Source organism: Vicia villosa, linkage group LG2, assembly GCF_029867415.1.
Source record: "Vicia villosa cultivar HV-30 ecotype Madison, WI linkage group LG2, Vvil1.0, whole genome shotgun sequence".
Classification (NCBI taxonomy): domain Eukaryota; kingdom Viridiplantae; phylum Streptophyta; class Magnoliopsida; order Fabales; family Fabaceae; genus Vicia; species Vicia villosa.
Genome location: NC_081181.1, coordinates 216,629,351 through 216,700,590, shown reverse-complemented (window position 1 = coordinate 216,700,590; position 71,240 = coordinate 216,629,351). Strand labels below are relative to the sequence as shown.

Below are 71,240 nucleotides of genomic sequence, written 5' to 3'. Positions count from 1 at the left end.
TCGTGTGATCAGTATACTCTAGGAAGTCTTAGCAGTTGGCTGAGCAGTTTGTAACTAGAGTGATCAGGTTGATCAGTAGACTCTAGAAAAGTCTTAGAAGTTGTCTAAGCAGTTGTTCCTGGAGTGATCAAGTTGTGATCAGAATACTCTAGAAGACTTAGTCGTGGACTAAGTGGAAAACCATTGTAATCCGTGCGATTAGTGGATTAAATCCTCAGGTTGAGGTAAATCATCTCTGCGGGGGTGGACTGGAGTAGCTTCGTTAACAGCGAACCAGGATAAAAATAATTGTGCAATTTATTTTTATCGTCCAAGATTTAAAGTCACACTTATTCAATCCCCCCCTTTCTAAGTGTTTTTCTATCCTTCAATTGGTATCAGAGCGCCGGTTCTAAGGTGCAAGCACTTAACCGTGTTTAGAAAAGATTCAGGAAGAGAAAAACGCTTCAGTAAAAGATGGTTGATGAAAGTGAAAAGACTACACCTCCACCTGCATCTACATCTGGCTCTGCTGAGCAATACAACGGTAACAATGGTTATACAAGACCGCCGGTATTTGAGGGTGAAAACTTTGAATACTGGAAAGATAAACTGGAAAGTTACTTTCTTGGTCTAGATGGTGATCTATGGGATCTTCTGATGGATGGTTACAAACATCCAGTAAATGCCAGTGGCGTAAAGCTGACAAGGCAAGAAATGAATGATGATCAAAAGAAGCATTTCAGGAATCATCATAAATGCAGAACTGTTTTGCTGAATGCTATTTCTCATGTTGAGTATGAGAAAATATCAAACAGGGAAACAGCCTATGATATATATGAGTCCTTGAAAATGACTCATGAAGGAAATGCTCAAGTCAAGGAGACAAAAGCTCTTGCCTTAATCCAGAAGTATGAAGCCTTCAAGATGGAGGATGATGAAGACATTGAAAAGATGTTTTCGAGATTTCAAACTCTGACTGCTGGATTGAGAGTTCTTGACAAAGGATACACCAAGGCTGATCATGTGAAGAAGATCATCAGAAGCTTACCCAGAAGATGGGGTCCTATGGTGACTGCATTCAAGATTGCAAAGAATCTGAATGAAGTTTCTCTGGAAGAGCTGATCAGTGCCTTGAGAAGCCATGAGATTGAGCTGGATGCAAATGAGCCTCAAAAGAAAGGTAAATCTATTGCATTAAAATCAAATATCAAGAAATGCACTAACGCTTTTCAGGCTAGAGAAGAAGATCCTGAAGAATCAGAATCTGAAGAAGAAGATGAACTGTCCATGATTTCCAGAAGGGTAAATCAACTCTGGAAGAGCAAGCAAAGGAAGTTCAGAGGCTTCAGAAGTTCAAAGAGATTTGAACATGGAGAATCTTCTGATGACAGAAGATCTGACAAGAAGAAGGTCATGTGCTATGAATGCAATGAACCAGGACACTTCAGGAATGAATGTCCAAATCTTCAGAAGGAGAATCCCAAGAAGAAGTTTCATAAGAAGAAAGGTCTTATGGCAACCTGGGATGAGTCAGAAGATGATTCAGAAGATGAGCAGGCCAACTGTGCGCTGATGGCGACAGAAGATGACGGATCAGAATCTACATCAGAATCAGATTCTGAAGAGGTATTTTCTGAACTTACTAGAGATGAGTTAGTTTCCGGATTAACTGAACTTCTGGAATCCAAGTCTCAGATTTGTATTAAATACAAAAAGCTGAAAAAGCTATTTGAATTTGAAACAAAGAGGCTTGAATTGGAAAATTCTGAATTGAAAGATAAACTTTTAAAATTATCCAATGATGTTGGATCTCCTTCTAATTCAGAAAAATCCACTCCTAGTCTAAACCATATTCTGAAAGAATATGATTTAAGTTTCAGGAAGTTCTTATCTAGAAGTATTGGCAGAAGTCAGCTAGCTTCTATGATATATGCCGTATCTGGAAACAAAAGAGTTGGCATTGGTTATGAGGGTGAAACCTCATACAAACTTGAACCTGTTGATGAAATGAAACTCACATACAAGCCATTGTATGATCAGTTCAAGTATGGCCACTCTCATGATATTAGGCACACTTCACATGCACAAAGTTTTCACATAACACACACCAAGAAGCATGTGACACAACCTAGGAAATATCATGAAACTCATATTAAAAATTATCATGCTGTTCCTCCTATTGCTTATAATGTCAAACCCAAGTTCAATCAGAACTTGAGAAAATCTAACAAGAAAGGACCCAAGAAAATGTGGGTACCTAAGGATAAGATTATTCCTATTGCAGATATCCTTGGCTGCAAGAAGGACAAAGCACAACATGTCATGGTACCTGGACTCTGGATGCTCACGACACATGACAGGAAGAAGGTCTATGTTCCAAGACCTGGTGCTTAAGTCTGGAGGAGAAGTCAAGTTTGGAGGAGATCAGAAGGGCAAGATAATTGGCTCTGGAACTATAAAGTCTGGTAACTCTCCTTCCATTTCTAATGTACTTCTTGTAGAAGGATTAACTCATAACCTCTTATCTATCAGTCAATTAAGTGACAATGGTTATGATATAATCTTCAATCAAAAGTCTTGCAAGGCTGTAAATCAGAAGGATGGCTCAATCTTATTTACAGGCAAGAGGAAGAACAACATTTATAAGACAGATCTGCAAGATCTTATGAGTCAGAAGGTGACTTGTCTTATGTCTGTTTCTGAAGAGCAGTGGGTCTGGCACAGGAGATTAGGTCATGCTAGTTTGAGAAAGATCTCTCAGATTAACAAACTGAATCTTGTCAGAGGACTCCCTAATCTGAAATTCAAATCAGATGCTCTTTGTGAAGCATGTCAGAAGGGCAAGTTCTCCAAACCTGCATTCAAGTCTAAGAATGTTGTTTCTACCTCAAGGCCATTAGAACTCTTGCACATTGATCTGTTTGGCCCAGTCAAAACAGCATCTGTCAGAGGAAAGAAATATGGATTAGTCATCGTAGATGATTATAGTCGCTGGACGTGGGTAAAATTCTTGAAACACAAGGATGAGACTCATTCAGTGTTCTTTGATTTCTGCATTCAGATTCAATCTGAAAAAGAGTGTAAAATCATAAAGGTCAGAAGTGATCATGGTGGTGAATTTGAGAACAGATCCTTTGAAGAGTTCTTCAAAGAAAATGGTATTGCCCATGATTTCTCTTGTCCTAGAACTCTACAGCAAAATGGGGTTGTAGAACGAAAGAATAGGACTCTGCAAGAAATGGCCAGAACCATGATCAATGAAACCAATATGGCTAAGCATTTCTGGGCAGAAGCAATAAACACTGCATGCTATATTCAGAATAGAATCTCTATCAGACCTATTCTAAATAAGACTCCCTATGAATTGTGGAAGAATAAAAGGCCCAACATTTCATATTTCCATCCTTTTGGATGTGTATGTTTTATTCTGAACACTAAAGATCGTCTTGGTAAGTTTGATTCCAAAGCTCAAAAATGTTTTCTTCTTGGATATTCTGAACGCTCAAAAGGCTACAGAGTATACAATACTGAAACATTGATTGTGGAAGAATCAATCAATATCAGGTTTGATGATAAGCTTGGTTCTGAAAAACCAAAGCAGGTTGATAATTTTGCAGGTTATGATATTGACATATCAGAAGTTGTTGAGCCAAGAAGCAATGCATCAGAAGCAGAGCTTCTCAGAAGCAAAGAATCTGAAGATCAAGTATCAGCTTCTCTGGAGGATCTAAGTATTTCTGAAGAACCATCTGTCAGAAGATCATCCAGACTCATCTCTGGTCATTCAGAAGATGTCATTCTTGGAAAGAAGGATGATCCAATCAGAACAAGAGCATTCCTTAGGAACAATGCAGACTGTCAATTAGGTCTTGTATCTTTGATCGAGCCAACTTCTGTTGATCATGCTCTAGAAGATCCGGACTGGATAATTGCTATGCAAGAAGAACTGAATCAGTTCACAAGGAATGATGTTTGGGACCTTGTTCCTAGACCAGATGGATTCAATATAATTGGTACAAAATGGGTCTTCAGAAACAAGCTCAGTGAGAAAGGTGAGGTGGTAAGGAACAAAGCCAGATTGGTGGCTCAGGGTTATAGTCAGCAAGAAGGGATTGACTATACAGAAACCTTTGCACCAGTGGCCAGGTTAGAGTCTATTCGTCTATTAATTTCTTTTGCCACTCAACATAACATCACTCTCTATCAGATGGATGTTAAGAGTGCCTTCTTAAATGGTTATATAGATGAAGAAGTTTATGTCCATCAACCTCCTGGTTTTGAAGACTCTATGTCTCCGAATCATGTGTTTAAACTAAAGAAATCATTATATGGATTGAAGCAAGCTCCCAGAGCTTGGTATGAACGCTTAAGTTCTTTCCTTCTAGATAATGGTTTCACTAGAGGAAAAGTGGACACTACTCTCTTTTGTAAAACCTTTGAAAAGGATATTTTAATCTGTCAAATATATGTAGATGATATTATTTTTGGAACATCTAATGCTACACTTGGAAAGGAGTTTGCTAAGTCTATGCAGGCTGAGTTTGAAATGAGCATGATGGGAGAACTCAAGTATTTCCTTGGAATACAAATAAATCAAACATCAGAAGAAACATATGTTCACCAAACCAAGTATGTGAAGGAACTTCTGAAGAAGTTTAATCTTCTGGACTGCAAAGAAGCCAAAACTCCTATGCATCCAACATGCATCCTAGGTAAGGATGAGGTAAGTAAGAAGGTAGATCAGAAGTTATACAGAGGTATGATTGGATCTCTTCTATATTTGACTGCTTCTAGACCTGACATTCTGTTCAGTGTTTGTTTGTGTGCTAGATTCCAATCAGATCCTAGAGAATCTCATTTAACTGCTGTTAAGAGAATTCTAAGGTATCTGAAAGGTACTACTAATGTTGGTTTAGTTTACAGAAAATCTAAAGAATACAACTTAGTAGGATTCTGTGATGCTGATTATGCTGGAGACAGAATTGAAAGAAAAAGTACTTCAGGAAGTTGCCAATTTCTTGGAAGTCATTTGATCTCTTGGTATAGCAAGAAGCAAGCAACTATTGCTCTATCAACAACAGAAGCAGAATATGTCGCTGCTGCTGGCTGTAGTACACAGATGCTCTGGATGAAGAGTCAGTTGGAAGATTATCAGATATTTGAGAGTAACATTCCTATATTCTGTGATAATACTTCTGCTATATGTTTATCTAAGAATCCTATTTGTCGCTTTATGCATCTGAATCTTTTTAAATATTCTTTTTGATGTTATGACAAAAAGGGGGAGAAGATAAATGATAAATGATTTGATTAAATCTATCAGTTACTGGGTAAAGAGGCTCCCACACATTCACTAACAAGAACTGCAAGTTCTATATGGTTTAAGTGTTTTGCAGGTACAGAGAAGTGAAGTGAATCTTCAAAGCAAACACAAGAAGCAAAACCATAAGAAGCGTTATTCTGTAAAAGGAATAAGCTCTTGGAAACTGAAGCAAGCTGAGTGCTGTCAAGCTTCAGAGATCAGAAGCAAGAAAGAAGAATGAATCAGAAGCACTGATAATAGAATTTGAATATCATTGTCTATCCTGTTCTGACAAAATTCTATTTGCTCTGATACATATAATGTTATGGCTCTGATACATTATTTGCTCTGATACATTATTTCAGCCTATATGGCTCTGATACATATAATGTGTTCAAACATACATTTTATGTTCTAACTCGTTCATGCTGACTTTTGTCGTTTAGTTTTTGTTCTGTAACATTTCAGGATGTAGAGATGCTCAGATGATGCTCTGGTACATTCAACAATGTTCTGATACAAATCTAGCATGAAGTGATGATTGGTAGACATTCAAAGTTCTGAAGCTATCCGAGGGAAGCAGAAATCAGAAGATGTGAATGTTCTAAAAGATCCAGAAATTCAAGTTCTGAAGCTGTCCTGAATGGAAGCAGAAGTCAGAAGCTGTGAATGTTCTGAAGATCAAAGAAATTCAAGTTCTGAAGCTGTCCACGATGGAAGCAGGAATCAGAAGCTGTGAGTGTTCTAAGGATCTAAAGAAATTCAAGTTCTGAAGCTGTCCAATGGAAGCAGAAGTCAGAAGCTATGAATTCTCTGAAGGCAGAAGCTTATATGATCGTCTCTACCGAAATAATCAGGGAAGTCTTTTATCAAAGTTCTTCGAGTATTTATTTCAGGGGGAGATTATTTATCTCAGGGGGAGATTGTTAATCTCAGGGGGAGACATATTCATATGCTTATGCTATAGCTGTGTAATTTGTCTTTTGCCGTCTACTCTTTCTGATCGCAAATTCATATCATTTATATATGTTTTTGTCATCATCAAAAAGGGGGAGATTGTTAGAACAAGATTTGTTCTTATCAATTATCTTAGTTTTGATGATAACAATAATATGAATTTTGCTTAAGATAATATGGTACTCTAATCCAATGCAATTTCCCTTTCAGGAAATATATATATATATAAAGAGTACGCATAATTCAGCGCTCAGAAGTTGTGTCTCAAATGGTTCAGCATGCAACATCAGAACATGGTCTGGCAAGACATCAGAAGATGGTCGAAGCAGAATCAGAACATGGGTCTATGGAAGCATCAGAAGAACAAGAGATCAGAAGCACTGAAGCTCAGAAGATGGTATCACGCTCAGAAGCACTTCAAGGTCAGAAGATCAGAAGATGCTATGCACCAAGCTGTTTGACTCTGATGATATTCAAACGTTATATTCACAAACATCAGATCAGAAGAAAGTACAGGTGGCAGACTACGCTGACTGACAAAAGGAACGTTAAAGCTACTAAAGGCAACGTCAGTAGACACAGCGTGAACAAGGCTCGAGGTAGTTGACAAAAGCGTATAACATTAAATGCAATGCTGTACGGAACACGCAAAGCATTAAATGCACTCAACGGTCATCTTCTCAACGCCTATAAATATGAAGTTCTAATGAGAAGCAAGGTTACCAATACTTAACAACTCTGAACGAAAATAAACTTGCTGAAACGCTATTCAATCAAAGCTCAGAATCTTCATCAACTCACTACATTGCTGTTGTAATATCTTAGTGAGATTAAGCTTAAACGTTAAGAGAAATATCACAGTTGTGATTATCGCTTTTAAGAAGCATTTGTAAACTCTTGAATAGATTACATTAAGTTGTAAGTAACTAGAGTGATCGTGTGATCAGTATACTCTAGGAAGTCTTAGCAGTTGGCTGAGCAGTTTGTAACTAGAGTGATCAGGTTGATCAGTAGACTCTAGAAAAGTCTTAGAAGTTGTCTAAGCAGTTGTTCCTGGAGTGATCAAGTTGTGATCAGAATACTCTAGAAGACTTAGTCGTGGACTAAGTGGAAAACCATTGTAATCCGTGCGATTAGTGGATTAAATCCTCAGGTTGAGGTAAATCATCTCTGCGGGGGTGGACTGGAGTAGCTTCGTTAACAGCGAACCAGGATAAAAATAATTGTGCAATTTATTTTTATCGTCCAAGATTTAAAGTCACACTTATTCAATCCCCCCCTTTCTAAGTGTTTTTCTATCCTTCAAACTACCCTCAAAATTTTAAATTTGTGATTAAATCAACAAAGGGTATTATATATATTTCTAAAGCATATTGTTTTTTTATATGGTAGATAATTTATAACAAAATAATTTCATTGTCTACTAAATTTAATTTCAAGAAAGGAAAAATTGTTTCAATGTTGGGATCTCCTTCTTCAATATCAAAATCAACCGTATCTGCAAAAAAAAATCATTAAAATAATCAAAACAACGTAATTTTAATTTTTTTAAATAAAAAAATTCACTTAAACCGCCGGTTCAAAAAACCGCCGGTTTACACCGATTTTGACCGGTTCACACCAGTTCAATGACATTTTCGATCCAGCTATTGAATCAGACCGGTTATCTGACTGGTTCTTTGTTCGACCAGTCCGATCGGCCGGTCCGGTCCCATTTTTAAAACACTGAATGTAGCACCTACTTTTTGTTTATTTATTTTTCTTTAAAACAAAGACCAAAATTAAAACCACTTAAAGAAAATAAACTAAAAAAAAACAAACAACCAAAAAACGTGAAGAGGAGAGAAAATTGGATGAGTCGTACATCATCTTCCTCCTTCACTGTCTTCTCTCAACCTTCGTGATAGAGGCTCCATAAAAAAAAACTGAAAAAATACAGCAAATCACTTAAATCAAAACACCAATTCTCTATAGAATCCATCCCTAATAAAGGATCTAACAGCAAAAATTGTAAATCAAGATCAACAAAGACGGATCAAACCAATCCCAAATCAAAGCAAAAATGGTTCCAAACCTATTGAAAATCGAGTTATACGCAGATAATCAGAACAAACATAAATCAAAAGGAGACAACTTCAGTGACATGGTAACTTTGCCGCCTTAAAGTTATTGAAAGATAACCTAAATCAAAACCCCACCCCACACAAACCAATACCCATCTTCATTATGATTTCAGAAGGTTACATATACATGGTTAGATGCGAAGGACATAAGGAAAATAAGAACAACAAACAAAAATTAGGTACGATTACTATCTCCTTCTCGACTTCTTTCTCTCCTTCTTCGCTTCTGTGTTGCGAGGAATGGTGTTTGCTCAGTGCTGGATTTTCTTTTTTTTGCAGGTTATTGAGTTGAATTGAGGTCTGTGATGAGGTTGTTGAAGATTTAAATGGTGAAGGTTTATGGTTGGTGTAAGCTGCTGCATATTTGGAGAAAGATGAATTTAGTTTTGAACTAATGAGCATAGTTTTGCCTTGATTTTTCTGCATTTTTTCCTCCGCCCTTTGTCCTACTATGAATGCTAGATTTTATATGTGAATTGAGAGGAGTTTTGGGGGAAAATGGGAGAGCATTTGAACTATTTTTATACATTCTTCTATTGTTTTTTTGACTTTATAAATAGAAGTTTGTGAATATATGGTTAAGGTGGAATATGAAAGGGTAGTGGAAAATTCAAAGTATTTTGTATGTTAAGATGTAAATTCTAAAAATTATGATGATAGAGGCTAATTTCATTGGTAAAAAATAGTAGTATATAGAAATAATAATTAGGATTATTAATGATTAGGGAGATTTAAGATCGGAAGAATTTCCAATAAATTTAATGGTTTCAAAGCAATTTTTAAAAAAGGTGACTGCCATTTGTAGATTTCAAAATGTTATTTATTAATTAGGGTGAATGTATGCTTTAATGTAATTATTAAAGGTTAAATGTTAGTTAATTAAATTTAAGTGTCTCAAAATTGTTCTCTAAATGGTTTTAATTAGGGTAATTAAGTAAATTTTTATGTAATATATTTTATTATATGAAATTATATTAAAAATAGACTAAAATCAAAGTGACATGTATTTACGGATTTAATTTAAAAATTGCTAGAACCCGCCAAAACAAACTTACAAATAACTAAATTCAAAAAATAAAAGTCTACCCCACCTAATTACCCTTTATTGGTCTGTTTTAGAAGTAACGGATTGCCACGTAAGTAGCAGTGAGCCATCGATAAGTTCTGATCCAACGGCGTATCTGTTTTCGGTGCAAGATTCGTAACAATGACCACAATGGTATAAAACCTTGCCAACGCTTTCTCGTTTAGCATCTCACCATCTTCATCACTCTTCAATTCTCACCCTTCCTTTCAACACAGCGAATTCGCTTCAAGAATTAGTGTTCAAATCGCAAAATGGCCGGAGGAAGGAAAGGAGGAGGACCAAGGAAGAAGTCAGTCACCAGATCTGTCAGAGCTGGACTTCAATTTCCTGTCGGAAGAATCGGTCGATTCTTGAAGAAAGGTAGATATGCTCAACGTGTTGGTACTGGTGCTCCTGTTTACTTAGCTGCTGTTCTCGAATATCTTGCTGCTGAGGTAAATTTCAATTTCCCTCTTTTTTTTTTTTTTTTAATCTTAAACTGCTATTAATTAGGGATTTTGAAATTGAGATTCTGATTTTTGAAATTTGGTGTTTTGTTCAGGTTCTTGAGTTGGCTGGAAATGCAGCACGTGACAACAAGAAGAATAGGATCAGTCCAAGACACTTGTTGTTGGCTATTAGGAACGATGAAGAGCTTGGAAAATTGCTAGCTGGTGTCACCATTGCTCACGGTGGTGTTCTTCCTAACATCAACCCCGTGCTTTTGCCCAAGAGGAATGAAAGCGCTGCTAGTACTCCCAAGTCTCCATCAAAGGCAAAGAAATCTCCAAAGAAGGCTTAGATAGAAGGCTTTAGATACTAGGCTTTGTTTATTCCTTTTCGTTTTATGTTGATATCTAAGTTTAGCTTTTATTGTAGCCAAAATATTCGATGTATAACTATCGGTGCAATTCAAATTTCTCTGTATCTCACGGTGAGTTTGATTAATTAATTAAAACAACCCTTTAGTTTTATGTTAATGCTCCAATCCCACTTCACACGTTTGTAAGTGTTAATAAGCCAGTTCATGGTGTAAGGTAACATGTACAAACTCTAGCGTTTCAGAATTAATGTGTTTATTAGTAAAAGATTCCATTCATACACCTTGACAAAAATGATTTCAAGCAAAGATGTATTAAACTTCCCTTATGTCAATACCTCCACCGTTAGCTTATTATAACTCCCCGTTAGCTTATTATAACGCCTTGAAATAGTCTAAATTGCAAAAACTAAATGTAGGATACTTATTTCTCTTTCATATTAGAGAACAAAATAATATAGTCAATAATCAGTTGCCTCCAAACTCTACCAAATATGTTTATCCTTTTAATTTTCCCCAAATCAATAAATCAATTTTCTTCAATAAATATAAAAACTCTAGTTCAGAACCATTACTAGTCTAAGCCTCAACAATCCAAAAAAACTCTAAAATGCAGAAATTTGTTATCTTGCAGCAACAATCTATAAAAAATTGAAAAAAAAAACTTGTGTTCTTCTCGAAACTTGTTCTTCCCCAATAGTGCTTTCGTTGCAGATTTCTTAGTTCCCCCCTTTTAGTATGATTTTGGGTCATGATTTTAGTGTTGTCGTATGTTTGTTTTCCGCTGCATCCTGTTGGATTTCTGGTAGGTTGTTTTTATTATCCTCTAAAAATTGTTTGAGCGTTTCCTAAAATTTTACAAATCTTATCAACTCTTTTTGTGAAACTGTTTTTCTTAGAAAATGAAGCTTTCTTAATCATTTTCATTCATTCATACAAACCCATTTTTATTGTATAGTTTATGAGTTCCACATGACAAATAAAAAAAAAGGTGAATTTGGATTCCATAGGAGAATTCAAAAAAAAGGATGAATTTGATTTTTAGTAACAATAACCCAATCTTTCCAGTAACAACAACCCATAAAGAGTTGAAAAAAAGATAATGAGACTATGGAGTAGATTATTCTGAGACATTTGTGCCAGTTGAAAAAATGAATACAGTTAGGACGATATTATCTTTAACAGTTAATTGTAATTGGAACTTAAATCTATTTGATATGAAGAAAGCATTCCTTTATGGTGAACATGAAGAAGAAATCTACATGGATGTACCTCCTAGATTCCACAAACGTACTACCATTAACACCGTGTGCAAGTTTAAAAAAAACTTTATATGGGTTAAAGCAATTGCCACGAACATGGTTTGAAAGATTCACTAAAGTAATGATAATTTTGGGCTTCAAATAAAGTCAATAAGATCACTCCTTATTTATCAGACATTTTGAAACAGGGGGAGTAACTATGTTATTGGTATGTATGGATGATATTATAGTCAGATGTAATGGTGAGGAAGGGCAAGAATTATTGGATATAAACTTAGCCAAGGAATTTGAGATTAAATCCTTGGGAAAATTGAAATACTTTATGGGAACTGAAGTTGCTCACTCTAAGAAAGGAATTTTCATATCTCAACAGAAATACATTACTGATCTTCGACAGGAAACTGACAAGACAACATTCAAGCCTGTAAATACACTAGTTGATCCAAGTGTAAAGCTGGGAAATGCATAAGAAGATATTGCGGTTGATAAGGAAATGTATCCGATATTAGTTGGAAAACTTATATACCTCTCACATACTAAACCTGTTGTTACTTTTCTTGTTAGCTTAGTCAGCCAATTCATGCACTGACCAAAGGAGATTCACTTATAAGATGCACTCCAAATTATACAATATTTGAGAGGAACGCTTGGTAGAGGAATTTTGTTTGAAAGAAACGAGAGTATAGGTCTTGAACCATATATGTCGACTATGTAGGGTCAATTGTGGATAGGAGATTAACTATAGGTTATTGCATTTTCCAAGGTGGAAATCTTGTGACATTGAAAAGTAAAAAACAAAATGTAGTATCAAGATCTAGTGCTGAAGTAGAGTTCATGGAAATGGCACAAGGGATATGTGAACTAATATGGCTGAAATCAATCTTAGAAGATATAAGGATAAAGTGTGATGAATCGATGATACTTTAATGTGATATAAGTCTGTTATAAGCATAACTCATAACTCAGTGCAACATGACAAAACCAAACATATTAAGGTTGATAGACACTTCATTAAAGATAAATTAGACAGTGGCTTTATTTGCACTCCTTATGTGTCTTCACAAGGCAATCTTTCAGATCTTTTTACAAAAGGGCTAACAAAAGCCTTAAATGAGATTTTCTCCTTCTCATATTTATTCTTATCCTTGCATTTTGAAATGCATTCACTTACTTTAAGCCTTTTTAACTTATGCTCATGTGAACTAAGCATTATGAAGAGTGTTGACATGTTGAGTAACTTAAGATCACACAATTATTTGATAGTAGTTACTTTACGCTGTCATTCCCTGCATCATATTAGAACAATCCTGATATGATGTAGTTTTCCTTAAATTCTTAATTTGTAGATTATATGCGAATATCTCATGTACATGAAGGTTACAAATTCTCCAAACTCCACACACAAAAGTTGGTATTCTTTTATTAATGTGTTAGTTTTAGATTGCTCGACGTTTACAGTTCTATTTTGGAGAACTTGAATATAAGGTGCATGTATATGCAATCCTCCAAATATGCATAATTTTCAACAGTGAAAATAAGAGCTATGTTAGACGCTCCTTTCAAATCAATTTATTGATCTATGTGCTTGTAGGTATGAAGCTTAAACAAACTTTGTTGAAACAATGTTTTTGATATTGTTGACTGCCTTGTTGTTTTGATGATAACGACACATATGCTTGTTGAAGTCAGTGGTGCAACTTTTCAACTCACTGATGATGGTGTCCGATCTTAAAGATATACCAAGCCTCATCAAGTAAAATACTAGAATTCCAGTGCAATGCTTATATGATTGATGTATAAGGAACTTCAAACTTTAGAGTTATGAAAGAGATAAAGTATGAAAGCTCGTCTGAACGTGTCTGTCTGAGTGCTATATTTTTAGAAGAGTAACTCCTAAGCTACTAAAACAACTCTCTCTCTATCTCTCTCTCTCTCTCTCACACACACACACACACTAAAACCTTTAAGATGTCTCTCTTGATTTTATAATACCACATAAAATTATTTTAAAGTCCTAACTAGTGGATTAAGGGACTGTCTGATCATGTAGAAGCATTTTTACAAAGGATATTAAATTAGTCATAATACTATATTCAATTATTTTCACTTTGTAACGCTTATAAGTGATTGGTGCGAACTCAATGATTAACAAGAATTAGAAAGCAAAATCTTCAATTTGTGGCTTTAATAATCAATTATTCACATGTAATAATTATGTTAATCGATCATCTCATTTGAATGACCAAAGAATTGTTTTCTTTTTGAGACAACATTTCTCCTATATAAATGAGGCTTCTTCTCATTTAAAATCATAAAGAATTTAAATTTTTCTTATTTCTTTCTATTTTATTATTCTCCTTCTCTCATGATATTTTTCTTTTAGAGAATGTTTGCCTTAGTGCCTTATAAATGAAATAACAAAATATACCAATATCGTCTGCATCAGTTATAATAATGACATAAAATATATAAATTTTTCTTATTATTTATTCACTTTACTGAATACTGGTCTTAAGGTCTGTTTGGTAAGACCCTAAAAAGAGTTTTTAACTTTTCAGTTTTTCATTAATGAAAAAACTCTGTTTGGTAACTCTCTTTTAGCTTTTTGCTTGTAGTTTTTTTACTAGCTTTTAGCTTTTCTTTCATAAATTATTTGAAGTAGCTTTTGAGCTTGTAGATTTTAGCTTGTGATTTTTTCTTCGATTTATATCTTTATTATTTTAACAAAATATATGATTACCTTTATTAATTAAAATGTTCTTTTAAGTCATTTTGCATCTATCAGCTAAAGAATCAGCTAATTTATCAAACACTCATGTTAGCTTATCATCTATCAATCATCAACTATAAATTATCATTTATCAGCTATCAACTACCAACTATTTTTATCGAACACATCGTTAACTCTTAAATGTAGTACGTTGATTATGGATTATAGATTTATTGAGATAGTGAGTAGTAACTTTCCTTGTTTTAAAATGGAAAAGTGCAACTGCAAAGTGGTGTGTTGTGGAATAAAGGCGTTCATTGGTATATTTAAAAACACGCGGATCGCCACGCAGATGATTCTGAGTCATGGATAATTTCCAATCGAACGGTCACTATTTCAATCTCTGCAAGTTCCCACGGGGATCGCCACGGTGTCGAAAACACTACTATAGTATATATCCTGCCAACAAATCTTCAAATCTCAAATCATCACAACTCATCAACATTCAATTTTAACAAAGCACCGAAATCACAGCAAGAATCTAGGGTTCGAAATGGACGCAAGCACAAAGGCAAAGAAGGGAGCCGGAGGAAGGAAAGGAGGAGGACCAAGGAAGAAGTCAGTCACCAGATCTGTTAGAGCTGGACTTCAGTTCCCCGTTGGTAGAATCGGTCGATTCTTGAAGAAAGGTAGATATGCTCAGCGTGTTGGTACTGGTGCTCCCGTTTACCTAGCTGCTGTTCTTGAATATCTCGCCGCTGAGGTAAATTTCAATTATCTTGTTATCACTTAATTGATTTTAATCAAGATTATTGAGTTTGCAACCCTAAATTTGAAATTTGTTAATTATTCAGGTTCTTGAGTTGGCTGGAAATGCAGCACGTGACAACAAGAAGAACAGAATCAGTCCTAGACATTTGTTGTTGGCTGTGAGGAATGATGAAGAGCTTGGTAAATTGCTAGCTGGTGTTACCATTGCTCATGGTGGTGTTCTACCTAACATCAACCCTGTGCTTTTGCCAAAGAGGACTGAAAGTGCTTCTACTGCTACCAAGTCTCCTTCCAAGGCCAGGAAATCTCCTAAGAAGGCTTAGATTAGGTTTCTGATTTGTGTGTATATCTGAGCTATAGGTCTTTTCTTATGTAACAGAATGATTTATTGCTTTTAAAAATATGTAATTTGATTTCACTGTGGATGATTAAGAATTATTATGAACAGATCGGTTGAAACGACTTGCTTCAACCGTTTTGTATTTCCGCACATATTTTAGTTATCAGTTATTTCTTACTATTCTGTTATTGCTTACTATTTTTCCGTTTAGTTTGAGTTGAGTGATAGCATGACGGTTGATATCCTTTTAAGCAAAAATCTCGGACCTCATTCCAGTTCGCAAACATATACTTATGGAAACTAGGATCATTAATCCCTGCAGCTTTGTCAATAAATGTTATAAGTTGTCGTCAAGACAAGTCTAAACCTTCCTTACCCGATTTAAAAAATAAATCAAAAATGCTAATTGATAATTTTTTTAATAAAAATGTATAGTACGAAGCAGTTGTTTGTCTTGATTTGTATTACTGTTATTGTATTGTGCATTGTTGCAGCAATGGAAGAATATGGATTCGGTATGGCTTGCAATACCATGTTAAACTTTGTGAACATGATGAGAGAAAACTCAGTAGCTAAACATTCACGAATAATTTCATTGATTGAATTGCAATTTACAATTGAGAGAAGGTTTAGTTAGTTAATGTTCCTGTTCCCGCAAATAAATCTAACTATTATGATCAAGTTATTATTATTAACTTTTATTTGGTCCTTAATCTCCTTTACATAAGTTATAACAATAAATAATGTGAATATGTCAACAGAGATATAGAGATATGCGTACATGTATTGCTAGATGTAGTTACATAGATCTATAGGGGATGGGCATAAAGAAAGTTTGTGTCCACACATGAATTTGTTTATGGATATGTTCGAATTCATGTAGCTCATAACCTTTCAAGGCAGTCTATGAATGTAAACTATGAAATTTGGATAGATTATAACCCAAATAAGCTCACAATCTTTCTTGAATGTAATTGTTTACCTTAAGAAAGAGTTGCTTCATTTGCAGTTGAAATATGAACAATGATTTTAACAACTTTGATCCCTAAATTATGCAGCCCAAAATGCTTCAATCTGTTTGTCAATATCATATTATGAAATTTTCTCATACAGAAACAGTCGGTAAATTCCGGAGTTGCTTTAAGCAAGAACATAAAGCTATACACTTTGATCAAGCATGATTTGATATCTAAAAATGATCAGAAATACACAAGATTTGAGAGTGGAAAGAAATCACGTATCAAGAATCCTTCAATTTTGCAGGTTCAACAAAAATTAGCCTTCCATCAACTATCTGCACCATGTAGATAACATTACTCCATTGAATGTATCTATAAATTAATTCCAAAGAACAACAATATATGGAAGGTGTATAATATATTTGTCAGATTCTCTACAAAGTCTAAGAAAAATGGATTTGATGCAGCCGTCACTGCAATTAATGATCTTGACCGTTGACGAAGATCAGTTGAAACTATAAGTTATCAATACGCCAAATGTATGACAATAATAGCCATTTGATCTCTATCCAATAGATTAGATATGATGATTGCAATGACTACATGAAAGCATGTTTTCATTGACCAATAACAGAAAGCTTGTTCGTCGTCAAACAGATGATTAGAGAACAAAAAAAGAAGAGAAAGCTAAACTAGAAAACAAACTAAAGCTTTAAGTCTCTATTTGGATAAACAACTTAATTAGACACTTAAAACTAAAGCTTTATATATAAACCATTTCTACAACAAAATAAAAATTCTCTTTAAGTTATAAGCTATTTTCATAAACTATTAATGATAGTTTCTGGAAATACGTTGAAAAGAACTTAAGAACATATCACGAACTATTTTCATATTTTCTTCTAAAGAGTCTCACAAGTGCTTATGCCCAATAAAAAACAAGCCAATCCAAACAGTTCCCAAATCTTTAATCACTCAGGCATTTTAACAAACACATTCACTGCATAATATTCCTATTCTGATAGACACTACAAACCAATATATAGATATAGGAAAGAGACAATTACCCTTCCATTTAAAGCTTTCATAGCCTTTTCTGCTTCAATTTCAGACTCATAGGAGACAAAACCAAAACCTTTAGTTCTTTTGGTTTTTGGGTCTACCACAAGTGAAGCTGCAAAAGCATAATATCATAATTCAAAACCAACATAGCAATGGAATTGGGGGGTGAGAAGAGAAAGAAGAGGGTACACAAACCTTCTTTAAGTGCTCCGAATGGTGAGAACAATTTCACGAACTGGTCGTTTGTAGTGTAGAATGATAGTCCTGGAAAATGAAACGAAGCAATGTTGAAAATGTTGAGGGTTTAATGTATTGAACACAAATGAATGAGTGAAAGAGAAAAAAATCTAACTGCTGACAAATAGCTTTGTTCCGATTCTTTGAGACATGGTTGTTAAATTCCAGATTCTGGTGTAGCTTGATCGTTTGCACGAAGACAAGTACTAGGGTTAGCCGTTGGGAGTTAAGGCTAGAATATTTGTGAAGGCATTTTGTATTTCATTTTTTAATACCTGTGTTAAATATTTTTTGGATTAAATATTGAGAAAATTAATTCTAAAATAATTTTCAGTTTACATTCAATGACTGATATATGTTCTATCAAATTATTGATATATGTTAAAATTAGTTTGATGGAAGATTTGTGATTTTTATTTGTTGAATGTGTAAAATAATTTTTGAGGATGAGTGCTTGTTCTAGTTATTTTAAAAAAATCATCTTTAGTTAATTTTTCATCTCATGTATATTACAATTGTTGGTTTTATTTTGTAATTTTTTTCTATTAAGTGATTATAGCCTTCTCTCGATCAAAGTAGCGGGAATCGTGGTTCTTCCTACTAAATCCAGCATCAATCACTACTGAACCAACTAACGATTTATACATTTTTATTATTAATAAGGAAGATTGTGATAGTTAAATATCAATAAAATGAAATAATTATCAACAAATTTTGTGGGAGTTGAACACTTCTTTGTTAGTTGCTAAATTTTTTTAATTGTGGTTAAACTTTTCACGTTGATTATAGCTTAATATTCATTTGATTAATAAGAATCTTAAGAATTTTTTTCTTCAAACCTGAATATTTGGTTGATACAAATCTTAAGATTTGGTTGGATTGAGACGCATGTTATATCTTTAACAGAGCCCAATATATCTTTGAGGTCTTCACAACAATTCCCTGCTCTAGAGTCTTAGCTACCATATCATCTACATAGACTTCAAGTGTTTTTTTCTTCTAGTTGGTCTGCGAACACCGCGCCCATCAACCTTTGAAGGGGGGGGGGGCGTCAATGTTCTTGAGACCAAAAGACATTATCTTATAGTAGTAATTATAACTATATCTAGCTATACTAGAATTTCATATATTTGACTTTAAAATAACAGAAGATAGACCATGACTTTTAGAGATTAAGGCAAATTTTGGTGTATCAAAGATGAGATTAGGAAAGTAGTATAGCCCATTATAATAAAAAAATCATTGTCATCTACTCGTTGGTGTTGTGCACAAGTGTGAGTCGTTAGTCCCATATTGCTTGAAAATGTGGAGGTTGAGCACTTATAAGTGAGATGATGCATACACCAATCACATTAACATTTTGGGTGAATATGTGGCGTCTCTTTCACTTGTGTGTTGCTCTTGACCCAATGTGGATGCTCTTCATGATGACCCAACTCTGGTATTAGAGCCGGTTGTTCAATTAAGGGACCGACTCCTTGTTTCGAAAGTCTTCTTGTTTAATTAAGGGACTGATTCCTTGTATTGAAAGTCTTCCTGGCATGGTTATGGTCAGGCGACGTATCCCATTGTAGTACTCGCAACGACCATACAAGTTTATGGGCATGGAAGAGATTTCGCTTGAAGGGGAGAATAGTGAATAAACTCACACTTAACCTTAAGGTTTTTGGAGGTTGATTTGAATATCATCAAAATATTTCTTAAAGACGTATAATTAAAAGAAAAAGATAATTTGGTGAAAATTTAAATACATTATTAGTCGAGCTATCTGAAGAGGAATCTTTCAGGATTAATGATTTTTTTCCCTTGTTGTTTTTTCTATCTTAATAAGAGATTTTAGCAATAACTGTTGGTGCAATCCTGAACATTTTGATACAAGTAAGCTGATCCATTCACTCGAAACCAAAAACTCATGATACTATTTGTTGGTGCAATTTAGGGGATCAACACGAGGAACATCTTTAACTTTGAGGAGCTTCCCTTAGGAGTAACACACTTTGTGAGAGACACACCACATACTTATCCAAAACCTTAAGGTGATAAATTTGTGGATTCTCCCACTTATAAATGCTCAAATCTCCACATTGCTAACCAATGTGAGACTTCCCCATACTACTCACACTTGTAATTCTTTTTCAATAATAACTAGAGTATAAAAATATTTTTGGTTTCTAGTTTACTTCTCATAAGTTACAATCTTTGGATGATGCAATGTTGAATTCTTGTTATAGTAACTTTAAACGGGTAAGCATAATGAACAATCTGATATTAACGAGAATGAATTTTTGGCAGAGTTAAAGTTACTAAGAGAAATGTAGCCAGAAGAAAACGTAAGACCTACTATATTATTATTTTCATAATACAATTATTTCATATAGAATTTTATTGACTATTCTTGTGATAGTTACTTCTGAAGAAAGAAGTTTATCAATATTTAAGTTGTTAAAAATTTACTTGCGGTCTACCATGTCACAAGAAAGGTTTAATAGATTGACATTTGTACTGACCTGCTGATAAGAACCATAAATGAGCCAGGGACGTCTGCATGGTGTTGGTGATGAGGAGGAGGAGGGGTTGTACTTGCCAGGTACTCCGACGATCAAGTAAGTAGGAGCACATATACATTTTAGTTTTTCAAGGGTTTGCAATTGTGTTACCTGACCATCTCAAATGAGCGGGTTTTTATATTGCCCCTACCGCTTGGTCATTGGTCCACGTTTTGGGCTGGATCGTGGATCTAGGCCCAAAACGCGTGACTACAAGTATTCCAGGAGTAATTCTAGGGATCCTGGGAGGCTGCCGTAACTAGTCGTTGGTCGGGAAGAGGGATATTTCTTGTCGAACAGGGGATCCATTATCCTCGACAGGAAGCAGAGTGGATGTTCCACTACTATACGCAGCAGTAAGTCTTGTCGAGGGGTGCGATGGTGGGCTGTCCTCGGACCGGGGTGAGGTACGTCCTCGACAGAGGGGCAGGGAAAGAAAGTGTTCCCTTTCTGCCTTAAGGTGATTGGGCCAAGGCTACTGGGCCGTTCAGGTAGTAAGATTGGGTTGAGCCGCTTTTATCCGTCGAGCTAGTTGTTGGAGCGGTAATGCGGCAAACAACAAAAGTTTTGGAAATATTTATCCGGGAATTTATCGTGTCCACATACATTAGTGCTACTGAACTGCCGTTCGACGGATTCTTAGTTATGAGTTTGATTTTGAATGAATTTAAGTATGAAATGAAAAAGTAAATATCAACACAAAAAGAATACATTCTTCAAATAGAAGAAACTATCAAGTATTGCATATAATCTACTCTTCACAAACTTAAACTTATCGACCAGTTTCACCCAGTCTACTATACTCCTTAAACCATTCACGTGTTGCCCGTTGTCGGCATTCGTATCCAAACACCTCCACGAGTTCTATCGTATGCTTAGTTGACGATTTCTCCACCAATCAAACATACGGTAGCTTACCGTGTTAAATTAAAATATTGCTCGATCGACGATGTCTCCACCAATCGAACAACCCGGTAGCATTACGAACCAACACAAAGTGAACATTAACTCTTCATCTATCTCTGCAATCAAGAAGCTAATGACTATATCTCCTAATCAAGATTTGTGAGGTCTATCTCTACAACAACACAAACCCCTAACATCAAGATGCAAAACAACCCACCAAACATAACCTAAACATCAAGATGTAAAAAATCACGAAAAACAACAAGTTTATATTGTAAAGCAACTTTATACAACGCCATGGGCGACAAATATACATGAGATCAAAGTATATATATACAAAACCCACAAATGAAACCACAAAGAGAAGAAAAGAAGAAAAACCCAAAAATCTCACGGTTTGTCGGCTCCGATTGATGAAGGATTCAATCCCGGATCATCCATTTGATAGCTCCAATGTGTTTTCTAGCATCTTTCCACTAAAAAAATGCTATTGGATGGATTGGAGCTCTAAAATATCCAATCATGCCCTAAAATATTTGATTTCCGCCTATTTATACAATTCTGGATCTGGTACAGCACGCGTCGCGCGCATCGCGCCCAACCTGCTGAATTGAAAAAAACAACTTTTAGTAAAAATGGCGTAACTTGAGAACCGTAACTCCGATCTGCGCCCGGTTCGAAGCGTTGGAAATCTTATTCAATTTCTTATCTAACAATGACAACATATCAACCAAATTGGTGATTTATTATTCTTTGATTTTGAGCTTTATTCGCCGAATGAATTGATTCCGCCGCTCAAAATCGCGCGTTTGAAGCCGTGTCTTCGACACGTTATTGCTCATGTTCCAAATACGCAAGAATACCTACAAAAAGAGTAGAAAACTATCAAAATGTATAAAAGTGTATGAAAATATATCTATTCACAAAGTATACATATTTATGCACAAAACGGGGAATTATTCAACGATATTAACAAAAAGTATCGATAAGTGCCACTATTTATAAACACAAAATAACTATATTTTGGCACTTAACACTAGTCCACAACAACATCGATAGAAGTTGAAATGATATCTTGGAGACAACAAAATATAAATACTTATTTGATAAATTTGCTTCAAAAATTGTTCGAAAAAAACTCTTTTTAAGTTGTTACAAACTTTAAGTTGTAAGACAAGATATTTAGAGTTTAAACAATGTTTTAAGTTTTTGATGTTTCATTTAATTGAAATACACTAACATTGTAAATAAGTTTTACATCGTCAGTGAATCATAGCCGTTAATGTTGTATAAATATTTGACTTTATCTTTAATCACATATAAAGTATTACTTGTGAGTAGGGTTGTTCAAAAAACCCATGAACCGACGAACTGAAGTTAAAATAAAAAAGTCGATAATTTTGAATATAAAAAAAATGTTTTTTCGAAAATAATTTTTTTTAGTATATTATTTATTAAAAAGGATTATGTAAAACACTATATTAATAAATTATAAAATAATACTAAAAACAAATTTAAATATATATTTATTTAAAAAATAAAATATAAATTTAACGGTTTAGTTCTTTACTAAATAGTTCGGTTTAAAAAAATTGTCTTCTAATAGTTTGCTATGGTTTGGAATTCATAACCATTATACAAAATCAAAACTTTTGATTTAGTTCGGTTCTATAAAAATTGAAACGGCTGTGTTCGGTTCAGGTGACCCTATATAATAGTTCAATTTAGTTTTCTTACAGAAGTGTACCATAAACAACCTTTACTTGTAAGTGGTTGTGATACCCTGACAACCCTACTTATAAGTGGTTATGATCCACCGAAAATGTATAATAATTAAATCTTTAAATTAATATATAATTATATATTTAACTCGTCATTTTTAATTATTAAAATTAAATTTTATTTATTTTAAACCTATTTTTAAACTAGAAAAGAGTTTCTAGATTGATTGACCGAATATATATATAATTTTAAAGAATATTTTCGTATCTAGTCTAATGTTTAGATCAAATATATTTGACATCTATAGTATAAAAAAAGTTGTTGTTCTGGAAATCACAAAATATCATTTGGTTATCTTAGTTTAAATTAATTATTTGGGGGCAAAAAATATCTTTTGTTGATTTTTTCCAACCCATTTTTCAATTTTTCCTTTTTTCACTTTTCACTTTTTAACTTTTTATTACTTTATTATTATTATTTCTAATAATTATTGATCAAAATATTCCAATAAATTGTTTTTTAATAAAAAATTATTATGATCATTTTAAATGATTGTTAATTTACATTTAAAATAATATTTAATTTTTAAAGATTAACTTTATTAATTGAATATTAATAACGAAGAAATATAATTTGAAATATTTTTTATTTTAAGATACAATATGTTTTAAAAAAACATTATTTCAATCAAAATGAATTGAAAAATATACTTGAAAATGTGTGTTATTGGATAAAATACAAAAATGTGTGTCTTTTATCATTAACTTTAATTTATATGATTCAAAATATTATTATATTAATATATTTCATTAATGAAGTTTATACAATTAAAATAAAGTTTGCACAATTAAATAGAAGATATATATATATATATATATATATATATATATATATATATATATATATATATATATATATATATATATATATATATATATATATATATATATATATATATATATATATATATATATATATATATATATACACGGAAAAAATGTATTACTTATTCAATTGTAACATACTACTATTATTATTTGTCACATTCTATTAGTATCAAATTCTATTGATTCAGATATTTTTGTAAATGATACTTATACAAAAATAATAGTTGTATATTGGAAAAAATCTATTATTGATTTAAATATTTTTATATACGAAAAATGATATTTATGATTCAAAAATTTTTTATTCAAAAAAGGTATACAGGAAAAAAAACTATTATTGATCTAAATAATTTTATGTAAGTGATACCCAAATATAAACAATATTTGTATATTGTAAAAATCTATTAATTATCTAAATATTTTTATATATGAAAAATGATATTTATGATCCAAAATTTTTTTATTCAAAAAAGGTATACGAGAAAAAAAACTATCATCGATCTAAATATTTTTATATACGAAAATTTACAATTGGTTCAGATGTTTTTGTAAACGATACCCAAAGATAAATAATATTTGTATATGGAAAAACTCTATTAATGATCTAAATATTTTTATATATGAAAAATGGTATTTGTGATCCAAAAAATTTTGATTAAAAAATGGTAAACTGGAAAAAAAATCTATTATTAATTTAAATATTTGTATATACAAAAATTTACTATTGATCCAAATATTTTTCTAAAGATACCTAAACATAAATAATACTGTATACGGGAAAAAATCTATTATTGATTTAAATATTTTTATATACAAAAAATGATGTTTATGATCTAAAAATTTTGATTTAAATTTTAAATAAATATATTATATAAATAAATGCACGTACCAAACCAGAACCCGCGCATATGCACGGATTTGTTCCAATTTTGTTTGTATTTTATTTTCTTTGAATATTTATTAATTATGTACGATATAAAATATATATTACTTCGTGTAAATATTTTGACTTTAATTTAAAGGCATAATTGCTTACGTTACAAATACATACGATGATGTTCATTCCCTCCAAAACAATTCTAGTTCTTCTGTTGAACTATTACAGAACCCCCTCTCGTTCACAATTCCCTTGTTACTTCTCTTCCGATCGGTATATTTTCATTTCAATCTCTTGCATTTCGTTTTCCTGCGTGAATGAATTAACGTGAAATTCATATCTTTTATTTATTGTTTATAGGAATCAATTTGATTTATTGCGATTTCATTCACTGATTGAAAGTGTTGATGGCTCTTCCAACTGAGGATTACGATTATCTCCTAAAGGTTCTTTTGATCGGCGATAGTGGTAAATTACTCACTCCTCTATCCCTTGTCTCTTGATTTTTCACAGTGAGACTAATGTACTTGGTTTTAGAATTGAATCTTTTCACTCTGTGTGTCAGAGCCGTCTTAAAATTTTAGAGGGTAAATTTAACTACAAAACAATTAGATGTCCTATTTGACCATGATTTAATAGAGACAAAGATTGTATGAGTCCCTGAAAATGATGGTTTAACTGTGAATTTTTTTTGTCGAAGTAATCCATCTTGCACGTCTTCAAAGACGACGCAGATGTGTGTTTTGTTCAAGTATAAATGCAGTTATGCTGTCAAAAATGTTTGAATTGGGAATTTCCTCAAGTAAACCACCATTTTTTATACTTAGATTTTTAGTGTGACAATTAGGATCAAAATTTACTAAATATCAAAATGCTTTCTCAAATTGTTTAATTACAATCAATTTGTTCCTCTTAGAGGAATGTTTAATTGGTATACAAAGTCCTTAATATGTGAAGATTTCTGTATATTAACTTTTGATTGCAGGTGTTGGAAAGAGTTCCCTTCTTGTACGATTCTCAGAAGGTTCTTTCAATACTAGTTATCTTCCAACTATGGGGTGAGTTTTCATGATTTAGGTTTATACTTGCACTATCTAGTGTGTGAGGATTTCTCCTAAATCACAACTCACAAGTCAGTCATTCTTCCTGATGCAGCATTGATTATAGGAACAAAAACATAGAGATGCATGGAAAACGGATCAAGCTCCAAATTTGGGATACTGCAGGTCAGGAGCGATTCCGAACAATTACAAGAGGTAAGATTTAAATTTCTTTGCGAGTAAGAGTATTCGCCAAGTATTCCTTTTGATCTTAAATATAAGCAAAAAGTCTGATATATCTCGTTTAAACTTTATTTTGAGTCGAGTTTTGAGCCAAACCTTGACTAGATTTCTTTTTCTACTTCAGCTTATTATCGCGGTGCTATGGGCATATTACTAGTCTATGATGTTACAAATGAATCTTCATTTAACAGTAAAGTTTCCATCTTGTGCTTTGGTTTAAAAGTTGAACTAGAGTTGTGTTGTTTTTTTTACTTCAAAAGCTTTACCACATGGAATATTCACCCAACTTATATTAATTTCAGATATTAGGAGTTGGATGCTTAGCATTGAGCAACATGCTTCCGACAATGTCAACAAAATACTGGTTGGGAACAAAGCTGACATGGATAATAGCAAAAGAGTATGTAAACATTGAGGAACTTTTTTGTCTTTCAATTGTTATATAACTATTTTATGTAAGGGTAGCAATAAGCAAACAGACATGTCTGCTCCGTTTAGGTCCGTCCCGCAAAAGCTTGCAAAATAACGGGATGAGACAGACATAATTGAGAGTGTGAGTCTAAAACCATGGTCCTCCCATGAAAAAATAAGGGCGGGGCGAGATGGACATGCGGACTTTGCATCCCTAAAGCCTAAAAATTGCAAAAGTTCATGTTAATGTCCGCATCTTTAAAAGCTCAAAAAAAAAACAGGCGGGGACAAACTATTAGAGGGCGCAAGCCTAAATCCTAATGCATAGTCCGCCCCACAGCCATATGCCAGATGAACCAGATCCATTTTACCACCTAATTTTGTGTTTCATATTCACATGACATGAATAATTCATACTAGTATGATCAATTGTGTATACAAAACTAGTAACACTTACACATTACAAATCTTCTCTTTCTCATATGTATGTCAAATTTGATTTTATATTTCTCTCTAGGCCGTGCCTACTTCCAAGGGCCAAGCACTAGCCAACGAGTATGGAATCAAATTCTTTGAAACAGTAAGTGGTGTAAATTTGAAAATGCTGATATTTCCTTACCTTTGTTTTATAACTGCAAACTGAAGTATTTTCTGTTGCAGAGTGCAAAAACAAGTCGAAATGTGGAAAAGGCTTTCTTTTCAATTACAAGGGATATAAAACAAAGACTTGATGACACTGGCTCTATGAAAATGGTAATCAAACTTCCTCTTCCTTGAATTCATGGACAAGTTTATTGTGTTATCTAATAGCTCTGTCAATGAAGTTGAGTGTCTGTTCTTACATTGCAGCCGGCAAGAATTAGTATTAGTATCAACGAACGTGCACAAAAGTCGACATGCTGTAGTTGAGGAGGTAACATTGGTGTTCAAGATGAAGAAAGAAGGAGAAAAATACATGTATGATGAGATTGAAGATGTTTTTTAACCTTGTCATTCTTTCATAATTTCTAAGTAGTTAGTTGATCCGAATGTAAATGACAGTGTGATTGTGTCATTGCCCTTTTTCCTTGGGACATAATACACTAGTCATTGATTTTTGGGTTAAATAAGTTTTTGGTCCCTATAAATATTGCAGTTTTCATTTTTAGTCCCTCCCTGCCTTTAGGCAACGGTTTTTACAAAAAAACTGTTGGCAAAACCAGCTAAAACCGTTGCATAAACCCAGGAGGGACTAAAAATGAAATTGTAATATTTATAGGGACCAAAAACTTATTTAACCCTTGATTTTTTGAAGGGTTAATTGCACTGGCATTCTTTAGAATTTGATAAAATTATATTGAGTTCATTCTTGTTTCAATAAAGTACAATAGTTATTTTGTTTTTCAATTTTACTAATAATTTATATTTTTCTTTTTTGAGTACATATATCTTCTTGGATAGCATTTCATATTAGTGAAAATAATGATGTTTATTTGGAGAAAGTAATGACTAAGTTGTTTCTCAAAATTAAGATGGAGGTCAATATAGTTTTGTTATATTGGAGAATTGATTGGGTATAGAAATTATATTTAAATATTTTAAGAGTGAAGACCCATTTTGGTCCCTCACAAAAACTACAAAACCCAAATTAGTCCTCCACAAAAAATAGGACCCGATTTAATCCCTTACAAAATATAACCGGGTCATATTAGTCCTTCTGGAGATATTTTTTTCAAACCGGTTTTTTCTTCTACTTTTAAACCGTGACTGGACCGCCAAGTCGTATTTTATTTTTCATTTTTCATTTTTTAAATACTAAATTGATTTTTATTTTTAATTTCGATTTTATTTTTAAACAATTCAGATTTTAAAATATAAAAAAAGATAAGATTTGTTTTGAGAAGGAATCGAACTCAAGACATTTAGGTCACATCCTATGCCTTTACCACTATATCAACGTACATTGATGACAAATAATTGACATGATTTATAATAATATTAAACAATTCTGAATTTAAAACAAAAAATATAAATTTTGATACCTACGGGGTCTCAAACCCAAGTCCCTTCAAATTAAATGGTAGTCACTTTATTGTAAATATGAAAAGTAATCTAAGAGGGGTTGCATGAATTAGATTAATTGATATTAGTGAATTTTTCTCGATAATGAATGTTAACAATGTTTTGATTTTTTTGAAACTATTATAACAATTTCGAAAAAATTAGAACAATATTGCTAACATTCATAATCGAGAAAAATTCACTAATACCGATTAATCTAACTGATTCACCCGCTCTTAAATCACTTTTCATATTTACAGTGAAGTGACTATCATTAAATTTGAAGGGACTTGAGTTTGAGACCTCATGGGTACAAATTTTATATTTTATATTTTAAATTTAGAATTGTTTAATATTACTATAAATCATGCGAATTATTTGTCACAAGTGTACGTTGGCATAGTGGTAAAGGCATAGGATGTGACCTAAATGTCTTAAGTTTGATTCCTTTTCAGAACAAATCTTATCTTTTTTTTTGTATTTTAAAATCTGAATTGTTTAAAAATAAAATCGAAATTTAAAATAAAAATCAATTTAGTATTTAAAAAATGAAAAATGAAAAATAAAATACGACTTGGCGGTCCAGTCACGGTTTAAAAGTAGAAGAAAAAACCGGTTTAAAAAAAATATCCCCAGAAGGACTAATATGACCCGGTTATATTTTGTAAGGGATTAAATCGGGTCCTATTTTTTGTGGAGGACTAATTTGGATTCTATAGTTTTTGTGAGGGACCAAAATGGGTCTTCACTCATATTTTAATTTATCTGAAATTTATATTATAATTTATATTACTAGTACTTTTATTTGTATTATTATTTAATTGAGCTTCTATTAAAATTTGAGCCTTTAAGCTTATTATTTATTAATAATCTTATATATTGTAGATTTCACTGAGAAATTAGAGAATATCAAATAAAATAAATCGTCTTTAATTTTATTAGATAACTTTCTCTCTTCTTTTAGTCTAGAATTTAAGGCTTTTATGAATTTAGAGTTTTAGAACTTGTAATTTGTTTCTCACATTAAAAAAAAATGGATTTTTAAAGATCTTTTACACCAATCATGATCAAAATATACCATAATTTTAATAAACACTATATTTAATTTTAATAATATTGTTATGAAATAAAGAAAGAGATGATAAAAGAGAAGAGAGAAAGATGAGAACAATTTTATATTATTTCATCGGTGTATTCTATTTATAGGACAACATATCGACAATGTAATAAATACAAATTATTATAAATAAGGAATAAAATCATTCAGAGACAATCATCCAATTATTCATAACACCCCCTTGGATGTTTGTTTTGGATATGCATCGTTAAAACCTTACTAGAAAAAATCCATTGGGAAAAAATCTAGTGAAGAAAAAAGAGTACAATATCCTTTTAAAATAAATTTCCCCTCAGCTGAGTGATCTTTTCTTCGACAATAAAGTCCTACTTGGAAGTGACTTTGTGAAAAGGTCTACAAGATTATCACATGAACGAATTTGTTGGATGTTTATATCACCATTCTTCTGAAGATCGTGCGTGAAAAAGAACTTTGGAGAGATGTGTTTTGTTCGGTCTCCTTTAATATAACCATCTTTCAATTGAGTGATGCATGCAGTATTAAATTCATATATGGTCGTTGTATTTATTTATCCAAAAGACAAACCTCAAGTATTTTGTATGTGTTGGATTAAGGATCTCAACCAAACACATTTTTGACTTGCCTTATGTAGTGCTAAAAGTTTTGCATGATTAGATGAAGTTGTTACTATTATTTGTTTCATAGATCTCCATGAAATAGATGTACCACCACATGTAAACAAATAATCTGTTTGTGATCTACCATTGTGAGGATCTAATAAGTAACCTACATATGCATAACCTGTTAATTTGAATTTGGATACTTTGGTATAAAACAAACTCATGTCTTTTGTACCTATAAGATAACTAAGTATATGTTTGACTCCGTTCCAATGTCTTCGTGTAAGTGAAGAGTTGTATCTTGCTAATAGATTGACCGCAAATGATATATCAGGACGTGTATAATTAACAAGGTACATCAGTGCTCCTTGTCAGACACTTCGTTATTCTTTATGTTATGATGATCAACTATGTAGTGGGTAAAACTGGCGCGATTATTATTGAAGTCGATGATGTCCTCATTCATCACATGAGGGTCGAAAGCTTCTCCAATTGATCGAAGACCAGTGATAGCAGCAATGTCAAACAAGGTTGGAGTCATCACCCCACAGGAAAGGTGGAAAGTGTTGGTGGTGCTGCCCCATAAGTACAAGGAAGAAACCAACATGTTTTGGCAAGATGATAGTCCTACTTTTGACAGTTGGATCATGTCGAAAATGCCTATGTCCTTCCAGGTTGGAGATTTTTTTCTTTTTGACTTTTGCAAGTAAAGAAAGATAAGCCTCAGGGTCCATGAATAGAGGATAAGAGCGAAACACCCTAAAAGTGTTGCTCATATAATCTAAGTTAATAGGGTTTTTTTATTTAACAATAGTTTTGTCTTCAGGACCTACGACATCAGTCGAGGATTTTTTGGATTCATCCACTATGGGAGCCTGAAAAGTAATTTGGACTTCGGACCTAACACTAAGGTCATCAGTAGCAACTCTTGTTTCCCTTAAACTAATTATAGGCTTACCACAGTGATAAGCAGGGAAAAAATTCTTTTAGCTTTTTCGCATTCTCCTTAGGATCAGGAAAATGACCTATGAGTGCATGGGTCTCACCAGAGATACAAAAAGGGATAAGTACCCGAGACTAATAGATCCTGAGTTTTTCTTCTTGAAAGGGAGATTCAGGGACGTATTCTTGATTCTCCACCAATAATGGCTTTGAAATTTGGTTGGCAAGAGGTAGAGCTTATTTAGAACTCTTATTTTACTTGTTGTTCTTTGATTTTGAAGGTGCCATATGGAAATGACTTAAAGGTTTGAACAAGGGAACTATTTTTTAGTGTTCACTAAGGAAAGTTGCAGAAAAAGCTTTGAAGTTTTAAAGCTGGAAGAAGTAAAAAGAGGCAAATGAGGAAGAAGTGTATTTAAAGAAATGGAAAAGAAACTGTTCAGTTGAAATATAGTGACAAATGGAGGGACTTGTGGGATACATGTTTGCATGTAAGAGGTTGTGTGAGCGTTTAGCCTTTTCAGTTGCCACGATTTTTGTAGAATGTAGGGATAGTGATTGATCTATAAACATTGCACGTCTCGTTGAGACGTTTGAGAAAAAGTGGTCATGATGGACATAACGTCAGAGCAGTGAAAGACTGTAACATCGAAACATTCAAAAAATGTCTCTTTTCTCTGTTTGATCGAAAAGGACTTTTTTGGGGATAATTTGTTAGTTGGAAATTCGACGCTAATAAGAGCTTGACATATCAAGGAAGGTTGAGAAGATATTTAAAAGAGTTGAGTTAAGTTAGTGGTATTTTTGACTAGCAAGTATTGTGAAGACTTCGACGAGTGTTAGTTGAGGAAGTTCCGTTTCTTCAATGTGATATGGTTTTAGAACTTAGTGTATTTTTTGGAGAAGTTTGTTGACTACTTCGACAGAATAAATCGAAATGAGGCTAATTAACTATTTTTTGGCCTTATGCATTCTTGGAGGACGCGTGGAAGCTTAAGAAGGGTGAAACACATGCAAGCAAGAATGCGTCAATTCTTCGAGAAAAGACCGTTCATTACAATTATTTTAATTATAGTATAAATATGAGTTCTTAGATTAGGATTATGTGTGTTGACATTACTACAAAATACTCAAAGTATCTGAGCAAAGTGAGAAATGAGTAATCGAGTTCTATGTACGTATTCAAACATCAATTTTTATTCATGCAAAGTCTTTTTTATTAAGTTTATGTCTAGCATTTATTTCCTGTCGAAAAACTTTACTTTTTCCAGCCTTTACATTCAAACAAACATTTACTTTAAAGATTTCGACCAAGTCGGAATTATTGTCTTTTACACACAAAATCACATAACTATTCAACAAACATTTTGCACATGTGTTCTAGGATCAATCTAGCCGATCCTGCAAGTAACTTTTTCGGAAGACTAGCACTTATTTACCAAATTTCACGGTTAACAGAAAGGTTCCTTTTTCAATTTGGTAATGGTAACTCCACTTTTTGGAAAAAAAGACTGGCTTACAATTAGTATGTTGTGCTTCACTTTTCCCTCCTTCATACATCTGATTCAAAGTTACTCATTAAGAACATTTGGAAACCTGATAGTTGGAACCTCAATGAGCTTACTCCTCCCTTGCCTCACTGATCCGCTGTCGCGCGCGGATCAAAAACGAGTGTTTTGTAAAAACCGTAGCAACTAGTAGGCAAAAACAGATTATCGATCAGACTCAATTTCCAAAAAAAAAACGTTTTTTCGACTCAAAAAGGCATTATGGCCGAAACCGCGAGGAACCTATGGCCTAAACGCACAAACACTAAACCTAAGACTCTAAAATCAGTTAATAATGAAAAGAATCCTTGGCAACGGCGCCAATTTGATCCGCTGTCGCGCGGATAAAAAACGAGTGTTTTGTAAAAACTGTAGTAACGGTAACGACAACTCGGATATCGTCTCACAAGGATTCTTAGTTATTACTAACCAACGGTAAATTGAATTAAAGGGGGCGGTTTAGGATTGATTTAATAATAACATAGTGAAAGAGTGATTAAAATAAGTGATTATGTAAATAGGCTAAAATGACAATTCTACTGATTCGGTTACCGACTTATCACTGGTTCAATAAACTTCAATCCCCTAAGCGGATTCCATTCCCCTACCGATTACAACATCAATTAACAAGCAAAATTGACATAATAAGATTTCATTCCTATTTTCCGAATAAAGCAAACGGATTAAGCACAATCACAAATTAAGCAAACGTGATTCTAACATAGACACTTTAACGATTAAGCAACGATAAAGTACGATAAAAGTCAAGGAACATAAATCAATCGGTATAAATCAATAATATTCTATATAACTCGAATTAAGCAAACAGACATATAGATTAATATCGAAAGGGAAAAGAAATTGGATTAAAGATTAAAAACCTCAAAGTATTGGAAACCGTAACCAGCAGAAATTGCCTTCGGGGATTAGTTCCTCATCATTCGTACCAAGCTTTCAAAATTATTTGGTGAAAAGTAAAAAAGTGACAGAAAGTACGGCCAGACCTAGGTACTAGAGAGAACCAAACAGTTTACAATCCAACTGGGTCAAAAACATAACCCAGGCCCAAAACTAACGACCCAAAACTAAAATAAAACTAATGCTGCAACTTCAAACGAAATTCTGGGAATAATTGACTCCGAATCTGACTTTGACTCCAACATGAAAGTTGTAGCTCTTTCTCTTAGCTTTCTGGCAATTATTAGAACGCCTCAATTGGATTCCCAGAGCTCCGGTTATGATCATTTTAGTGCAGACTGCTAATGCTGAAAATAAAGTGCGAAAATCAAATAAGTGCAAAAATAAACTGATTTATAAAAACACATTAAAATATAAAAATAGCCAAGGTAAAGTATGGAAATGCATAAGTATAAACATAAAGGAATGTGCATCAAAATGCACTTATCACTCACAATATTAGGATTACAAATTTTAGTCAACCTAGTCCTTTGGCGTTAGTGATGACTCCTTTAACTCTTGGACTTGGTGTGGTGTAGTTAATGATATGTATTCTTGCTTTTCAGCGTAACATTGGTTGCTCTAACGAGATCGTAATTGGAATATTAATGATAATTAAGAGTGGATTTGGTGGCTACCAACACTAGCTAAGGTTCAACATTTGGTTTGTCTGTGTTCTCATAATGCTCTTCCCACCAATTTGTTGTGCCATCAGCGTGTGATGGCCTTCAACGCCTATTGTTATCGTTGTTCTCTTCGAGAAGAAAACATCTTCTGTTGTTTGCAGGATCCCCCACTTTAAAGAGCTTTGGTTGCGTCCTTGCGTGCTTTCTTGTTTTGGATTTCTTTCATCAAATGATATTTTTAATTTGCTTCATTCCACGAGTCAAGGTGAGTTTGGCATTATTTTCTTGACTGGTATCTAGTGGTCTTGGTTGTGGTGAAACAACATAACTTTTGGATAAAATAAATGGTTTGTCTTTGAGGTTGTACATATGTGTCGGTCGAAAGCGAATAAGTTGTTCATCTTGGATTTTCGGTGACTCCTTCTCTTGTTGGATCTATTAAAGTAAATACTAATTAATGGCAGGCAGTTGTCTCTCTAGTTCATTGATTATCGGCTTTGGAGATTTGCTTAGAGACTCTTTAAGAGTTTTCTTAGATGAGTTTAATAGTTTTGAAAGTTCTAAAGATGTGTTGTTATAGCTTTTAAATATTAAGCACAAGTTGAACATTGCCTTTGATATGGACGATCAAACTGTGACTTGTGTAAATGATTTCTTGGATGTAGTTCAAACCATCCTAAATAAAGTCAATCACAAATTTCACGTTGTATTGAAGTGCACTCTTCCAAATAGATGACTCCTTAAACCGAGTTTGATCGATCTCTCTTTATCATGTTTTTTGTGAAACAAAAGATTATACTATTTCTTTTTTGAGAAATGCTTCGTTGTACGATTTATCATGAAACAAAAGTGAAGAATAAATTATTTAATATACAACCGCCCATGTATTCAAGCAATTACTCGACTATAATATTTTCTATTTATTTAGTATTTTGCCATGTTTATTCTTCCCCTTCTTACATAATTATTATTTCGAAATATATAACAAAGCTTTTTTTTTTTTTTTAACTTAGGGGTTCTCATGTTGGTCTTGATTTTGGTCGGTGATCTTCCCCTCTTCTTGAAATAAGAACTCTAACACTATGTTTGGATCTGTGGAAAGATCTCAAGATCTCAGGAAGGAAAGAAAGTGGAGAGAAAGATCCACTTTCCAAACTATTTGGAAGCATTGAAAAAATGAAATGAAAGAAAGATTCAACTGGGACCCACAAAAAAAATCCTTCTCCTCTGGATTGAGTGGAAACGAAATTTGTGACTAATTTTTGATGTAAAAGACAAATATATCCTCGTTAATATTAAACTGTGACATAAATAAATATTATAAGTACTATATAATACTCCCTCCATTCATATTTATAAGCAAATTTTGACTTTTTAAGTTCATTGAATAAATGATGTATTTAGATTATATATAGGTTAGATACATCAATTATTAAATGAACCTAAAAAATTAAAAAAATTTCATAAATAGGAAGGGAGGGAGTATAGTTTTTTTAAACAGTAACAAGTAACACACTATGCATTCATCTACTGATCCTATATTTTTTTAAATAAAAATTATTTGCTATACTTTTTATCATAAAGTTATTGAACTTTTATTTAAAATAAAAATATATCAATTTTATTTAAATAATAAATAAAAATATTCACTTAAAATTTAATTTAATTTAACAAAAATGCTTAAATAAAAAAAAAATTTATAGGGTTAATTTTGTCATTTTTTAACTTTCTTTCCTTTCACTTTCTCTTATATCAAACAACTAAATAATCATTCTACTTTCTATTATGTTTCTCTTCTTATACTTTCTTTCCTTTTTTTTTTTTTCTTTCTTTTCTTTCTTTTCACTCTCTCTTGTGATCCAAACATACCATACATACCATAAATCTTTTAAACTTTAGAAACTCAATTTAAAAAAAAGTTTATTTATGCGATAATGCCGACTTTATCAAAGTTCCTCTTAACTCCCAATCGTTATCTAACACTAGCGATCTCTGCTGCATGACTCACACAAAATCATAGAAATGCCTCATAATTCTATTTGCCACCTCCCATCATTAATACAAAGCCACGTAACCTTTTTTTTACCCACATCACCATTTTCAGAAAACTAAAAACTTTACATGCGAGTGTCACAACAACAACCGAAACCTCATCGATCAGCAATGTCATCGCCGAAGACAAATTCAAGGGAAAAAGATTTACAGATTGTGGTCCGATCACCGCCGTTCACTCTCCCCGACGGTTGGTTGGTTGAACGACACCGCCGCATTAGCCCTAACCCCGGCCATGCTGAAAGGGTTGATAAGGTAACCTAACCTTCTTTTCTCTATCATATTTCACCCTTTCTATTCATTCATTTTGAATTCAACCTAGGGTTTCTAATGAAAATATCAACCAGAAAATTCCAATTCTGGAAGAAAATTACACTCTGTTATTATTATTATTATTATTTTTAGGCTCATTATTTTACTGTTATTATTTATAAATCTTCAATTTTTTCAGTATTACATTGAACCAAACACAGGGCAGAAGTTCCGTTCTTTGGTATCTGTTCAGAGATATCTAAATGAAGAACCAAAAGATTATCTTCCTACTGAGAGAATGATATCACAAAACAAAAACACTGTGAGTTCAATTTAATTTTTACTGTAGTATATATACCCCTCGGTCTCATATCATAAGCAAATTTCACTTTTTAGGTTAATTGAATAATTGATGTATTTGTTAATTTTACTTTTTAGGTTCATTGAATAATTAATGTATGTACATTAATTATTTAATGAACTTAAAAATTGAAATTTGCTTATAATATGATACCGAGTAGGATGATGAAATGTAATAGTGGTTAAATTATCCTCTTAATAGTTTTTGAAAAATGACTGTTATTTTGACACTAGAAAATATCTGATTTTCTAACTCTTTATATTCGGATTTTCCTTTTATGGTTATCTTTTGGACAGTTTGCATTTTAATTCTATGCAATTTCCTTTGGCAATTTTAAGTGAACATTTACTGCTCTTGATCAAAGCTGCAACATTTACTCCCGTTTGCTTGTGACTTGAAGTTCTTTTGATAACTTGATATGTGCGCTATATTTACTGCAGACACGCAACAAGTCTAGGCGCAAACAAAAGTTTCCGAGAGATTTCGAGGGAGGAGATTTAACCGTGAGAGATTTCAAGGGAGCACGTTTAACTGGAGAAAATGCATGTAGACCTACACCCAAGGTATCTAAACCAAACGATCAAATTACTCATTTAACAATTAATAAGGAAGTTTAAAGAATATGAACTTGCATTGTAACTTTTTTACACGGCTATCCTATCCGATCAGATTTAATAATAATGTGACTTCGATATACAAAAGTTTTACAACTTAAGAGCACGGTCTTTAAACTCTTATTTTGCATGGATTGCCAGTTTACCACTATCTAATTTGTTCTTCATTTACAGATAATTTTCAAATGCTCTGGAAAGCGAAGTGCTCCTACGACTCAAACACCTATTCAATCAGTGAGTTTCAAAACTATATTCTCTATTACAAGATATCACCTTAGATTGAGTATAGCTAATTGAACTTCTTTTCAAGGTTTCCGAAGAAACTCATTCTCGGAAGAAAGCCAAATCGGGGAAAGACGGAAGAGGTTCAATCCATAACTCAACAAGACCACCAACAAAAGTAAGATGGGTTTTGTCTGGTCCAAGTGGCTTCTGGAATCCTTTCCTAAATGAGTCTATGGTACCAGCATCTGAAAAGGCGAAATGGTCCAAAGCATTTTCAATATCGATCAATGAAGGAGTTACTAATTGACAATAGATTTAACAGTTGAGGTAAGCTTGAACCAAGTCATATCTGTTTTCATGTAATTTGATGGTTTCAGCAGCATTTGTATATCAGTTGTTACTTGATTTCATCCAACTTTGCAGGATTCATAGCGGAGACGACATGACATATTAGTGACTATGTGCTGTTAGTTACCATGTAGCTTAGATTATAGCATATATGCAGAGATTGTTCTAGTTCAAGTTAACTGGTTACAATAATGTATTTTGTGTCACAATGGTTCTAGGAATATTATTTCATTTTTGATAGGAAAACTGGTGAAGGATTGAAGTTCCAACATCATCGATAAACCACCGTGCCTCGATTAGTTCCGTTTTTGTACAGGGAAATAAAAACTAGTTTTGTCCCCTTTTAATTTAATATAGCTTTAGCTTATAAACAAATGTTATTGTGGTTGATGACACTAGTATCGGCTTAAGTTGGTAAAAGGTGTGCCAAGAAACAAGCAGTACATTAATACCAATATAATATAAGTTGCAGTGTAATAAATAGACACCAAATTGGAACAAAGAAGTTTTGACACAATAATCTCTACCAAGTGTAGTCTCTATTTTATGAAGCATGTGTCATGAGCAACTTAGGTATATGCAAATCATTCCAAAGCAGTGCAACCTCAAGAAAAAATTCCATGTCTGCACAAAAGAGTTTGCAGAGATGTGCACTTGGAAGAGTCGATGACTCAGTTTATGGATTTAGCATTTTATTAAATGAAAGTGTGACTTAAAGAGAGGTAAAATTGCGTGTTTGTAGCGTTTTGGTGATTGTATGTGGTTTTCATGACGAAAATCGTGTATGATAATGTGTTATTGATTTTTCTCTAGTTATTCTTCATGAACCCATAAGAGAGCTTTTCTTCAATGGAGGAGTTCACAAACCAAACATAGATTTATACTAATCCTCAAAAGAGTGTTTACACTGGTTTATCTCCAAACCAAAATAATCATTTTCTAAGGAAACATGATTTTCTTTCTCTTGATAAATTTACAATAAATCCCTCACCCAAAACAAAATCATTAATGAGTTCAGGAACACTCTCTAAGCACTAAAGCTAAAATATGTGAAAAATACAATAAATCCCTCACCCAAAACAAAATCATTAATGAGTTCAAGAACACTCTCTAAGCACTAAAGCTAAAATATGTGAAAAAGTAGAGATGATTTAGAGAGATTATGAGAGAAAGGGAAATTGAGGTTTTCAACTTTTTTTTTAATGATTTGAAATGATAGAGAACCTCTTTTTTTTTATAGGCCAAGAAATTATGTAATTTTGGAAATAATCTACGGGAAAAGTAAATGACCTAATCGATTAGGCAATTTAAATAATATATTATTTTGGCCTAAACTGAAAGATTTTTATAGAGAGCTATTACCAATCATTAAGAGACTCTCATGATTGATCATTTTAATTAGGCATCATATAATCAATTAGGGAAAGTATCTAATCGATGATACAATTCAAAGAATTGTCCTAATCAAGCAACCAATCCCCTAATAAACTAATTAGATTCTAAAAATATTTTTTGGTGATTATAATTGAAGAAGAGAGGCTTTAAAAAAAACTTTTTAGTGTGTTTGTGTGTGATTTAGCCATACTACTTTCAGAAATGCCCTTGTGTCTTTACAAATACTAATCATTCATATAGACAATATAAAGCGAGCTTTCACACTTCCTCAAAACCACATCACTAGAATCTTAAATCTTCTATTAGATGAGGCTTGAGATATCTTCAAGTTAATCACTATTATACGAGAGATGTAAAGATATCACTAGTGATCACTAACACTAGTTCTTCATTTGAGTTAATTTTAGTTTGATCCAGAAGGATAACTTGATCTTGATTAACCATCTATGCATCTTTGACCGCTTGAGTAAACTTTACTAATTGTTTGACTTCATGCATTGTTATAATCAAAATCACTTCAAGTGTTGTTACTACTTCATGTGTTATCATCATCATCAAAACTATGTTATCATCAAAGCTAATAAGTTGCTTCTTAAGTGTTGTTATCCATGAGCTTTATCAACTTGAATCATTTCTTAATTATACTTGGAAACTTATGGATCCATAAAAATAATAAAGCTAAAATAATCATGAGCATCATCTAAGTATAAAAGATTGGAGTTAAAAAAAATTGAAGCTAAGAAGGATCCAATGTTGAGAGCAAAGATAAATATCAAAATTAAAAGGAATCGGAGTCTTTTAAAAGCTCTCATGAACTTGTGTCTAATTATAATTTTATGTGTTTAGCAATGCACACACAGTCAAAATGATTTTACGAAAATTCATCTATTTCAGAACTTTTTAAAAATCAGTTCTAGCCACTAACCAATTGATTACGAAGCATTCTAACCAATCAGGAAAGAAAAATGTCGCTCTTTAATCTATTAGAATTTGTATCTAATTGAATAAAGAATGAGTCAACCACTTAATTGATTAGGAACTCTTGTAATTGATTAAGCTTCGTATCTGGCTAGTTTGCTTCCATATTTGTTAGGTTTAATTGGTAATTACCACATGATAATTTATTAGAGAACGATCCCGACCCAAGGATTATTTCCTTTCATGAACAATTTTTTTCTATTATATAGTGTAGTTTTTGTGCATTCTTCTAAGTACGAAAATCTGATTTTATATTCTTTTTTCCTACTCATTTTCTTGCATAAATGTGTCTGAATATGGGTCCAAATGTTCCACATTGACCATGAATAAGGGGGTCAGTGAGTTATTTCCACGTCACATTGCTTACTTATATTAGCCCGTCCCATTTAGACCCGCAAGGGGGCAGAGCGAGCATAATTGAGAGTGCGAGTCTAAAATACAGATTCGCCTTACAAAAAATCAGGATGAGACGGGCCAAGGGTGAGAGCTTTAAACCCCTAAAAACCAAAACTCGTAAAAATTCTTGTTAATGTCAACGTCCAGAAAAACCTACAAAAAATAAAGCAGAGCGAGACAGACATATTAGAGGTGAAGATCTAAAACTTTGGTCCCCAAAAAAATACAGTAACAAAATAAACATGTGCGACAAGTTAGTTCTATTTTCTGGAAAAAAAAATTTAATTAACCATGTTTAATAAAAAAATTACCAAAAAAACTATATTTTTGGGGTATTTACCAAACTGTCTAGGTTTGGGACCCCAGAGAAGTGGATGCGCCAAACCAAATGGCGTATAAGTGTTAAAAGTGGGTGTATGCGCCAAACCATTTGGCTAACCCTAAAAAAGGGATTGTTTGCGCCAAATGGAATGGCGCATTAGGCTTCTTTTTGCCCTAATAGCCATTTCATTTGGCGCCAAAGGCTTATTCTTTTTTTTTTTTTTTTTTTTTAGTTAAGATTTTGTTAATATATATATTTTCAAAATTCCATTTTTATTTAATTAGTTAAGATATATATATAAATAAATTTTCAAAATAATTTTTTAGTCTTAAAAATGAAGTACACAAAACGTAAATTGACATTTGTTAACCGAAAATATAACATTGGTGCATTATATTAAAGGAACGAAACATCGATTACAGATAATTAGAGAAACGATATAGCGACACAATTGATTAAAGAAAATACAACAATATGATCAATGGCGTCCATCACCAAGATAGCCATCCGTCCCGCAATTTCGTCTTGTTATGACACGTTTGCCGCGATCGTTGATCTCGCCGCGAATATTGGCACCACCCCTTTCCCTAGCTCTGCCCCTTTGTGGTTCTTGCTAGGTTTGTGTCACTGGGCCCGGCATTGGGATGTCTCGTTGATCGCTGTCAATGAATTCGTCGACGCCCCCATAATTATCCGGAAAACCGCTGTTGTAAATTCGGTTACCCATCCCCTCAAACGTGTTAAGTCGTGGTGGTGGAGTAGGTTGGGAAAAGACTTCGGGTTCATAGCATCCAGCTGCACTAGAACTACCCTGATTAAAGCCGAATTGGTTTGAAGGTGTTGCGAAGCCGGAGGGGGTGCCACGGTAAGAGGATTCACCATGAGGACCATCGTCGGGACTAAGATGAAGGCTAGATGAACCGGGAGTAAGGTTTTGGCCGAATCCCCTTGTGGACCCTGCAAATGCTGCAAATCCGAATGGTTGTGAATGGGTCTGATATTGGTCCGAGGAATGATGGTGGTCTTCATATTCTTGTAATGGTTGAGACTGGGATTGAAAAATATTTGATTGGCGGTAGTTGCGTGCGGAACGGGATGGAGTACTGAAAAGATTTTGTTGTTGTTCCTGGAGTTGTTATTGTTCCTGGAGTTGTTGTTGTTGTTGTTGGAGTTGTTGTTGGCGCCATCAACACTGGGTTTCGTCAGCTGGATGGTCCAACCAGGAAAGTTAAACAGATAGATTACCGATGTCCATACATTACGTTGACGGATAATAACCCTGAAGGCACGTACATGTATTATTGGGATCGTGTGAAAGACGATGTGGACGTGGATCTAATGTTTTGGACACACAGTGGAGAAGTTAACCGAGGCGTTGAAAATCCACTCGTTCTTGCAGTGATACTTGAGTAGTTTAGATTAAGTGTTGTTTTATTTGTTGCAATGAGTGAGCGTGTACTATCAGTTGTTCTGTGCTATTTTCTTTTTTTGCAATGTAATATCATGATTCACCGGTTGTTTTGTGTTGTCAACGCCGGATCATTGAATTAAATTAAATGTGGTTGTTGTGTTAGTTGTTGTCGTCTGAACATCAATTACCCCAACGGATATGTGGATTAATTAAAATACATAATTATTAATTACATACATAACTGAATTTATATATACAGTAAAATATAATTATTAATTCAAATATGTATAATTATTATTTAATATATATATATATATATATAATTGTTAAAATATGTTTATATATATATACAGACCTAGATCAGTGTGTCTGTCTTTTATAATCAATTCGGAATCTTGTGCCAGACCTAGATCAGTGTGTCTGTCTTTTAAAATCAATTTGGAATCCTTTGGCAGACCAAGATCAGTGTGTCTGTCTTTTATAATCAATTTGGAATCCTTTGGCAGACCTAGATCAGTGTGTCTGTCTCTTGTGTTGTCAACGCCGGATCATTGAATTAAATTAAATGTGGTTGTTGTGTTAGTTGTTGTCGTCTGAACATCAATTACCCCAACGGATATGTGGATTAATTAAAATACATAATTATTAATTACATACATAACTGAATTTATATATACAGTAAAATATAATTATTAATTCAAATATATATAATTATTATTTAATATATATATATATAATTATTAAAATATGTTTATATATATATATATATATACAGACCTAGATCAGTGTGTCTGTCTTTTATAATCAATTCGGAATCTTGTGCCAGACCTAGATCAGTGTGTCTGTCTTTTATAATCAATTTGGAATCCTTTGGCAGACTTAGATCAGTGTGTCTGTCTCTTGTGTTGTCAACGCCAGATCATTGAATTTAATTCAAATATATATAATTATTATTTAATATATATATATATATATATATATATATATATATATATATATATATATATATATATATATATATATGTGTGTGTGTGTGTGTGTGTGTGTGTGTGTGTGTGTGTGTGTGTGTGTGTGTGTAAAATTATTGAAGAACCACCATATATATATATATATATATTACACCCTATGTTTTCTAAAGATTACAACTCACACTAGCAATTTTGCCTAATCTGACTTCATCTTAAAACACCCACACACTTCCCCGTCGAAATGGCTTCATCTACACAGTACCTTGTGCATGCCCATCTAAACGGTGAGACTTACTCTCATGAAATAGCCGGTTTTGTGATGAGAAACACTCAGGTTGTTCCATTTTTGCTAAGCAAAAGAGCAAACTTTTCGTACTTCATTCAGCGACTATACGCTAAGATTGCAATGGGTCCTATCGCAAACGTTTTTTACCAATGCCCCTCTTTCAATGACGACAACACCGTCAAGTTTTATGAGATGGAGATTGCCACTGATGAAGACCTGCAAGATATGTTTACAACCCACGAATACTCTGGCTTGGATTCCATCGAGTTGTACGTTACTCTACAGGTTGGAACACAAGAAACTCAGATTGTCCAGTCACAAGTTATAGACCCACCAGTCAACGAACAAGAAGAAGTTGATGTCATAGACGAGGAAGAAGAAGATCTGGAAACTGAATTTGACGACATGGTCAACGAGGAATCCGACGACGAGCAACAAACTTTGGTGCCTCCAGCTCACGTGTACGCACCTCCAACACATATGAGTAACCTGAACCTAGAAGGTGACGAACCATCATCCGACATCTTCTTCACACCATACATCCAAGCTGACGATGAATTAAAGGAAGTAGACAAGTTTCCCTCTAAGGAGGCTTGTCTTAGAACAATAAAAAAATGGCACATGGCGCACAACGTTGATTTTGAAGTAGATCGTTCTAACCTGGAACGGTATGTAATCACTTGTAAGAATCCAGAGTGTGGCTTCAGACTGTTGGCTTCTTATAGGAAGAGAAGTAATGCATGGAAAATAGGATCGATTACGCAGCAACACACGTGAGTCAACCCTAACACTTCCCAGGATTATACGAAACTCAGTGCCGATCTCATCTGTCAGGAGATCTTGCCTCTAATAAGTTCTGATCCGTCTCTGAAGGTCAAAAATATTATCTCGCATATCGTTACAACCTTCAACTACACTCCATCTTACAGAAAGGCGTGGGTTGCAAAAACAAAGGCAATTGAGACAGTCTACGGCAACTGGGAGGAGTCATACAAAATTCTTCCCCGATACCTCAATGCGCTACACAGTTACGCACCTGGCACTATTACTATTCTTGAGACGCTGCCCGCGCATGCCCTGGATGGAAACCCTGGCCAAGGAAATGGAATATTCCATCGGCTTTTTTGGGCGTTCAAACCTTGCGTACGGGGATTTGCACATTATAAACCCATACTTCAAATTGATGGAACATGGTTATACGGCAAATACAAAGGAACCATGCTCATGGCGGTTGCACAAGACGGGAACAACAACATATTTCCAGTGGCGTTTGCAATCGTCGAAGGTGAAACTGCGGCGGGTTGGAGTTTCTTTCTAAGGAACCTCCGAGAACATGTTGCTCCTCAGCCTGACATATGTTTAATCTCTGATAGGCACGCTTCCATAGAGAGTGCTTATAATAATCCAGCAAACGGATGGCATGACCCCCCTTCAAAACACGTCTATTGTATTCGCCACATCGCCCAGAACTTCATGCGGGAGATCAAGGACAGACATCTAAGAAAGGCCTTGGTCAATGCTGGTTATGCATTGACCCAACCCACATTCCAGCATTATCGGAGTGAGATTGTAATGACAAATCCAGAGGCAGGTAGTTGGGTAGATAACCTTTCTAGGGAGAAATGGACAAGGGCTTACGACAAGGGCGTGCGATGGGGCCATATGACGACAAATCTCGTGGAATCCATGAATGGCGTTTTCAAAGGCATTCGTAATCTTCCAATCACAGCACTAGTGGAGGCTACATACTTTAGGATGGCTGCACTCTTCTCAACGAGAGGGAGGAAATGGGGTGATGTTAGGCAATCTGGTCAACTATTAAGTGATAGTTGCATGAAATTTATGCAACAGCAATCGGCAAAAGCGAACACTCATCAAGTAACTTCTTTTGACCGTTTCAATCGCACGTTCAGTGTGCGGGAGACAATTGACCACAATGAGGGATTGCCAAGACAACAATATAGGGTTCTTCTGGACGAGGATTGGTGCGACTGTGGAAGGTTTCAAGCTTTTCGTATGCCTTGCTCGCACGTCATAGCTGCATGTGCGTATGCGCACCGCGACGCTAAATCACTACTGTCTCCGATTTACAAGACTCAGACATTGCTCAGAGTTTACAGTGTTGCGTTCCCTGTGGTGGCCAAGGAGGATTACTAGCCTGAGTATGATGGAGAGGTAGTTTGGCACAACGACGCAATGCGGCGAAAGAAAAAAGGGCGTCCCAATAGTACACGGATTAGAACCGAAATGGACGTCCACGACAAAATGGAACGAAAATGCAGCATTTGTCGTCAGGTGGGGCACAATAGAAAAAGATGCCCTAATCGTGGCGCAACCTCGTCGCAAGTTTAATATAATCTGTATTTTTTTTTCGACAATGTATCAGTTTCCCTTACCAACTCTTGTAACCGTTCGTCGGTCTCTCATCAATAAATTGTGCTTTTGTGAAAATCCGATATCTATAACGCAAACGTTATTTAGGGTTAGTGATAATTTTACGAACTCCATTCTAAGACGTTTTTACGAAAATAAAAGACCGGAATAAAAAACGGTGCGCGGAAATACCCGAAACGGGTTATTTTTGAAAAAAAAAATGGCCCACACATAGGAGCCAATTGGTTTGGCGCCTATGTGTTAATGCATGGCCATATGCGCCATTTCAAATGGCTTACACATCTTTGCCCTAATTTTTGTTCTTTTGCGCCAAATGGTTTGGCGTGTGGACCATGCATGCGCCATTTTATTTGGCGCATTCTCTTCCAGTATGTCCCAAACCTAGACAGTTTGGTAAATACCCCGAAAAGTTGGTTTTTTCAGTAAATTTTTTATTAAACCTGGTTATTTTAATTTTTTTTCCTATTTTTACTTCCCCTAATTTTAGATTGTAAAATATTTTACCACAATTTATGTAATTTAAAAAAAATCAATAAAAAATTATTTTAAAATATAATAAACCACGTTTAGTAAAATATTTAAATGTTCAATATTAAATTAAATTTAACTAAATTATTTTTAAAAACCACATCAACATAGAAAATAAGATCTAAAGCATGAGTCTAATGGTAGTACACTATGGTTAGTATAAAAAAATTACACATACATTCAATTATAATATTTTAAAGTGTCTAATCATAAAAATATTTTAAAATTTAAAGTATCACTTGGCGTTTTACATAGCCGTCATTGATTGACAGTGTAGAAATAATTTACACTATCAGTGCACCATCTCTTTTCTCTTTTAAAATTACGTTAAAAAATATTGAGATATGATAATGAAAATTAAAAAGTTTAAAAATAAAAAAAAATACTTGTATAAAAACAAACATAATATATAGTTTTATAAATTACAATTTTTTTATAAATTAAAAAATAAATATAATTTTTATCTCTCTTATTTAATCAATCAAATTGTAAACTCAAATTAAAAACCGTAAATCCAATTAAATTTAAAATAAATTAAAATTTTTTTCTCTTCTTATTAATTGGTTTGTATTTATGCAAGTTTTTCGCTAAAAGTCGTGTAGGAAAAGTGTAAACTCAATAGTATTTCCTCCGTTCCAAAATAAGTGTCACATTTAAAAAAAAAATTGTTTTAAAATACTTATCATTTTAGATTACTAATGCATATTTATATTTAATCTTCTAATTATACTATATAATAAATACTTTTAATTTATTATTCTCTCACTTAACATTAATATTAATTTGAATACATTAATAATTAATTTTTGTGAAATAAGTCAATTGTGACAAATAATATAGGACGGAGGAGTATTAGATATCCAATCAATAATGAAAATTAAAATGTTAATCCAAACTGTGAGTGTGGGTATGTGAGTATTAAATGAGAGAAATAAAAATGTTAGTACAATAAATACACACTTTTACTTACTTTGACTGTGAGAGTGAGTCTGTGAGTGAGTCCCAAGTAACAGCATGTCATTGACGATAGCACCGAAAACCGCCATTGATGATGAAAATCAACATCTCAATCACAATCCAACTACTTCAAGAGGAAAACAATTGAAGATGATGACGCCGTCACGGTTCAACCTTCCCGATGATTGGCTGGTTCAGCAAAGACGCCGTGTCTCTAACCCCGACCACATTGACAAGGTAACCTTCTTTTCTCTTCCACTTAATTGCATATTTCATGCATGCATGGATCTTTTCACCGCATTTTATGCTCATATATATATAGTTTGCGTTTCTTTGGTATATCTATAGTGTTGCAATTGTGTAGGGATTGCAGGATTTGATTGCATTTTCAGACTCTTTATATTTATTCATTTTGAATTTAACACTTAGGGTTTGTAAATATACAATTGTTAGAGAAAAACTGATTCACGTTGAAGTTTAAAATGCTTCCAATAGGTGTCTTCATTCTCAACACTATTAATGTTGACTACTATCTATCTATGTAGCACCGACCATTTTGAAAAAAAAAAAAAGTGTGTCACTGACCGTGTCTATGTTTGAAACTGACACCGACACTTGTGATTATGTTTAATTTATTCATTATTTTTCAAATTATATCTGGTGTCAATGTCAATGTTGTGTTTTCGGTGTCCGTCTTGAGATGAATTTGTGTATTTCTATTAAAGGGTTAGTGCTTCGTTTGAAAAATCGAGAAAACCAAATGAATAAGATAAATCAATGTGAACTAGAAACAATTTAAATTGAGCCTATATAGCTAAACAACATTGCTTACATTAAACACAAAAGTTAGGAAAGGAAGTTTTAATAGCTTGTTCTGCTTTATATCTATTGTTAATATACGTCTTAGGCTTGGATTCTCTATTATTGTTGTTGGCTCATCATTGTCTTGTTCTTGTCTCAACTTTTGAAACTCCACAAGTAATTTCTAAAACCATTTGGAAATCCTTCCCTTCCTGCATTGATTTAATTTATTTTTTTCAGTATTACATAGAGCCAGGCTCTGGACAGAAGTTCCGTTCTTTGATATCTGTTCGGAGATATCTAAATGGAGAAACAAGAGACTATCTTCCTACTGAAAGAGTGATATCAGAAAACAAAAACACTGTGAGTTCTAATTTTCATGTTTACATCATTTTTTCTAGTATGTCTCTTTAGTCGGTGACAGGAGAAACATAGTGGCATTGATCCTGATGTTTGAAAAGATAATGAAATACCTCTAGATACTCAAACAGATCATTTTGTAAATGTTTTTTGGATACACTTGGTTTATAAGATTGTAGGAAGCATAAAAGTCTTTCTTAATCATTCAGCTGTTTCTCGACAATAAGCCGAATAGTGGCAAGCTTCCCGATGATTGGGTGGTTAACCAAGTTCGCCGTACCTCTAACCCCAACCACATTGACAGGGTAACCTTCTTTTCTCTTTCACTTAATTTCATTTTCATGCATGCATGCATCTTGTCACTGCATTTTATGCACATAATACACTTTGTAAATATACAAGCTATTAAAGAAAAACTGATTATTGTTGAAGTCAATTTTTGAAACTCCACAAGTAATTTCTAAAACCATTTGGAAATTCTTCCCTTCCTTTCATTGATTTAATTTATTTTTTTTTATGAATTTTTTTCAGTATTACATAGAGCCACACACTGGACAGAAGTTCCGTTCTTTGATATCTGTTCGGCGATATCTAAATGAAGAAACAAGAGACTATCTTCCTACTGAAAGAATGGTATCAGAAAACAAAAACAATGTAAGTTCTAATTTCATGTTTACATTAGTTTCTATCATCTTTAGTTGATGACAGGAGGAACATAGTGGCATCTATACCGATGTTTGAAATGATAATGAAATACTTCTAGATACTCAAACATATCATTTTGTAAATGTTTTTTTTTTTTTTGATACACTTGGTTTATAAGATTGTAGGAGGAAGTATAAAAGTTTCTCTTAATCGTTCAGCTATTTCCCGCAACAACAAACCAAATATAGATTGTTTTACTGCATGATGAAGTTCTAGTACAGTTTTTGCTTTAATGTATATGATGGAAATTACCTTCATTCTTGATATGAAATAATGAAAGAGTCACTGAAAAAGTAAATAATAAAAGGCAATAAAAATTGCTGTCTGTGATTCTGTTAAATTGATTCATTGTTCTGCTAAAAATGAAAAATTGGATTCCAATTTTGCTATAAGCTAGATTTCTTATCAGCTAGGCTTTAGAAGTGAGTTCTCTACTGTAGGCTTTCATTGACTTGATCTGTGCTATATATACTGCAGACTGGCATCAAGTCTAGGACTAAACAAAAGTTTCGTCCTGCAAGAGATTATGAGAGACATTCAATCAGAGAAAATGCATGTAGAGCTACACCCAAGGTGCCTAAACCAACAGATTATGAGGGACATTCATTCAGAGAAAATGCATGTAGAGCTACACCCAAGGTGCCTAAGCCATCCGATTATGAGGGACATTCAATCAGAGAAAATGCATGTAGAGCTACACCCAAGGTGCCTAAACCAACAGCTTACTATAAATCCAACAATTAATAATGATGTCACTTTGTTATATTGATTCCTAAATATGTAAGTGACAAGATCTAGTTGTAGTTTGTGTAGAAACGTTTTACACGGTTAGTGTATAGTCCCGTCTTTAAACTTTTAATAATGTGGTGGTATCAAGTATCAATCCACAGTAAGTTTCAAAACTATAATCTTTCTACAAGAACTGACCTTACATTGAGTATAACTAATTGAATTTCTTTTCAAGGATTTCGAAAGAACTCATTATTGGAAGAAAATCAAAACGGGGAAAGATGACATAACAAGACCACCAACAAAAGTAAGATGGGTTTTGTCTGGTCCTGGTGGCTTCTGGAACCCTTTCCTTAATGGTTCTACTGTACCAGCATCTGAAATTGAAAAGACAAAATGGTCCGAAGAATTTTCAATGTCTATCAATGAAGAGGTTACTAATGGATACTAGACTCAATAGTTGAGGTAAGCTAGAACCAAGTTATATCTGTTTTCATGTAATTTGACGCCTTGAAAAGCGCTGATATCACTTTTTACATGAATTCATCCAACTTTGCAGGATTAACAATGGATATAACAGGACATATTGGTGACTATGTGTTGTTACCATGTAGCTTAGGTTGTAGCATATATGCAGGCATAACTCTAATTTCAATGGTTACAATAGTATATCTTGTGTCACACTGGTGAAGGATTGAAGTTCCAACATCATCATCAAACTTCAGTCTTAAAACTCAGACCTGTGTTCATTTTGCTTTCTTCTTGTACAGAGATTTAATGAACTATCCCATGTCTTCTATTGTGAGTAATCATCTATAACTTTTGAAAATCATGATTTTCAAAAGGTTTTACACATAATGATTTGGAATGCAACTAAGAAGTAGTAATCATCTAGAACTTTTATTCCAGCAACAAATCTATGTTCCATGCTAATGGGAGTTTTTTACTCTCCTTATCTTCAGCCATTGTAATTTGGTAAAAACGTACAAATGCATCATCCAAATGATTTACAGTCTACAAATAAAAAAGGAGCAACTATTTCATAATTTGCAATGATTCAATTCCACTAAATGAATTTCTTTTGAGCTATACCAAATGCTAGTAACATGAGGAGAAAGAAAATTATGGATGCAGCCTTCCATTCAAGTACTGAGACAAACTTTCCCTTAGTGCCAAACTCTTCTCATCAACACCATCACAAAAGAGTTGACTGTAACTGTACCCCGAATCATGATTATGATGATACAAACATAGTAATTCTTCCTTCACTTCATGTTGCATTTCAATAACAATGTTGTGAAGTTAGCAACAGACAAGAATAATCCTCACTGATGCTCTTTGTGCAACCATTCTTGTTTCCAAATGCAGCCTATTAAAATTTGCTCTCTGTTCTGATTCCAAGAGTTCTTTTTCTTGATAAGGAACAACAATGTAAGTAAATAGAGAATCACCAATAATGTATTCCCTTATTTCTGATCCTTCAGAAAATTTCATAATTTTTCCATTTAGTCTCTCTCCTTTTTTGCAAGGCTTGTTGAAGTTCGAGCTCTCGAATATCAATCAGTCCTTCATTTTACCAGGCCAACCGGTGGGTGACAATGTCCCGAAATTTCATGCCAGGTTCAACTATTGCTTGCAAAACCATGCTGTGATTGTTTATATGATCAAGCCACACATCACTTGAATCTTCGGATGCAGGTAAGCACACAATGGTGTGAATAACATCAATGGCGACACAGCAATTAGGGAAGCATTGTATTTTCTCAAATTTTGACTTGATTGCATTCATTTCCTCTTGTGTTGAAGGCCATTGTAGATGCTTAAGTGCTCTTTCTTCCATGGAAACCACAAATCGCCATGTGACTTGCGACACAGTTGAGTGGCTTAGCCCAAATGATTCGCCAGTTGTGACGAGCGAGGCTCCGGTTCCTAATCTTCTTAGTGCCACAGCTACTTGATCAAATAGAGACATTGGCTTTTCGTTTGTAAACTTGAAATGTTCAAATGTCTTTCAGAAACATTATTAATCTCTGTCCCTTTTCTTGTTTTGAATCAGGTATTTTGAGGGGGAAACAAAGTATGCAAGAAAGAATTCAAAGGGTCAGAGAGAAAAACAAGATTCATTGCTATCATAATATATATAGAGAGTAAATAAATAACAGAACACTTACACACATGTTTGAAGCATACAAGAAAGAAGACAAGGATTAAGGTAGGGAAAATAGAAGCAAGAACAAGAGCATTAAGACATGTTATGTTGGTTTATGACAACGTGCAAGCAAGTGAAGTGATATGATATATATTAATATATGTGATTGTGGATAAGAGGAAGAGAATCAAAGCATGTCAAAAGAGAAAGACAATTTGTAGTTTAGAAACTTCTCTTGTGCCTCATTCACTTCTAGCTTCGTAGTTTACTCATGAGTAAAATTGTTATTTGATTGTCATAACTAAAGCTATATTGACCTCGTTCAATTTACAGATGTGGATCCTCTCCTGCCTACTCTTTCCTGTTGTCCATCCTGTCATCATGTCAACCATCCATTTATATTTTTTCTTTTTTTTTGAAAACAACTTTATTTTATTTATTTAATTTATATCAAATTTTAACCATTGGATGAAGCATGAGAGAGATAACTGCAGACATTGCAACAGACATTGCAACAGGTGGATCCATTTTCTTCAATTTACTTATCTACTTCTATCTACTATCTACTATGGACTTGGATCCTCTCGGGTCCGTGCTGCCCATTCAAGTGTTATCATAGCCACTCATTAATATTTTTCTCTTTTTTCAAAACAAATTGTTTTCATTTAATAATTTTTGAGCCATGAAGGGCAATAGAGATGGCCGGAGAGACAGGGTAGTAAAAGATCTATTTTCATCTACTATCTACTATCAAGCGGTTAAAAAAGAAGTCCAACATTATATCCAAATTACCCTATCTGTTCTAACAATTTACAAAGCAAAAAAAGACTAAATTATCTTTTCATAATCCAACCATTTTATTCAACTTCCAAACAAACTAAAATGCAACATATGTCCGTCAATCTTTCAGATTTCAAATTATCATTTTCTTTTTCTCTCTCCAATATTTCACTTTCATTTTAATTTTTTCTCTCTCAATTTTCTTTTTTATTTTTTAAACATAAAAAAATTAATAAATTGAATTAACATAATAATTAAAAATATTATTTTTAAATGTCAAAATTATTCATAATTATTAAAAAAAATTCAACTGGCAAAATTTCTACTTTTCTCACTGATCACTAACAACAAAATACCTATTTTATTTTAGTTAACATTATATTTATTTGAAACACAAAATTCTTATTTTTAAATGTCAATATTTTTATTCTCTCACCGGAAACTATCAGCAATATACATATTTTATTTTAATTAACAATTGTTTTTATTTGAGACACAAAATTCTTATTTTTAAATATCAAATTTTTTTTCACTGAGAACTATCAATAAAATATCTACATGTTTATTTAAATAAAATTTATACCGTATTAAATAAATTTGTAACGGAACACGATCAGTTAAATTCACGTAATTTTTTTACTAATAAATATTGCTTTCAATATGCATTTGAGTATAAAATCACCATACAAAATTATTTAAACCTATGCAAGTGTATGAATATCATTATTTTTTATACAATTGTATTTATTATTAAATATTACAAATATCTAAACAAATTATATATAATTTGTTTACTAGTGTGTATAAATAATAATACAATATATCAAATATAGATTAATTTTCTTTCTAGTTTTGAAAAACATACAGTTTATTTTCATGCATTATACAATTGTAAATGTAAGTTTTACATTATCAACTTAATGATATTATTCATGACAAGAAATTCATCCTTACATATAGATATTCACCTGAACATATCTTGAGTTTGACTGAAAATTTTTGTTTTGTTTAGGTTCGTGGTAGGATTTGAGTTTTTTCTTTTAATTTCAAAAGATAGAAATAGGTAATGGAGGCAATACCTTTCCCAAATTTGTTTTGGTATATCGATTACATAAATATCTTTATTTAATTATTTAGTTTTGATGTACGATTAATGGAATGATTTTTTTATTTTATTATTTATAATGTATGTTAATGTTTGTTAGATTTCGGTACAAATTTCGAATTCTTGCCTTAATAAATAAATATATAACCCCATAGTCCATAGTATAAATAACAAATTATATTTTAGCATATCAAATTTATAAATGTTGTCCCCATGACTTTTTCTGACAAAATTGAATAGAAAATACGGCCATTTTTATTTTAGTAGTTACATTCAAGAATATTGCATTTGGAGGATGTATTCATATTGCAGGTATTATTAAGGGTGAAGATCTATTTTAGTCTCTCACAAAAATTATACAATCTAAATTAGTCTTACACAATAAAATGGACTCAATTTAATTCTTTACAAAATTTTAATTATTTCTTATAAGAAGTTGAATTCAGGCCCTTTAAACCACATTTCACGTCTTTACCACTAGACCAATGTACATTCATCATAAGTAATTTTCAAGATTTTTAATAATCCTAGACAATTCTGAATTTAAAACAAAAAATTCAAATTAAATGACACTTAATTTACTACAATAGAAATTGATTTGTCTATTTGTAATTGATAGTCACTTTACTAACAATAAAAATTAATTTGTCTAGTTGTTATTGATAGTCACTTTACTAACTGTAGAAATTTATTTGTCTAGTTGTAAATGATAATCACTTTATTGACAATAGAAATTGATTTGTCTAATTGTAAATGATAGTCACTTTACTAACAATACAAATTAATTTGTCTAGTTGTAAATGATAATCACTTTATTAACAACACACCTCTTCCCTAATTCATCAAATGAGTCTAGATTTTCCTTTTTGATCTCCTTCTTATTTTGGAGGGTTTTTCAATGTGTCTTCTTCTTTTAATTTTTCGGTAATTTTTAACTCATTGAGTTTTTACTGTAAATTATCAACATAATTTGTATCTCGTGGATTTTAATATCAAGTTAGGTTTACAACGGTAGTCCTTAAATTTTAGATACTTGTTAGATGTATAATTTTTTTAAAATATTGCCAAGAATTTTACAATTTGAGAACTATCTTTGAAGATTTTTTTCATTTTTATCTGGTATCTCTAACTCTTGGTCTAGTGTGTTCAACTTGTTGAGAATGTAGCAAGTGTGAGTAGTGTGGATAATAGTCCTACATTGAATAGAAATGTGGTGACTTGAGCATTTATAAGTGGGAGAACCCACTCACCTATCACCTTAAGGTTTTGGGTGAATAGTGGTGTGTCAAAATGCTCAGGAAGAGGTGAAAAGTGTCAACGGTGGTACAAGTGTATGTGGACAAAAGGAGTTTCTACTTGAAGGGGAGCATTGTGGGCTCACACTTGAGGGGAGAGTGTTGAGAATGTAGCAAGTGTGGATAGAAATGTGGTGACTTGAGCATTTATAAGTGGAAGAACTCACTCATATATCACCTTAAGATTTTGGGTGAATATGTGGTGTGTCTCACAAAAGGTGTATCCTAAGTGTAAAATGCTTTATCATGTTGATCCTCGAATTGCCTCCAACACAACCTTTCCTTTTTGATCTCACAAGATTCTTCATAAATCATTTCAAAGGTGTCTCACACTTCTTTAGTCGTGCTACAATTAGAATTATGATTGTACTCTCTAATGCTTAAGCACTTGTCATCAAGTACTTAAATATAAAACTTTTTTTCACTTTTTTCTCGTGGTCCATTATTCTTGCTCTTTGTTCACTACTTCATTATTTATGAAATGAGTATGCACAAAAAGACCATATAAAACATAATTCTACAAACCAATATCAATCAATATCTTCCAAAAATATTTTTATTATAGTTCTCCATATAGTATATCCTTCACCATTAAATGATAGGGGTTTGTTCAAAGAAATACTTTTATTAAAAAACGAATTGAAATCACCGTATTATCTCTTAAGAGGATGATTAGTCTTATAATCAGAGTTAGGCTCTGATGTCACTTGTTGAACAAACGACACCAAACATGAGAGGGGTGGAAAGGCTTCAATGTGATATTTGGTTTCAAAAAACCTTTTATAGAAATGATTGATTTTAAAAAGATGTATTTGGAGAAGATGATAAAAGTAAATATTAAGAAGCAGAAAAGTTAAATAAAAGATAACTAAAGAGATTGGGTAAGAGATATCACACTTAATATTTTTTTAGTTTGACCTTAAACCACACGACCTACTCCAATTCTAAGAATTTTTTCTTAAAATTTCCATTAAAAAGCAACTTAAACTTTTACACGGCTTCAACCTAACAACCATACATCAAACTTTTTTTTTATAGTTTTAGCTTTGTAATATTTAAATCTATTACAAGTCCATAAGAGAACTAATCCCTAAAGTAAACAAAGTTAGTATAATAGCAGAACAACATAACTCGCATATGATGGCTTATACTCTCTCAATACTAAGGTCATCTCCAACGGTAAGCTTTTACCGTGTCGTACGCTAGCTGTAAGAAATATTTGAAAATTGAATTCCGCCAGCTACGCAAACGTTATGATATGAAGCCACGACACTTTCTTATAAAATAATAATATAACTAAAAGCTGTTGTCTTCAACGGCTCTTTTTCTTTTTATTTTATTTTTATAATTTATTTGGTTATAAATAGAAGCAAATGTTAATCAAATTTTATCTCATAAATTTATTCCTTACTCATAGTATTTTAATTTTTCTCTCGCAATTTCTTCTTATTAGCCTTCAATTGATCATATATTTTACCAAATCTTTCGTTAAGGACTTTAGCTTGTAAATAAGCGTAGCCTTGTTTTGAAATTGTTTTTAAAGAGAGTTGTGAAAAGTAATTTGAAAGTTTGATTTGAATTTGAGCAAGCAATTAATAGCTACCTACCCTACGTTGTCTTTCTTGTTCTTTAAGTCTTTCGTGCGAAAGGATCTATCCATACCATGCGAGGGCAGGAAGTCTTTCAATTGGATGTGCGGGTCATCGAAGGGTCATTGAGAATAATCGTTCACCACAAGACTGTCCCTACCATAAAGAGGGCAGGTAGTCTAAGGGAAGGATATAATAGTCATTAAGGCAACAATAAGGATACCTTAGCATTCGAAGGGACTATCACCATTTAATCGAGGGACGAGATCACATTTTATCGTAGGCAACTCGAAAGGGACTATGATCTTTTATCGGAGGGACGTGGTGATTTTGAATCGAAGGCAGCAAGCTAAGGTATCCTTACATTCGAAGGGACTTGACTATTTGATCGAAATCGAAGGCAACAGGCAACAGGCAACAAGAGGGGTACCCTAAAGGTGTTTGTGTGCACCAATCACGTGATTGTTTTCAATTATATTTATCTTTGAGTTAAGATTAGCTAGCGATTAATTGATTATCTTGTCACTCCCTATTTACTAACCACGCAGTTAAATAACAATTATATTGTGCGGAAATTAAAAGACAGAAAATAAACCTACAACTATTACAAGGCTTCGGGATTAAGGGGGGTACATAACCAAAAATTGGGAAATGCGGAAAGTAAACGCGGAAAATAAAAAAAGTCCTAATTACTATTACATAAAAACCGAATAAGCGACCTATACATGATTTCTAGAATTTAAATGGCTGAAAATAATTAAATAAAGGCAGAAATAAAATAAATCAAAAATTAAAGGCATGCGACATACACTGGAGTGGGAGATGAGAAGAGAATTCGCGAATAAAAATGCAATTTAGGGAAACCATGGTTAAAAAACCTTATGGCTAAAAACCTAAGGGTAAAAACCTAGCCTACAGTTTTGATAAGGTTTAAAATTATACCAATTTATAAAACCTAAATCTTAATCTGATTAAATTAGCCTAAGTCTACCGATTAAATTACTAATCTTAAATTGATAAATTTAACCTAAACCTAAAAACTAAATAAAATTATAATTAAATCTATAAATAAAAAATAAAATCATGGTATAAACCTAAATTAAATTATTAATCTAAATAAAAAAAATATTATAAAAAGTTTTTGAGAATTCTCTGAAAAAACTAAAAAAAAACTATATTTTTAAAAAACTATATTGGTTTAATTAAAAGGAAAAAGGGCAAGATTATAATAATAAAAATAAAGAAAAATTAAAACCTGGGTGTTGGAGATCCAGTGTGGTTGCCTTCTGAGGGAACACCATGGAGAGCACGCCCATAACCTTCCAGATTTGCGCTAGAAAGGATCCAAGGATGGAGAGCAACGCTTCTTCGTAGACCCCCTACGGACGATACGCACTGGATCTGTGAGAAACAACATAATACAAAGCTGCAAAAATATTTGAACCGAGCATGGTTCGAACCCCAGTCATCAGAGTCATATCTCCTTTGCTTCACCAATAAGGTTGCGTTTTCAATGTGTTAAGTTATTAATCAAGAATGAATAAATATTGAAATAAGTAATTGATGGAATAAGTCAAACGCTGGGGCCCATCGGTGCACGAGGAACCAATCAAAGCAAGAGTGAAAGTTTGAAGCTTTTGACCAACGAATAGAATTATTCCACACGCGGAGAGAGAAAGACTTTTGCTTGACTGGCGAATCAGGAAGCCCAGAAGTGCCACGCGCATGAGTCAAACGGCCAGGCTACTGTTCATCATCATCTTCTTTCTTTCCTGCGGATTTTGTCGCAGTTTCTTCTGCGATTTTTGCTGCGAATCTTGCTACGAGTTCATCATCTCCCATCCTGCAAATTTGAAACGAAAAAGAAAACAACAATACAAGGAATATATCAACCCAGACCTTCTAATTGGACCCTTGTGAGCTTGTTGATGATGTTTGTTCGCTCTGAATGTGCCTGCAAACGTGGATACGAAGAATAAAGGAAGCTTTGCCCTAACAATGGCAAAGTGCTAAACCTGTGTTAAAGCTCGAAACAAACACGTTAAATCGACTCTAAACAACACCATATACATGTATGAATGCACAAACACAATTAATATTGAATGACTCGGTGGTTTGAGATTTCAAATTTTTACCAACATGGTGCACGCTTGTAGTCGCGATCCTGGGCATGCTCTTGCTTACATAAAGACCTGGAAAGATCCTTGAGAGGTTCAGGAGTATGAATGAACGCTCGTGATTGACCATGGAGGTCTGAAACTTGAAAATCAATGATGCAAGTTTGTTGAATCTTTTTTGTGAAAACCCTAGTGTAGTGACTGCCTCCACCCCTTCTTTTTTCGTCCCCTCTTCCTCTACTGATGTTTTGTATATATTATGGAGTGAATTAGGGTTTCATCTTGGGCTTGGACCTTTGATTATTGGAGAGAAAAAATATTTTGAATAAAAACATGTTAATTCTTTCTAATTTTGGAGAATATTCTCTCCATAACCCTAGACCACGAATTTTTGGATATATTTGGACTTGATTTGCTTAATGAGGTATTCACATGATTTTATTTGGATTTATTTAGATTTTATTTGATTTAAAAATGAATTTATACGAATAAATTCAATGATAAATAAAATAAAATCATAAAATATAATCCAAATGGTACTTGGGCCTATCTTAATCTTAAAATCACGTGTGTAATCCATAATCCATGGCCCACTGCTTAAAAACACAAAATTCTTTACTTTGCATTTCATACACTTCCTCAAAATCGCCCAACTCGTGAAAGCCCTAACTCATTCGATATTTATCATATGAATGTGTTATAGGACTTTTTAGAAAGCTCAAAGAGTCCTTTAAACACTCCTTTTTGTTTCATCTTCATTGAAGTTTCCATGTTCATGTACACTTCTTTACAAAAAGATGACTTTTTTGCGATCTTCTAGAAGGACCTGTAATATTTTGGCTTATATCTTCCAAGTGAAGCATTTTTAGACTTGGCATGTGAGAGACAAAGTTGTAGAGAATTCAATTTCCTTCAAAATGAGATTTGGATGGGAAATTTTTGATGTTCCATGTAAAAGTTATGGCCGGTCAAAGTTCGGTTGACTTTTCCTATGAAACCCTAATTTAGAAACTCTTGAATTTGTTGATTTCTGATCTTTTCCTGATGAATCATGATCAACCCTTGATCAAATGATGAATCTAACATTAAAATGTTGATGTTGACCAAGAATCAGGAATTTTGACTGTGGTTTGACCATGGTTTGACTTTTAGGTCAACCAGTCGATTATTGACCTTCTGAACTGTAGACTGAGCAGTCTTGTGAATCAGAGCGTGAAACTTGGCATGAGGACCCTTTGAGCCATATGAGAGGCCAAGGATTCCATTTTGAGGTCTTGTAACTTGATTTTTCTTTGAAGAGATCAAAACCCTAGTTTGAGGGTTGTTGTTTAGGAGATTGTACAGTCACTCGAATCTTAAGCTTCTAAGATTCAAATGGGCTTGAGTATAAAAATGTGATGGGCAAATTTTGGGGTATGACACAAGGCCAATTAAAAATCTCGATGGCTTCGAATAAATGGTTGTGTTCAAAAATTTGCTGGGTGTTACAAACAAGTTGTTCATGGAAAAAAAAGTGGGGCGTCAGAGAAAGATATCTTAATCAATGCACATGCTTTTTTTGAACAAGATGAAGGTGCACCATTCAATCTTGAGTATGCATGGCGGCTTTTAAAACATGAACCTAAATGGATGGGAGCATTCACCGAAAATTCTTCAAAGAGAACAAAGAATTCTGCTAATGGTTCATACATGGCATCGCCAAACTCAGAGACACCTTCAAGTTGTGAGTTAAACTCACCATCTCCAATGGAGCGTCCAATGGGACAAAAGGCGGCAAAACGAAAAGGTAAGGCAAAGGAAAATGCAAATGCAACTGAACCTCCTTCTAGTGTTACTTCCGATACAAGGAATAAAAGAATGGAAGTAATGGAAAATCTTGCACGACTTAAGGAGGAAGAAAACAAATTAGTCAAGGAAAAGATGGAGTTTGAAACAATGCAATTCATAATGTCAAACACTTCTAAGATGAATGATAGTCAACGTGAATTTCATGAAAAACGTTGTAATAACCTAAAAGAAAAATATGGATGGTAATAATATGCAATGTTCTAGTATTTATTATATTTACATATTATGCAGTACTTGTTATGTATTAACGACTATTGTAATAAGATGCAATGTTCTAGTATTTTTATATTTAAATATTATTCAAACTAGCCGTTATTCAAACTAGTCGTTATTCAAACTAGCCGTTATTCAAACTAGTCGTTATTCAAACTAGCCGTTATTCAAACTAGCTGTTATTCAAATTAGCCGTTATTCAAACTAGCCGTTATTCAAACTAGCCTTATATATACTTTCATTATTTTCTCACTCTTCTATCATTTTTCTATCACACTTCTATCATCATTCTCTCACTCTTCTATCATTTTTCTATCACCCTTCTCTCACTTCAATGGATTCAAACAATTCAAACAACCTCAACAAACTTTTTTGGGAGGTGATTGAAGAAGAACTTATGGACAACACAGATGAAGAACTATTGTTGTCAATGCTTGAGAAGGAACGTCAATCTAGAAGTTCATCAAGGCGAAAAAGAATGTCAGTGATAGATCGGAATCGTGAAGAAGGGCATATACGATTATTCATCGACTACTTCTCAGAAAATCCAGTATACACGGATGACCAATTCCGTAGAAGGTTCAAAATGCATAGGCATTTATTTCTTCGAATTGTAGAAGCCCTTGGAAATCATGATGAATATTTTCAAATGAGGGTCGACGCAACTGGTAAAATGGGTTTTTCACCATTGCAAAAGTGCACTTCTGCTATTCGTATGTTGGCATATGGATCTTCCGCTGACATTGTAGACGAATATGTTCGAATTGGTGAAAGCACTGCAGTTGAGTGCTTAGAGAGATTTGTAAGGGACGTGAATGAGGTATTTGGGGCCGAGTATTTAAGAAGGCCTAATAACAATGATGTTGAACATCTTTTACAAATGGGGGAGTCACGTGGATTTCCAGGCATGCTAGGTTCCATTGATTGTATGCATTGGGAATGGAAGAATTGTCCTGTTGCATGGAAAGGACAATTTTGCCGAGGTGATCATGGTAAACCTACGATCATGCTTGAAGCAGTGGCATCACAAGACTTATGGATTTGGCATGCATTTTTTGGTATTGCAGGTTCAAATAATGACATTAATGTGCTAAACCAATCCAATGTGTTTAACGATATTTTTGAAGGACGTGCTGTTACTGTGCAATATACAATCAATGGGACTCCATATAACATGGGGTATTATTTAGCAGATGGTATATATCCTGAGTGGGCTACATTTGTCAAGACCATTTCAATGCCGCAGGGAGAAAAGAGAAAACTATTTGCCCAACATCAAGAATCAGCTAGAAAGGATGTGGAGCGGGCATTTGGAGTGCTCCAATCTCGATTTGTAATTATATGTGGCCCAGCGCGTGCATGGCATATGGAAACCCTCAAGCCTACAATATATGCTTGCATCATATTGCACAATATGATTGTTGAAGACGAATGACACACATATGGAGGTGATTTTGATTACTCTTATGATAATGTAGATGACACCTACTCTACAACGGAAACATTTAACGGTCCTCATCCGAATCTTACAACAAAACTACAAAGAAGAGCAACTCTTCGTGAAAAACAAGTTCATCGCAAACTTCAAGGAGATCTAATCGAGCATATTTGGGAAAGTTTTGGACATGAGGATGATGTAAATTAAATTTGAGTAATTTTATTATGTTATTTATTTTTATTGTTTTTAATTATATGTCATGTATTTGAGATTAACTTTAATTATCATTTTAAATTTTATGTTTAATTATTATTTTAATTATATGTTGTTAATTTATTTTATATTAATTTCATTATCATTTATTTGAGATTAATTTTAATTATCATTTTAATTATATGTCATTTATTTATTTTACATTAATTTAAATTTAAATAATTTAAATTATTATTTTAAATTAAATAAAATTTAATATGAATAAAATATTAATATAATAATAAAATTGTGGGACCCAATATGGGTTCTTTAGAATTGCACCATTGGAGTAAAAATTAAGCGAGTTGTTTTAAGATGATGTGGCTTAATAGATCCCACAAAAAATCCAAAAAGGGGTTGCACCATTGAAAATGCTCTAAGGAGTGAACAAAACTTAAAAATAAATAAAATAAGTGAGATAAAAGGGTTGATAATTCAAAAATTGGTATATTTATAAGTGAGAAAAATATTCCTATATATAAGAAAAATATGACTAAGAAAAAGAACAATCCAGAAATTTGATAGATTTCTAATTAATTAAAACATCAACCTCGTCGATTAGATTAAGCCAAAAAAGACCGGCGGTTCCGTTGAAACAACCTTATCCAATCTGGGCGAAGGCCCAATTTATTCTGCTCCATCACATTACTATGTGCGTTAGAAAACCTACCAAATAGATCTATGTCCTAGAATGACTCAGAGGGTCTTACCAATTTTTCAATAAACAAATATCACTTTTTATGCTAAAAATATATCCTCTTTTATTCCATGTTAACGTGAGTTTACTATTCATCTTTTTCTCAAAGACCGTAATCATAAACATACATTTGTAATGCGAAGATTCTATAATTTTGTCCATTCATCAAAACTATTCAACTACTTTAATGATGTGGCAATAACACATTAAATTTTTTCATTTTATTTTTCAAATTAAACAAACTTCACAACCCAAAAACACATGGATGCTAGTTTGACTTGAGAAAAATAAAAATGATAAAAATAAAAATATTCAATGTGCCACTCATGTCAAAATATATTTTAAAAAGGGTTATTTTCACACTCACCCTATATTACAGAATATGAATTGGATATTAATGATCACTATAATTTGGGGAAAATCAAAGAGGCTCTACATCATGTAATGTGCTATGTTTATAATATTTTGAGCTATACCAAATGCTAAGTAACAATGTACGAACAACAAAAAAAATCATGGATGCAACCTTCCATTCAAGTAATGAGACAAACTTTCCCTCATTGCCACACCCTTCTCATCCACACCTTCACAAACAAGTTGACTATACCCTGAGTCGTGATTATGACGATACAAACATAGCAATTCATCTTTCACTTCATCTTGCATGTCAATAACAATGTTGTGAAGTAAGCAACAGACCAGAATGATCCTCGGCAACCGATGCTTGTCCGGCCGCCACATATTTCCATGAATGATTCTCCACATTTCCTTCAGCCTTGCCAATGCTCTCTGTGCCACCATTCTTGTCTCCAAATGCAGCTTATTAAACTTTGCTTTCTGTTCTGATTCCAAGAGTTCTTTTTCTTCATAAGGAACAATCAGGTAAGGTAGTAGTGGATAACCTGAATCGCCTATAATATATTCCCTTATTTCTGTTACTTCAGAAATTTTTAATTTCTTTCCATTGAGTCTTTCTCCTTTGTTGCAAAGTTTGTTGAAATTTGAGCTCTCGAATATCGACCAGTCCTTCATTTTACCAGGCCAACCGGTGACTATATCGCGGAATTTCATGTCAGGATCAACTATTGCTTGCAAAACCATGCTGTGATTTTTCTTATGATCCAGCCATACATTACTCGAATGTTCGGATGCAGGTAAACACAATGTGATGTGAGTAACATCAACGGCGCCGCAGCAATTCGGGAAGCCTTGTATTTTCTCAAATTTTGACTTGATTGTATTCATCTCTTCTTGTGTTGAAGGCCATTGTAGATGATGAAGGGCTCTTTCTTCCATGGAAACCACAAATCGCCATGTGACTTGCGAAACAGTTGAATGGCTTAGCCCAAATGAATCGCCAATTGTGACTAGCGAGTCACCAGTTCCTAATCTTCTTAATGACACAGCCACTTGATCAGACAAAGACATTGGCTTTCCGTTCGTAAACGTGAAATGCGCGGATTTTGTCGATATATCATCCTTAACAAGTGAACATATGTACTCAAACGTCTTTTTGGAGATCTTTGGTGGTGACTTCCGATGACCTGCAAATCAACACAAGTTCTTAATGCTAATAATACAAACTAAAGAACTGAATTATTAGCGTAGTTTAAGACAGTAACATGCTCGAGTTGCAGAAACATACGAAAATGATGTTGTAATCATTTATACTATAAGATTAGAGAATGTTCCTAGATATCACATGATCCTAGAACAATGTACCAAACTGACATCAGAATTGATCACACAAGCGGAAAAAAACACTGAAGTTTACGAGATACATAAGTTTGAGTTGAAGAATAGCATAATATGATGAACCTGCATAAAATGGTATTGGCTTTTCGATAACCTATACAAGAGTACAATTTGTTTTCTATAATGTATAGAGGCTGATGCTATTTTGGAACATGCCAAAGATGAAGCAACTGCTAAGAATGACACTAAAATCTGTTCTGTTATGGTTCCTGCTATATGCATGCTAATTTCAACCATCTGTTATACTTGAGCAGAACAACATAATTTGTAGGATAAAATGCTTTGAGCAGAAAATGTTGAAGTAAACTATCAATTCAATTATTTCAGATTCTCATCTTTAAAAGAAAAATGCGCTCAAAAAAAAAAAAAAATAGCAGTAAGCACAAACAGATCACAATCAAGAACAAAGCATCAATCTTCATTAAAATTTAGGGCACACCATCAAAAATGTACTATATGGTCCACGAATCATAATACAAGTGGTTAATTCAAGATACCGAAAGGAGTTTCAGAATGAAGTTTAGGGTTCAAATTCTGGCTACTAACATTTGCCTATGAAAAAATAATGTACTGTAACACGATCAGAAGAACAATCAACTCAGAAATTCAAATTAGGGATCTTTATCTTATATATCAAAATACATTTGTATATAGAATTCCAATGACAAAAGGAACAAAAACACAGTTTGAAATTAGAGATGAAAAATTGAAAAGCAACCAACACATTCTTCATGATAGAAAAATCAAATATGAGAGATGAAAATATACCATTGATCTTGATTGACAAATCATCCCACCAATCTACAACAATAACCTCTTTGTCAGATGAATCAGCAGAACCAGAAACATTATTGTTATTTTCTGTCTTTCTTCTCTTTTTGTTTCCTCTCACAGGACCCATCACAACAACAAGTTAATTCAAAGGGGAAACAAAGTCTACAAGAAAGAATTCAAAGGGTCAAAGATAATATGTATATATAGAGAGTAATAAATAAATAACACAACACTTACATGTATGTTTGAAACATGCAAGAAGAGAGACAAGTTTAGTGAAAAACAGAAGCAAGAACGTTTAAGATGTGTTGGGTTGGTTAAAGACAATGTGAAATAGTGAGGGAGGGACGTAGATAATATTTGGGTGTGTGTGTGTGCTTTGTGAAGAAGAAAAGAGAAAGAGTTTCATCAAAACCATGTCAATAGAAAGAGACAGATTCGTACCTTAAAAATTTCTCTTCTGCTTCATTCACTTCCAACTTTCTCACATCATTTTATTTATTCATGTTATCATAAATTTATATATATAGACCTCATTCAATTTAATTTATATATTATATATTTATCTCTGCACACCATTTTACACGGATTAAAAATATATAAAAATAAAAAATATATATTATTTTTAGGGATTAATAGTTATGCACTGTCAGTATAAAAAGTTTTACACTGTCAGCTCATCCTAACCATTCATAATTATTCTTTTATATATAATGAAAATAAAAATCAAACTTAATTTAAAATCTGACGGTCATAATTCACTGACGGTGTAAAACTACTTTATAGCATCAGTGTATTCCCATTAAATTTTTATTTTTATTATAGTATTTTTATCATCAATTTAAAATAGTGAAAATTTTATTAATTAGATAGTATAATTAAAAAAAATATATTAAAAATTGAAAAATTAAAATGAATCATTCAATTTAAAACACAATTTTATTTCAAATGAATCACCTGTTGTGGAATGAACGAGTATATAATTAGAGATATACCTATAAGGGGAAAATACTTACCTAGACAACAACATGTACATGATTTTACAAATAATCAATCATAAATTTCTTTATTAATTAAAAAATTAAAATTTTCTCTCTCTTTCGTAATTACAATCACCCCATAATTCCAATTAAAATAAAAATTAAATTTAAAATATATTTTTTTTATTGGTTATTTCTAAAAATAATAATTTAGATGTATTTTCATGCAAGTATTTTTCGCTATAATTATTAGGTCCTCATTCAGCTAAAAAAAAAATAGTCCTCATTTTTATATTTATTTTTTTCTGAGTTAGGTTTGTTTGTGATTAGTTTAAAATATTATTAAATAAATTATATTTTTGTCTGTTATAATTTTGTCAAAGATAAAATTTTTGATACAAAAGTGTATTTATCGAGTTCAAAAATACAATGATATTTAAGTTGGTTTAATATATATATATATATATATATATATATATATATATATATATATATATATATATATATATATATATATATATATATATATATATATATATATATATATATATATGAAAATGCTTATCAGTAAGAAAGTGGAAAAAGACAAAATATATATATATATATATATATATATATATAGTCATTTAGAGTTGTTTTGTAATTAAAAGTAAATTTTGAATTATATTTTAACTTTTTTTAATTATAAAATAATTACTTATTTTGTTAAGACGAACTGGTCAGTTTGTTTACCTTTTGATTAGTAGTGCCAAGCATACTTAAATCTGCGCATAGAATTTATTAATATGTGGCAAATATTTTAGTTATCTGTTTAAATAAAAAACCATCATGTCAATAAAAAAAACCATTATAAAAATATTTTTTATAATTAGAATAACATGAATTTAAATCATTATATTTTTTTTACAATTAAATCATTATATAATTGATTAGGTAAACATCAAGTTTTTGGAAAAAAGATAAAATAAATAAAGAAGAAGATAAATACTAAATTATATGTTATTCTCTTTTTCATTAATATAAAAAAGAGCGATTTTTTTATGAAAAGAGAAACAAGTAAAATTATATTAAAACAAAAGAAGGTAATATGAATCTACGATGAACATATTAAATCACACTTATTAAAAAAAATCACTAACACATTTCAATATAATTCCTTATTGACAAATATCAAACAAACAGTAAGATCATTCAGCATTGTAGGTTGCAATAGGTACACAATTTTTAATTGCAACAAATTTCTAGTTGGTGCACATAAATCTAGTGGACATTAATTATTTTGTGATGGCTATAAATATTGAGTATGACTTATAGTCGTGTATGAATTCTCTCTATTTTTTTTAAAGAAATAGAAAATTTCATTATTATAGTTTTTTTTATAAAATTAAATAATTATTAAATATATATCAGATATTTTAGATTTTAGATATGTGTATTTACACATAAAATTATAATAATGAAGAAAATGGAAAGAGGGAAAAATGAAGAGGATCTTAACTCCTTATAGACATAGAAGAGGTGGAGGAGCGAGAGAGCCAAGCTAGAATAGCATAACAAAAACTTGACTTTTATCCATTAGAACAAACATCTCAACTCATATTTGAAATTTTGGTATTCTAGATCAAATTATAAAGATCACACGTTTGTAAGAACACAATATTGAAAATATAAAACAATGTTATGGACCTATGTGCTTGCAGACATGAAGCTGATAATCCTACTGACAATTCTCCTAAGTGTTTTGGTGATGACGACACCAATGATTGTTGAAGTCGGTGGTAATAACTTTCCAGCTCTTTGATGATGGTGATTAACTTGAAGACATCTCAAGCCGCATCAAGTAAGGAGACTCAAAGTTCCATTGAACTGCTTATTTGATTGGTGCATCTAGCAAAGGAACTTAAGAGTCTCGTAGTGGTGAAAGATAGGAAATGTGAAAGCTCGTCTAGTTGTGTCTGTCAGAATGACCAGAGTTTTGCGAAAGTAGGAGAGTAACTCCTATGATATTAAGGCAACTCACACACACATAAAAGATTTTTGAAACCTCTTTTTACCCAACAAAACACCTAAAAATGTTTTCAGTGCCTAACCAATTTATCAGAAGACTGTCAGCTTCTTTAGAAGAAAATTTTAAACTACTTAATCGATTAGATCCTAAGCCTAATCGATTAGATGAAGCAAAATCAATTGTATAATCGATTATGACAATGTCTTAAACATTAGTAATGGCTCTCTATCAAAACCTTCCTTTTTGGACACAAATAATCAATTATTTGTGGTACCTAATTTATTAGACTTATGACCTGATCGATTAGGTGAGTTAATTACCTCACAAGCCATTTCCTTTTTGAGCCAATTCCCCTCCTATATAAAGGAGGTGCATCTCCCCTTCACTACACACAAGATTTCACATTTTCTCTAATTCTTATCATTTTATCTATCTTATTTCTCTCTAAATATTTTTTTTCACCAATGTTGCATTAATGCCTTGCAAGTGAAAATTGGTTGTGAGGAAGAAGTTCTATTAGTATCGTGCCATGTTGTTACTCTCAAGAATGTGATATTCTTGGGAAATTGTTTTGGTTCTTGAGATTAACCAGACTTAAAATTTCAGTTTGGTTCTAGAACTTAGTCTAGAAAAGTTTTATTTTGTTATTGAGATCAGCCGGTTAAATCTCTAATCAATTTGCTAGCTCTGTAACACCCTTCTAACCCCGCGGTAATTAGTCAAATTAAATCAGAGTAACATGCACAAGGGCGTCACAATTCAATATAAAAATAAAACAACATCAGTCGTATGTCATGCATTCACCGAAGAAACATCTTAACATAACTCATAAACAGACTATCTCATGTTTACACAGCGGAATAAGTCGTCAAACTAGCATTACATCATCAATGCTTTAGTCCTCAAATAAAATAAACAAAACAGAGTTAATGTCATAATTTAAAACAACGTTCCCCAGTGTTACATCTATCAGAGCATGACCTGACGCTAACTGACACATTGACTCATGAGCTAATCCTCACCGAGTCGAAGCCGCTATCCTCAATCTGAAAAATATAGTGTAAGGGTGAGTCTCATTCGCAATTAACAAATATTATTGCATTATAAATAACAGTACATCAACAGTTATATTATTCACCCGACTCATCTATATCCAGATCATCCATCAACATACAAACACATACCACCAAAACAATACAATAGCATACATATAGTCATGTTATAAAATCCATGCAAATGAATGCAACTGACTCTATGCATGTGGTACCAACATCATCAATGGGAATCACCCACCGACCAATCTATCATCATCCAGATACGGCCCTGCCAGCACAAATTCCACACAATGGGAATTCTGCCATTCACTGAACCCTCTCATCATCTAGGATTCAGCCCTCATCAATATTTATGAATGCATGCAAACATATATATAACATACTTTCATCATCTCCATTCTATGAGTAGCATCATATATACTCATTTCATCATCATCATCATCGTTATTAAGCATGTTCATATATACATTAACATCATTCAATACAATCAATTATCAGTAAACCACAAAATCACATCACAAGGTTTACTCATTCTCAAACAGCACACAAAACAGGCCTACAGATCGAAAGTTACGCATCATAGAACTTTCCAGAAAAATCACAAAACAGAAATTTCACATACATAAGCCATACGCGTATCACCAAGCCCATACGCGTATCACCCTTTGCCCATACGCGTACCATACGCGTATCACCAGGACCAGATTTTTCCTAGAAGCAACCTCATACGCGTATCAGCCTTGCCATACGCTATCACCAGAATCATTTTCCTCTTTTAAAATTTCCTTACGCGTATGAGCATCCTCATACGCTCCTCATACGCAAATAGCCAGTACAGTGTATTTTGGGACAGGGCAGCAGCGTATCATACGCGTATAGCCCTTGGGGAATGTCCCTCATACGCGTATGACACTGTTCCATACGCGAAAAACCAGAAAATGCCCAGAATTCAGCAGTTTTGTAACAGTCCAATTCTCACTCGTTTCTACTCATACCAGTTCATGATTTTGAGTCTAAAACAGTCCATTTACACATTTTCATTCATAGGATTCGTTCATACAGATTAATCT

At 33.0% G+C, this 71,240-nt stretch overlaps 9 protein-coding genes and 1 pseudogene across 10 annotated transcripts; 7 read left to right on the top strand and 3 right to left on the bottom strand.

The window, feature by feature from the left end:
- The first annotated feature begins 9,611 nt into the window (after positions 1-9,611).
- On the top strand, positions 9,612-10,410 carry LOC131648247 (histone H2A.1-like). The gene is made up of 2 exons (XM_058918022.1): positions 9,612-9,885; positions 9,993-10,410. Exons 1-2 carry the CDS (start codon positions 9,703-9,705, stop codon positions 10,230-10,232), a joined length of 423 nt encoding a protein of 140 aa, XP_058774005.1. The 5' UTR covers positions 9,612-9,702; the 3' UTR covers positions 10,233-10,410.
- Positions 10,411-14,695: 4,285 nt separating this feature from the next.
- LOC131653887 (histone H2A.2) lies at positions 14,696-15,483 on the top strand. The gene is made up of 2 exons (XM_058924211.1): positions 14,696-14,985; positions 15,077-15,483. The coding sequence occupies exons 1-2, from the start codon at positions 14,776-14,778 to the stop codon at positions 15,314-15,316; spliced, it is 450 nt and encodes a 149-aa protein (XP_058780194.1). The 5' UTR covers positions 14,696-14,775; the 3' UTR covers positions 15,317-15,483.
- Positions 15,484-16,054: 571 nt separating this feature from the next.
- Positions 16,055-17,843, bottom strand: LOC131653888 (organelle RRM domain-containing protein 6, chloroplastic-like). The gene is made up of 4 exons (XM_058924212.1): positions 17,707-17,843; positions 17,550-17,618; positions 17,360-17,466; positions 16,055-16,627 (listed from the first exon to the last, which is right to left on the bottom strand). The coding sequence occupies exons 1-4, from the start codon at positions 17,741-17,743 to the stop codon at positions 16,574-16,576; spliced, it is 267 nt and encodes an 88-aa protein (XP_058780195.1). The 5' UTR covers positions 17,744-17,843; the 3' UTR covers positions 16,055-16,573.
- A 7,054-nt stretch (positions 17,844-24,897) lies between these two features.
- On the top strand, positions 24,898-27,409 carry LOC131648246 (ras-related protein RABE1c-like). The gene is made up of 8 exons (XM_058918021.1): positions 24,898-24,997; positions 25,515-25,587; positions 25,685-25,785; positions 25,937-26,002; positions 26,115-26,212; positions 26,741-26,803; positions 26,884-26,976; positions 27,073-27,409. The coding sequence occupies exons 1-8, from the start codon at positions 24,937-24,939 to the stop codon at positions 27,130-27,132; spliced, it is 615 nt and encodes a 204-aa protein (XP_058774004.1). The 5' UTR covers positions 24,898-24,936; the 3' UTR covers positions 27,133-27,409.
- Positions 27,410-36,050: 8,641 nt separating this feature from the next.
- Positions 36,051-38,232, top strand: LOC131648245 (methyl-CpG-binding domain-containing protein 7-like). 2 transcript variants are annotated; one of them, XM_058918020.1, is made up of 6 exons: positions 36,051-36,340; positions 36,537-36,659; positions 37,139-37,261; positions 37,487-37,546; positions 37,623-37,864; positions 38,127-38,232. In XM_058918020.1, the coding sequence occupies exons 1-5, from the start codon at positions 36,155-36,157 to the stop codon at positions 37,842-37,844; spliced, it is 714 nt and encodes a 237-aa protein (XP_058774003.1). In that variant the 5' UTR covers positions 36,051-36,154; the 3' UTR covers positions 37,845-37,864; positions 38,127-38,232. The 2 variants fall into 2 exon arrangements, with proteins under 2 accessions (XP_058774003.1, XP_058774002.1); XM_058918019.1 differs by having other exon boundaries at positions 36,052-36,340; positions 37,961-38,232.
- A 9,311-nt stretch (positions 38,233-47,543) lies between these two features.
- On the top strand, positions 47,544-50,912 carry LOC131648244 (methyl-CpG-binding domain-containing protein 7-like). Its single transcript, XM_058918018.1, has 7 exons — positions 47,544-47,757; positions 48,562-48,684; positions 48,891-48,986; positions 49,213-49,335; positions 49,864-50,091; positions 50,351-50,580; positions 50,675-50,912. The coding sequence occupies exons 1-6, from the start codon at positions 47,578-47,580 to the stop codon at positions 50,564-50,566; spliced, it is 966 nt and encodes a 321-aa protein (XP_058774001.1). The 5' UTR covers positions 47,544-47,577; the 3' UTR covers positions 50,567-50,580; positions 50,675-50,912.
- A 130-nt stretch (positions 50,913-51,042) lies between these two features.
- LOC131651330 (protein ALP1-like) lies at positions 51,043-52,792 on the bottom strand (annotated as a pseudogene).
- A 7,987-nt stretch (positions 52,793-60,779) lies between these two features.
- LOC131651329 (uncharacterized) lies at positions 60,780-61,184 on the top strand. Its single transcript, XM_058920994.1, has one exon. The coding sequence runs from the start codon at positions 60,780-60,782 to the stop codon at positions 61,182-61,184; it is 405 nt and encodes a 134-aa protein (XP_058776977.1).
- A 361-nt stretch (positions 61,185-61,545) lies between these two features.
- LOC131651328 (uncharacterized) lies at positions 61,546-62,646 on the top strand. Its single transcript, XM_058920993.1, has one exon. The coding sequence runs from the start codon at positions 61,546-61,548 to the stop codon at positions 62,644-62,646; it is 1,101 nt and encodes a 366-aa protein (XP_058776976.1).
- A 1,408-nt stretch (positions 62,647-64,054) lies between these two features.
- LOC131648243 (protein ALP1-like) lies at positions 64,055-66,254 on the bottom strand. The gene is made up of 2 exons (XM_058918017.1): positions 66,122-66,254; positions 64,055-65,142 (listed from the first exon to the last, which is right to left on the bottom strand). Exons 1-2 carry the CDS (start codon positions 66,252-66,254, stop codon positions 64,112-64,114), a joined length of 1,164 nt encoding a protein of 387 aa, XP_058774000.1. The 3' UTR covers positions 64,055-64,111.
- Positions 66,255-71,240: the final 4,986 nt, after the last annotated feature.

Coding starts and splice junctions, on each gene's coding strand:
- LOC131648244 (XM_058918018.1), top strand. CDS start 47,578: ATGTCATTGACGATAGCACCGAAAACCGCCATTGATGATGAAAATCAA. Junction 47,758..48,561: donor ACCCCGACCACATTGACAAG/GTAACCTTCTTT, acceptor TATTTTTTTCAG/TATTACATAGAGCCAGGCTC. Junction 49,336..49,863: donor TATCAGAAAACAAAAACAAT/GTAAGTTCTAAT, acceptor TATATACTGCAG/ACTGGCATCAAGTCTAGGAC.
- LOC131653887 (XM_058924211.1), top strand. CDS start 14,776: ATGGACGCAAGCACAAAGGCAAAGAAGGGAGCCGGAGGAAGGAAAGGA. Junction 14,986..15,076: donor TTGAATATCTCGCCGCTGAG/GTAAATTTCAAT, acceptor TTAATTATTCAG/GTTCTTGAGTTGGCTGGAAA.
- LOC131653888 (XM_058924212.1), bottom strand. CDS start 17,743: ATGTCTCAAAGAATCGGAACAAAGCTATTTGTCAGCA. Junction 17,467..17,549: donor ATTCGGAGCACTTAAAGAAG/GTTTGTGTACCC, acceptor ATGCTTTTGCAG/CTTCACTTGTGGTAGACCCA. Junction 16,628..17,359: donor TGAAAGCTTTAAATGGAAGG/GTAATTGTCTCT, acceptor TACATGGTGCAG/ATAGTTGATGGAAGGCTAAT.
- LOC131648247 (XM_058918022.1), top strand. CDS start 9,703: ATGGCCGGAGGAAGGAAAGGAGGAGGACCAAGGAAGAAGTCAGTCACC. Junction 9,886..9,992: donor TCGAATATCTTGCTGCTGAG/GTAAATTTCAAT, acceptor TGTTTTGTTCAG/GTTCTTGAGTTGGCTGGAAA.
- LOC131648243 (XM_058918017.1), bottom strand. CDS start 66,254: ATGGGTCCTGTGAGAGGAAACAAAAAGAGAAGAAAGACAGAAAATAAC. Junction 65,143..66,121: donor TTTGTCAATCAAGATCAATG/GTATATTTTCAT, acceptor GTTGATTTGCAG/GTCATCGGAAGTCACCACCA.
- LOC131651329 (XM_058920994.1), top strand. CDS start 60,780: ATGGGAGCATTCACCGAAAATTCTTCAAAGAGAACAAAGAATTCTGCT.
- LOC131648246 (XM_058918021.1), top strand. CDS start 24,937: ATGGCTCTTCCAACTGAGGATTACGATTATCTCCTAAAGGTTCTTTTG. Junction 25,786..25,936: donor ATTCCGAACAATTACAAGAG/GTAAGATTTAAA, acceptor TTTCTACTTCAG/CTTATTATCGCGGTGCTATG. Junction 26,977..27,072: donor ACACTGGCTCTATGAAAATG/GTAATCAAACTT, acceptor CTTACATTGCAG/CCGGCAAGAATTAGTATTAG.
- LOC131648245 (XM_058918020.1), top strand. CDS start 36,155: ATGCGAGTGTCACAACAACAACCGAAACCTCATCGATCAGCAATGTCA. Junction 36,341..36,536: donor ATGCTGAAAGGGTTGATAAG/GTAACCTAACCT, acceptor CAATTTTTTCAG/TATTACATTGAACCAAACAC. Junction 37,547..37,622: donor CTCAAACACCTATTCAATCA/GTGAGTTTCAAA, acceptor CTTCTTTTCAAG/GTTTCCGAAGAAACTCATTC.
- LOC131651328 (XM_058920993.1), top strand. CDS start 61,546: ATGGATTCAAACAATTCAAACAACCTCAACAAACTTTTTTGGGAGGTG.